Source organism: Schistocerca serialis, chromosome 8 (assembly GCF_023864345.2).
Source record: "Schistocerca serialis cubense isolate TAMUIC-IGC-003099 chromosome 8, iqSchSeri2.2, whole genome shotgun sequence".
Lineage (NCBI taxonomy): Eukaryota > Metazoa > Arthropoda > Insecta > Orthoptera > Acrididae > Schistocerca > Schistocerca serialis.
In genome coordinates, this window is record NC_064645.1 from 323012012 (window position 1) to 323084100 (window position 72089).

The following is a 72089-nucleotide window of genomic DNA, read 5'->3' on the forward strand; positions in this document are numbered from 1 at the left end:
GTTTCCTTTCGGTTCACGCAGGAAAACCCGGTTGGTTAATTGCTGCTTGGTTTCCTACTCGTACGAATATACAGAAGTTTCGTCTCCTTTACAATGTTGCATGGTGATTTTGCATTTCCTTGGTTGAATTTTTTGGCGTTCACATGCAGCAATTCACAAGAACCTGTTTTTGACCTTTGGTCAAATTTTATGAAATCCACCGGGAGCAGATCCTTTTCGTATCTAAACGTTTATGCCAAATCGAATGTATTTTCCCAGTAAGGCACATGGCTAGCCGATTTTGCAGGCAGCTTAATGTTTTTGAGGCACAGCAACTGATTTTCATTCACCTTCACGAGACTCATTGCTGATGGAAGCGTGATCACAGTGAAATTATCAAAACTCATCGTATACAGCCTTTTTGGATGTATTTAACTACCAAAAGTCGATCGAAACAATCCAGTGCGCGATTGTTGAGTTAGGACTTAACGAATATCGTAAAAAAATCTCCCAACGAAACTTAAACGTGAAATTTCTATTTTTGCAATAAAGACACATTTACTATTCATAGACTATGTGCAAGCTTTCGATAAAGTAAACAGAAAACGATGACTCTATTTTCACCACGAACGGGAACACGCGGTTCACACAAATACACGGAGTACCCGCTACACTCAAACAACCCGACTACCGAGTAAACAAAAATACCTCAGAAATCATATAAATTTTGGCTTTCCTTCATATGATTAATTAAACTACAGAAAATTATTTCACTTAAGTAAAAATATACTATAATGCGTAATAAGAAAATATTTTAAAATATGAAAAGTTGTTTTTTGCTGGATGCATTCCAATCTCTGTCTACCTCTATAGTTTTTACCCTCTATAGATCCTTCTAGTACCAGAGAGGCTATTCCTCGATGTCTTAACACATCGCCTATTACCCTGTCCTTCCTTCTTGCCAGTGACTTCCATAAATTATTTTCCTCGGTGATCCTCCGTAGAAAATTCCTCATTTCGTACTTTATCAGTCCACCTAATTTCCAACACTCTTCTGTGACACTACACCTAAAATTCTTCGATTGTCATCTGTTCACGTTTTCCCACAGTCCATGGTTCACTATTATACATGCTGTGCTCCAAACGCACAGCCTCAGAAATTTCGTCCTTAAATTAAAGCCTATGTTTCATACTAGTAGACTTCTCTTGACAAGGAATGCCCTCTTTGCCAGTCCTAGCCTACTTTTATGTCCGCCTTGCTCCGTTCGTCATGAGTTGTTTTGCTGCCTAGGTAGCAGAATTCCCTAACCTCTTCTACTCACTCGGTGATCCCCAGTTTTGATGTTAAGTTTGTCGCTGTTCACATTACGTTCGTCTTTCTTCTACTTACTGTCAATCCACATTCTTCACTCATTAGACTGCTTATTCCATTCAAAATATCCTGTATCTTTTTTCACTTTCACGGAGAATATCAGTTTCATCAGCGAATGTTATTGATATCCTTTCGCCTTTAATCCTATTCTTGAACCTTTCTTTTTTTCCGTCGTTGCTTCTTCAATGTACGGATACTGGCGTATCACCCGCCGTGATGGTGTGGGGTGCCATTGGTTACACGTCTCGGTCACCTCTTGTTGGCATTGACTGCACTTTCAACAATGGACCTTACATTTCAGATGTGTTACGACCCGTAGCTCTACCCTTCATTCGATTCCTGCGAAACCCTTCATTTCAATAGGATAATGCACGACCACATGTTGCAGGTCCTGTACGGGCCTTTCTGGATACAGAAAATGTTCGACTGTTGCCCTGGCCAGCACATTCTCCAGATCTCTCACCAATTGAAAACGTCTGGTCAATAGTGGCCGAGCAACTGGCTCGTCAGAATACGCCAGTCACTACTCTTGATGAACAGTGGTATCGTGTTGAAGATGCATGGGCAGCTGTACCTGCACACACCATCGAAGCTCTGTTTGACTCAATACCCAGGCGTATCAAGGCCGCTATTACGGCCAGAGGCTTTTGTTCTGGGTACTGATTTCCAGGGTCTATGTGCCCAAATTGCGATAAAATGTAATTCTCAGTTCTAGTATAATATATTTGTCCAATGAATACCCGTTTATCTTCTGCATTTCTTCTTGGTGTAGCAATTTTAATGGCCAGTAGCGTATGTGCGTGGCGCTCTCGTTGTCGCTATAAACCGAAGGTAATGGATCAGTGTGACTTGAGCCAGATATGCGGGTTGCCTTGCAAACGTATGCTCGAACGGTACCGTCAAATTAGTGAGTGTGAAAGAGAGTACATTATTGGCATGAGAGAATTGCTGCTCATATGGGAAGAAGTGTTTAGGCAGTGCAACGGGTGTGTGCAGAATGGTTAACCGAAGGCCATATAACACAACGAGATGGGTTAGATCACACCACCCAGAAGTAGTGTTACAACCCTCATAGCATTCCATGTTGCGTTGTTGCCAAATTTATTCAAGATGGCGGATCCAAGCCGGCGGCGATAGATATGGCAACGTCGCAATGGCGTCATGGCAGGAAGTTAAAATTTTAGTGGGAAAATAGTCAATTGGGCTACCTCCACAAACCTAACCCCCACCGATTTTTCTCCCTTCCCTCGCCCCAAAAATGGTGGGAAGTTCAAATTTTGGTGGAAAAAAGGTCACTTGGGCTACTTGCACTAACCTAACAAAATGGCTCAAAAAGAGAGCACTTGGGGTACCTCCACTAACCTACGTCATCTGTGAACCATGAATTTACTTTCAAAACCTTTTCTTAAGAATTTATTTTATTTACTAGAGATTCATCATAAACATTAACACATTTAATCACACTATGTGAGCGTGGAAGAAGTTGCCAGTAGGTAACTGATGAAACCAAATTAAATTTCTTTCAACAAATGGAAATTTTATTCCTAAAAGCCCTTTTTTTAAAACCGATATAAAATTATAATCAGAAAGCACCCTCTAAATATCAAATGGTTCAAATGGCTCTGAGCACTATGGGACTTAACATCTATGGTCATCAGTCCCCTAGAACTTAGAACTACTTAAACCTAACTAACCTAAGAACGTCACACAACACCCAGTCATCACGAGGCAGAGAGCCTCTAAATATCAAGTTACAATTTATTCAGAGGCAGAAAGAACAAATTTTGACAGTATGAGCTTTCGGGCTGAGAATCTTGCCTCTCCCTTTTGACACGGCCGTAGTCACGACCGCTCACAACAACCGCTGAAAGACTACACTGGTGCAAATCTGCAACACACCAGATTACTTTAAACTAAAAATTTTAACAACTCACACACGCACATAAATTATGACCCTGTAGGAGGGATGGAAATGGTACAAAACACTAACATTTAAAAAATTAACTTGCCACCGAAAATGCAACGAGATTAAAAAAAAAAAAAAAACCAACTCTTACGGTGGAATGGTGCCAACTTTATATACTAAAGTGACCTAAAATGACCATTAAAATAAAAATCCCGTGAAACGCAGTCTTACATAAAATATACAAACATGCGCTACATTACACATATACTACCTCTCAAGATGATAGGCAAGATAAAAACATATTTCAAGAATTCGACTGTTACACTTCAAGCAATAAATTCGTTAACACCGAATCCGACAAACATGACAGAGGCCGCTATTAACGTATGGCAGACTGACAGACAGACACTAACTGCCTAACAAATGCGGACGAGAGACAGACGAGCAAGCTGGTGACGAGAGGCTGACCAAGAAAAAAGTAGAATTTAACAAGTAAATGAAACAACATATCAGCAGTCACTTAACTTCTAATAAACAGCGATTTCTGGCGATGACCTGGCGCAGCACCCCTAAAACGCTCTCCCGAACCGTCCGCTGCCAGCCGCTTCAACGGACGCAGGAAGGCGCGCCGATCTCCCGTCACAGGGCGTCGCGGCTCGCACCGGCCAGACCAATGTCGTGGGTTGACTCCTGTTGTTCACGTGTCGGCCGCGAAGCCAGTACCCCTTGCTATACGGCGTGGCCCACTGGACTCACGTGGCGACCTCTCATGCGCGACGCTCAAGACGGACAATTCATCTTGTGTCTCAGTGCACGACCGACCAACTGATCGATCCAACCGCCAATGACCATTGCCTGAACAAATTCGAGCAGACTGGCGATCTAATACATACTAGCACTCCGGACGACAGACAGACACTAACTGCCTCACCAATGCGGACGAGAGACCGACCCAGACTGACGTGGCTGACCAACTGACCAGACTCTCCTCTTAGCGAGCTCATAGCGCACCTTAAATGTCGTGAACAGGCTACCTTTCCCCTTTCACGCCAGAGGGAGACACCAAAGTTGCGATTGCCACAGCGACGCCACCGCCAGAAACGGAGGACGACTGCTTTATACTACGCGCTGCGGTGCGCTCTTCAAAACAGCAAATTTTATCATGGCTCAATTTGACCACCACCTCTTTCTTGGGATTTGTAGGAAAATGACTCAGCCTGTGCTGGATGGGATGGATGTAAGTCTTTATTTTGCTTGCAGTCTTTATTTAATCAGTTTGAGTTATCAGAGGCAGTAGCTCCAACCAGTGTGTTCACCATGAGGTCCAGACTCCAACTGACCTAGTACACAGTACTGCAACCAAAGGGCACTGTCGTCCCTCTTGTGACATAATCCAAGATGGCGGCCTTGTGAGAAATGGTGGGAACCAATAGGAACTCTCAATCCAGTCATGTGTTAGACTTCAGCCAGTAGGATGATGGTATCTGGTAACATTGGAGGGGTTATAGGGCAGGCTCAGCAGCTCTAGAACCTCAGTCTCGCTCAGTCAGCCAGAGCAGCAGCAGCAGCAGCATCAGAAGAAGAACCAGTCAGCCAGAGCAACAGCAGCATCAGAAGAAATACCATGAAGCGCCAACAGCAATTGCAATTCAACACAGGCCTGGAGAACAGGAGGAAACGGAAAGGTAAGTACCCCCTATCACATTTTTGTCTGTGGTTAGCATTATTATTATTATTATTATTGGTTGTTTTTGCGTCTTGGTCCATATGTAGTGCTTCCTCGTCTTTGATCAGCAGTAGCCCTTGATGCATCCAAGCCCACAGGCTTGAGCACCAATATGTTGACCTCTGCTGCGTCTGGAGCTGTAGCAACCTCAGCTGCCATCTTGTTGAGACCTGCTCCAGCCTCTGGACTTGCAGCAGCAACAACCTCCAGCATGTCTGAACCTGTAGCGACCATGCGGGATCCTGTAGTGCACATAGCCCACTTCCTGGAGCAGGACAAGGAGCTGTTGTTGTCTGTCCCATTCATCGATTTGTGTGATGAGGACACGTGGTCTGCCCCCAAAACATCGAACACTGGTGATGGTCCTAAGCAACAGGTAGATGGGAGACAGTACTCGTCACCAACATACGACCCATCCCAGCAGAACATTCCTGTGATAGTGTAGATACAGTGGATAAGAAGGTATCAAGTGTACCCATGCTTTTCTGTGCTACCCTCCAGTTTAACTCTCAGCAGAACGAAATTTTTAAATGTTGATGTAGAAGCACATAATGTCTGGGATTTGCATGCAACAATAGAAATTGAAAATGCATCGAAGGGTGTTAAAGTGCCAATTTCTGAGTCAGACCGGTACGAAATATGTCGTGTAGAGAGCTACATCAGCAGGTGACTACAGAGTATTATCCAACTCGTCCCCCTCCCTTCCCTCCACCCATTACTGGTGGGACACTATCTATTACAACAGTGTATGATGACTGTGCACTATGTGTAAAACTGGGTGTCAATTGCGTTTATCTACTATAAGCCTCAGTTATGAACCTATAGGATTTGGATACCGCACTGCATCTTGCACTGGAGAGATTGAATCATTGGTTGCCGTGCATAGACTCTGCATACAATGATGTTGTAAACTTCCTACGTGTGCATAGTGTACATGTTAATGATTTGGTGCAGTACCTTTCTTTGCACATGAACGCTGAACCAAAAGAGAGACAGATTAAATGTGCATGTGAAAGACCCAAGTGCTGTTGTGCAACCATTGGCTTGAGGGAGATAGGAACGGAATTTATTGCATATCAAAAAGCTTTGTTTGAGAAATACTGTATAGCTGCGAAGAAGAAGATAAAGAGGCTGGCGATTTTTTTAAATACTGCATCTAATGTATGATATTTAAATAAGTAATGTGTGCATATATAATCTCAAACTGTGTTTGTGTTTTATTTCATAGCTCTCTCATTATAGTCCAAGTATTACGCCTATTAATATCATTATTTTTCAGTGCTACACCTATAGTGATGCAGCAGCAGCAGCAGACAGTTACCCCAAACATCTCCTCAACAGTCATAGACAAAAGGAATGATCAAGTTACTCTTCATGGGTGAAATATACATATAGCCGATTTCTCTGTGTAGCCAATATAGCTCAGTTGGTTAAGTGATGGAGCTACAGTGGTTACACATACTATTACCGTCCCTTCAAGTGTGTCTTTTTATATATGCCAACTACTTGTCAGAACCTGGCGCAGTTAGTATCATGGCCGGGTTGGTGAAACATTCTCATCACAAGGACTTTGCTGTCGGTGACTGATCCTGTGAAGATGCAAAAGAAGACCTGAAGAGGAAGAACTGAATTTTCCTTCCTGATAAGATACAAGCAATTATTATAGGTCCATCCAGTTGTGGGAAGACTAATGTCCTCCTGACGCTGCTAACACATGTAGATAGAGTCCGATTTGAACATGCTTATGTATTCTCAGAAACACTGTTTCAGCCCAAGTATCGGCTATTATGGGAGATATTGCGCGGTGTAGATGGTGTTACATTCACGAGTTTCAGTGAAAGCTGTGACATCCTCCCACCTGAAAAAGCAAACACTTTCTTCATATTTGACGATGTTGCTGCGGAAAACCAAGACCAAATTCGAAAATATTTGTGTTTCGGTCGTATTATGGGTGCTGATGTATTTTATCTAAGACAAACATATTCCAGAATCCCGAAACAGTTGGTTAGTAATACTGCAAACCTCATTATAGCACTCAAACAATACAATCTGAATTTAAAACACATTTACCAGGCACATGCAGGAACTGACATGTACAATGATTGTGTGAATATATGTGCTGATTGCTGGAATCATTTACTGTATGGGTTTCTCATTACTGATAAAACAAAATTGGCTCTGAGCACTATGGGACTTGACTTCTGAGGTCATCAGTCCCCCAGAACTCAGAACTACTTAAACCTAACTAACCTGAGGACATCACACACATCCATGCCCGAGGCAGGATTCGAACCTGCGACCGTAGCCGTTGCGCGGTTCCAGACTGAAGCGCCTAGAACCGCTCGGCCACACCGGCCGGCTTTGATAAACCAAGAAGACTGAATGATGGTAGGTACAGGCGAAACATTGAAGAGTTTCTGTATATATAGCCCGGTAACAGAGGTTAGTGCATCAGTATACGCTGCACCATGGGCAAATTCGCGCGCGTATCCAGCTCTCAACCCAAGAGAATGCGTGCGTGTACACAGACATAACATTCGCCTGCAGATTGATGCGAAAATTCAGGCTTTTTTGCATAAAGTTGGAGGTATTCGCAGGGATCTAGAGACTTATCACTAGACTTTTCTGGGAATGGTCAATGCGTTAAATGAATTAGTTAATGAAATCGGTAAGAAAGTAACCGACTTAAGTGAAAAGGTCAAGGCTATTGAGGGGAAAACAGATGTAGAGTTCCTTGTTGTTGAGAAGGCGGGACCAGGCACATAGGAAGAGGAAGAAGAAGAGCGGATATACAAAGCCCCACGCTGCGGAGATGTCACCGAAGCAGAAAGTGATTCAATCGCGGAAAGCCGTTCGAGAGAAATTACGATTGCTAAGGTTAGGGCATATGGATCGACAGCAAACACTAAAAAGAGACCTTCAGCAAAAACAAAACCACACGATAACGATGGTGTTGCCACTGACGAATTCATTATCCATCACGCCCCTGGTCAGACAGATAGAACATTCAGCATTAGCAGGGGGAGACCGTACATGCTGGGCATCCTGTAACTGTAACTGATTGCACAATACAGATTTGCGATAGGCGGTTTGAGAGAACACCTGCTTTAATGAGTTTTATTTTCCTAATACCTACCAAAAAACCTATAAATTATTCAGTTAATGATAGGGAAATGTACCGTGAAATACTGCATTTGACTGGTGTACATAAGGTCACCAAAAGCCTGAGCAAAAAAGAAATATAAAACCATTATAAAACCAATACTTGAAGGCGAAAGCCCGCATCTCGTGGTCGTGCGGTAGCGTTCTCGCTTCCCACGCCCGGGTTCCCGGGTTCGATTCCCGGCGGGGTCAGGGATTTTCTCTGCCTCGTGATGGCTGGGTGTTGTGTGATGTCCTTAGGTTAGTTAGGTTTAAGTAGTTCTAAGTTCTAGGGGACTGATGACCATGGATGTTAAGTCCCATAGTGCTCAGAGCCATTTTTTTTTTAAGGCGAAAACAACAACAGCAGCAGCGGTGATGGTATAGACATTGAGCATAAAGCAGTGAACAATCGACTCCTGCAGTATGTACGAGGGTCATTCAGTAATTATACAAATTGGTCTGGAGAAGAAAGCGTTTATTTTTACAAAGCAATACTTTTTCTATTTTTCAACGTAATCCCCTTGAACATTTATGTGCTTGTTCCAACGGGCTACAAGCTTTTCAATTCCGGCTGCAAAGAACTCTTTATCTTGATGTTTGAACCAATTTACAACAAATTTCTTCACGTCCCCGTTGTCCTGGAACCTCTTCCAACATAATGCCTCCTTCAGTGCGCCAAACAAATGGAAATCACTAGGTGCTGAATCAGGACTGTAAGGAGGATGAGGCAGTACTTCCCAGCCCATTTTGTCGATGGTTTCACTGGTTAGTTGAGCAACATGAGGACGTGCGTTATTTTGCTGGAGAATCACACCTCTCTTCTGAGATCCACGATGGCTCTCCCTCATGGCTGGCTTCATCTTGTTTAAAGAGCAAATCAGAGTAGTATTGGCTGTTCATTGCACGCTGCTCTTCGAGATAATCACAAAAAACTGGACCTTTAGCGTCCAAAAATACCGTCAACATGATTTTTCCTGCTGATGCTTCGGTTTTGATTTTTCCGTGACAGGTGAGTCGGCGTGTTTCCACTCCATGCTTTGACTTTTGATTCTGGCTGATAATAGTGAACCCAAATTTCATCACTAGTTAAAATTTTGTTGAGGAAGTGCTCACCTTCTCTTTCATAAAGTTCCTTTAGCTCTGTGTACACTCTCAACCTTGTTTCCTTGTGTAGCCGCATCAACTGCACATGCTTTGTGGTACTTCGGTTTGTTACAGATAATCTTATGAACTGTACCAGTACTAACTTGAACCTTATCAACTATCATTTCCACAGTCACACGGCGGTTGGCACGAATAATGTCATCAGTTCGACTTCCAAGTGAAGGAGTTGAAACTGCAACTAGTCGGCCAGAACGGTGTTCGTCAGTCTCTGAGTCGTGACAAATTTTTAACTGCTCTACCCACTTGCAAAAATTCCCACGATTCATATAACCTTCACCATAAGCTTTAGTCATTCTACAGTGTATATTCACTGGTTTCTCGCTTTCAGCAAGTAAAAAACGAGTAACAGAACAGTGTTCAACTACTGTGGACATTTCAAGGAAACTCGCCATCTTCAAATGTATTTTTGAGGTTATAAACAGAACAATGTTGATACATCAGCTGATCAAGGCTAATCCCAGTGATGCCAACTTAAAGCCATAAAAGTATCAAACTTGCCCTACTAACAATTTTTTCCCCAGACCAATTTGTCTCTTTAATTATTGAATGACCGTCGTATATTTTATGACGACCCCAAAGAGTTAATACTCGTAGATCGACCACGGCTGCTCATGGCATCAGCTGCTGCAGGTAATACCGCTCATTCGAATGAGGCTGTTTCAATAATCTCTAAGCTTAAAAAGAGAGGTATCATCGAACAAGTACGGAGACAGCAGTTCGAGAACTGCACCAAAGAGCACGCAAAACATACCCTCGTGGCCATGTTACGATTGAAGGCTTGGATGACTTCTGGCACGCTGATGTTGCAGATAAGAGAGAGTATTCACGTGAGAATAATGGATTCAAATATATTTTTATGGTCATTGATACATACTCCAAACTTGTCGGAACATTACCTATTAAAACGAAAACGGGTAGAAATGTCACGGATGTGTTTGAGCGTTTGCTATAGACTGGGACGAATGCATGTCCAGACAATCTCCAAACCGATAACGGTGGTGCGTTCTACAATAGGTATTTCAAGACCGTGATGCAGCGGTATGGAATACATCACTCAACATTCACTCACCTAAAGGCAAGTATCGTGGAGCGTCTGAACAGAACAATAAAAGGTCGAATGTGGACGCGTTTTAATCTTTGCGGCTCATGCAAATGGACAGATATCCTTCCAGAAATAATTGGTTAGTATAATCGAGCCAAACCTAGCACATTAAAAATGAGACCAATCGAGGTTCGTGATAATGGACGCATGGACACGGTGTACTATCGAATTAAAATGCTGGATCCCCGCAGACAGAAATTTAATGTAGGTGATTTGGTACATATCTCAAAACACAAGACACTATTTTAGAAATCATACCTACCGAACTGGTCAACGGAGATATTTACAGTTTCAAAGGTGCAAAGAACAAATCCTATAACTTATATATTGAAGGATAGTAAAGGCGAAGAAACTGCAGGCTACTTCCACACCGAGGAGTTGCAGAAAAGCTCAAAACCGGATGTGTTTCTCGTGCGGAGTGTCATAAGACGTCGGGGAAATAGAACACTAGTCAAATGGCTTGGTTTTCCTGCAGCACGGAACAGTTGGATTGGTGCAAACTATTTGCTTTATAATGGGGCACACAGTCCAAAACCACCGCAGTAGCTTAACTTGCTTGCTAGGAGACGCATTAGAGGAGGTTGTGGTATTCTAGACAAACTGTCAGTGGAATTACACATTCCAGGATACAACTACTGTGGACCTCGAACAGAGCTTCAGAAACTCTTGGCACGATGTGATAAGGGGTTAATCTGTTCGAGGAAACGTGATGGAACATGACATTGCATACACTGCAAATAATGATCTCTCAAGTCGTCACATTGCAGCATTTGCAGTTGATGAAACCATGCGTGGAAAAATGAAGTTGGGTTTAGGAGTGATGAATTTCAAGGGAATTATGAATGCTCCACGTTGTACACTAAACAAGAAGAAGGAGAAGGGCAGGAAGCAGAGTTGTTTGAAGCACTGTATCCTGACAGCGATGTATGCAGCTAAAAACGAAATGAAGGAGAAAGGTGCGGGAAGAAGAAGAAAAGGACCGTTTAAAGCATCTCGAGATCCACCAATACCCAAGACGTCTGGTGGTTTTCTTCCATTCTTCATCCCAGTCCTCTCCGCGCTGTCCGCAGAAGGGTCCCTCCCTGGTGGTGCAGCAGCTATTGCTCGAACAATCAAGAACGTGCAAAACTCCCAAGCGCAGTTAGAAGAAACAAGAAGACATAACCGCATGGTGGAGGCCGCAGCCATCGGAAAAGGACTATACTTGAAATCGTACAGGGTTTGGTCTATTTATAAATTAGAAAAACGCCCATTAGCGGTCCTACCAGATCGACCACTCAAAAATACTGATCTTCTTAAGTTTGTTAGGAAAAAATTCAATATTCCAAGATTCCGGCTTGTGTTTATGAGGGATACATTACCGAAGACTATATGAAAACTGGTAAGTGCGGTACTGTGAATTTAGATGTTGCTAGAGGTCCCGGCACTCACCGGGTGTCATATGCTATGAAAAATTTGGATACCGTCTACTATTTCGACTCATTTGGTGACCTGTAACGGCCAGAAGAATTACAGCGATACTTCAGACGTGTGTTCTACAATTTTCGTCGCTATCAGGACTTTAATAAAAACCTATGCGGACACCTATGTAACATATTTCTCTTGACGTTTACAAAGAAGAAAAAGCGGGCTACATAAGGAGGAGCTTTAAACACTCCTTCATCAGTTGAGGTTGAGATGCAATGTCGTGCAATTTGACGTTAAAAGAACGATCATCTGTATTGCCTGCAAATTACTTCCCAGAAACGATGTGAGCATTGGTCAATGGAGTATTGCACTGATTGGACTGGAGACATACAACAGCATCCCAACTATCACCGAGACTAGCAACAAAATGCGTTTGGATACTAATGATGAAAAATACATTGTGGAAATAGAACCGGGTGCATACGATATCGACGATTTAAACGAAGTCTTAAAATAGTCAGGAAAAGGTGTGAGCTACGTGCAAACATTGCGATTCACAAAACTTTTTCACAAAACGTTCCAAACTTCACAGAAGCTTTCCTGTAGGAGACGAGGTATGGCAGGAGTAAACCTGTGAAGTGAGGCGTGATTCGTGCTTGGGTAGCTCAGATGGTAGAGCACTTGCCCACGAAAGGCAAAGGTCCCAAGTTCGAGTCTCTTTCCGGCACACATTTTTAATCTGCCAGGAAGTTTCGATTTGGGAATTGTGATGTGTTGGTAAATGTGCCAGCACCTTGTAGATAGAGTAGGCCGAAATGCACGCTATCTAACGCAGACGGGCGTGAATTCTGGAACAGGATAAGTAGTGAATTCTCATAAGAAAAGTATGCAGCTCCTCGAATACTTATCTTTTATTTATCCTTGTGGTACATCGCTCTTGATAATACAAATAAGACTATCTTCAGATACGGTTAATGGCGCCTTGCTAGGTCGTAGCCATGGACTTAGCTGAAGGCTATTCTAACTGTCTCTCGGCAAATGAGAGAAGGCTTCGTCAGTGTGGTCGCTAGCAAAGTCGTCGTACAACTGGGGCAAGTGCTCTTCCGTATCTCGAGACCTGCCTTGTGGTGGCGCTCGGTCTGCGATGTCACAGTGGCGACACGCGGGTCCGACATGTACTAAATGGACCGTGGCCGATTTAAGCTACCACCTAGCAAGTGTGGTGTCTGGCGGTGACACCACAAATTGTCTCTGCAACTCATTACCAGCCATCAGCGAAAAATGTGCCGGACACCCATGGTGTTGATACCACATTCTGCTCATTGTTCCTGAAGGTATTTCTTCCAATAGCAGACTTAATGTTTCTTGCAGGAATGCGGTGTACTTCCTACCACTAAGATTTCCTTCGATGAAATAGGGGACTTTAATTCTGTCCTCCAGAATACCACACAATACATTCACCGACCACGGTTTTTAGTGAGGAACTTGCCACAGCCAACGTGGATTATCAGTTGCCTAATAATGCATGTTATGCAAATTAGCATTTCAATGGTTCGTGAATGTAGCCTCGTCAGTAAATAAAATCAAATTAATGAATGTGTCATCCCTCTGAATCTGAAGTTGGCGATGCAGAACACGAACAACACTACTCTGGCTCATGCCAGATTCTCTTGCGATTTGATGCGAACTAACACAAGGATCTTTAACCACAGTGGTAAGAGTACCAATTTCCGTTTCGTCCGCAACTCGTGGCTAGTGGCTAGCGTTGTACCTCTGGATCACGGGGTTACGGGTTCGATTCCCTGCCGAATAGGGGATTTTCTCTGCCTGGGGACTGGGTGATTGTGTTGTCCTCATTATTTCATCATCATCATCATCAATCGTGGCAGTGGATACATTGGACTATGAAAAAGACTGGACCGTGAAAAAATTGGGACTTTGTACGGATGCTGATGACAGCGCAGTAGAGCTCACAACAAACCAACCAACATCAATTTCCATTTCCTCGTTAGTAGCTATCCTTTGCCGGATATGTTTCTGATGCGGTAAAGATCCAGTTATTCTCAATTTACCACACACACATATTTAAATGTACGACGTTTAGGGTGACTACGTTGAGGAAATCTTTCAGCCTATAAGTCTCTAGCTCGCACTGAATTTCATTGCCATTCTCGGTAAATGAGAAGCATATCGACTTGTTCTTCGAAGGAATACGTCACTCACATTCGCTTGATTCGACAATACTAGTCTTACCGCTCCTATTAGTGTAGTATTGCAAAACCATCGATGGTGTTTACACGTCAATGGCACGTTAGATGGATACACCGTATTTCACGAATACTTACTATTTGCAAGATATACGGGAGAGAAATGTCAAAGCAAATGCTTCGATAAGTGCCTGTGTGACAAGGAATAGCACTCAATCCATGATAAGAATATTGCAACACTGCATTGATACCAATGGTCACCACTTCGAACACCTTCTATAAATGGACATTCATGCCACTTTTTTTACCTACGTTGACTTTCAAAGACCTTACTGTTACACATCATTGGATTCGTCTCGATAGCCACTGTCAGAAAATAAGTACCAAATATATAATAAATACCAAATATACAATAAATATACAAATATTTTTTCTATTTATGTTTTTTTAATATTTTTTGTTTATGCTTTTTTTAAACATTTTTTTTCACACACATGGTGTGCATTATATTTCTTTTTTTGTCCTATTCTTCCCACACATGCCCTATTTGTATGTACATAGTACACAAAAATATTTACACGGCATATACACACACACACACAAAATTACTTACACTATGATAAAAGGTTCATACTACTAGTCCCCCACCCCTTCTCTCGCTACAAGTGAGTAGTATGAGTATGGGAGAGTTTCAACCCCTTCATCACAAATGACCCTTTTATTTTCATGAGGCGACAGGCCGATTTTAGACTGCAGCACAGTGTACACCTAATGTCCCCTCAATCGAATACTGGTCTGCCGTATCATATGCGACGGCTGCCGTGCAGTACCGTGTACACCGCTGTACAGGCACCGCAAATAGTCTTCAATAGATAGGGCTCTCGATGCCATACAACACACACTCTTAGCCCGCCTTTGGGTGGCACCTTCCAATGTGCGATACGCATACGTTTTTGAGCGTAGACCTACAAATTCCGCAATCGGCAATCCATTCACCTCATCCCTCATAAGACTGATAATCTTCGTGTTCTGTGGAAAAATACCATAAGGATTATCGGACGTGTATGAGGACATATCGAATTCATTACTGTGGTACCTCATTACTTCATTTGGTTCTCAGTTCTTCACCCAATAGATGAAGCTGTATGTTTCCATATAAAGTAATTTAGGATCTGCGAAATGAATTTTCGCAAACTCATAATGAAAGCGGTGAATGTGAAGTTTGGATAGGTTTAGTATGCACATCCCCATATAAATAGGTTTCGTAAACCCTACTGCAGACTTCGCCATCTCCACAGCAAGAAAGTTCTCATTGAATATGGTGCACACTTAAAATTTGGACTGGCAATGCATTTTCTTACGCTATAACGCCCATCCCATTCGGTTCTAATCAAAATTTCGGGTCGTTCCTTCAAATTCTCCATTGTTTTACCGAAAATTGAATTATTCATTCATTTGTAAAAATCTTTCTCAAAGTCACATGTCGCAGAAGCTCTCTGTCTTGTATTCAAATCAATATACACCTTCAACCATGGGGACTGCTTGAAGGAGATAGCCTGGGTGATTCTAACCAACTCCACACCCAAGCTGAGACACTGCTAAAGATTACAATACTGAGTAATGTATCGCCGCTTATTTCCCAACGTTGTCATCAGTTTTGGCGTGAAGCCTCCTTACAGAACTAGTTGTTCTGGACACAGTGGCAAATCGGCGTGCGCATCATGCAAACTAATAGGGTATATCAGTTTTGCCTCCACCACATATCCTACATCAGAATCAGCTGCCATACACCCCATGATTTTTTCACCTAATCCCTTGCACTCCTCTTCAGACAGCCATCGAAACTCACCAATCGGCAGTGATTGCTGCATGGCGTGCCCGTATAAGTTAGTCACATTGAGATACATTATATAACTTGAATCAAGGGATGTTTTGAACCTTTCACCCATCTGCGGGTTACTTGCCTTCGCGTTCCTATGGACTCATTGGCAAAGTCCCCCACGGATCCCTCACTCAAAGAAAAGAAGCATGTCAGCATCGGTCAATAATTCAATGCTGCACTTTGTTATCTTGAGCATTGCATCCCAAAACAACTCAGGTTCCATGTAATAATGGCAGGATCTAGAGAATATGTGGCCATGCATACTCTCTGGAATTTCTCAAAAACGTCCGCAAGCAGGTGTACATCTGTGTCCATATGAAGCAGCTTGGTTTCATTGAGGTTCGCCATACTATCCACATACTCATATGGGAAAACCCCCTTCCTAGTCACAAGCTGAAACTTTTCCTCATCAGAAAATGCAGCTTCAGTGATATACATATCCTCCTGAGGTAGAGTTTCTACTACTTTCTGGAGTGATGCCTGCATAAAACGTAGCATATCAAGGAAGCGGAGCGTAATTCTGTATTTCTCGACGCTCTCATGTAGGACACTGACCTTATCTTTTTCCAAGCCAAAATCAGCCTAGTACTCAACTAGAAAATGAGCGTCATACCCGCTTAAACCATGAAAGAAAACTGGTATGTGCATTGGAAGCTGGTACTTCAAATTGCACGCATTGAGGTCTGCACCATAGGTCTTCACCATAAGATGACAGTGGTCCCTACGAGGAGTTTCCGCTTTTCTGTGTAACGGCAGCGCACAAATATGACAATCAACCGCGTTACTACACAAATCTTCATTTTCCTTCGATTTGGTCATGGGAATGTTGTCGCTGTAAAGCTTATCTACCTCCCATGAAAGTCTTTCGACCTCAGTGAGCAGCCAAACCACGGGATTATCCTCGACATGAGATTTGTAGTGGTTAAGACTGGAATCATAGGACGATACAATTTGGTATGCTGCCGCATATAGTATGATAGGAAGATACTAGAACAGGAGGGGAAAATTGCCGTCCTTCAGACTGAGTTACACAAGGCCAGGGGAGATCTTGACAGGTTAAGGAGGGAGAAGGGTAAAGAGAGGTGGGAAGTGGCAACAGGCAACAGGAGAAACAGGCCTAGAACTTTGTCTAACAGCTTGGTGGTGAATGTGGAAAACAGATTTGACCTGTTGCTTCAGTTAGAAGCTGGTGAGCCTCAAGCAGTTGCAGGTGTAGACAGGTCACACCAAACTTCCAGCAGCAAATCGAAAAGTAAGAATGTAGGGAGAACAGTAAAGAGAAAGAAAGTGTTGTTGTTAGGTAGTTCCCATGGAAGAGGTGTTGGGCAACTTTTTCAGGATGAACTAAGATCAGAACACCAGGTCACCAATTTTTTTAAACCTAGTGCTGGTCTGGAGCAGTTGACAGAGGATTTAGCATCACTTTTCAAAGATTTCACTAAGGAAGACACCATGGTTATAGTGGTGGGGCAGGTAATAGTATTGACAGAAATCCTGGGTACAGTATAGAGTGTGACCTGGCAAAGACTGGATCAGCATCGAAGCATACTAGTGTTGAGTTTGTATCTGTTCTTGGGCGCCATAACCGACCTCATTTGAACTCTTTTGTCAAAAGAGTTCATTTGGATTTGGAATGGCTGCTTATGTCGGGTGCAAGATCACACATTGGTGTGGTTCCTGTTGATTCTCTCAATAGGTGGGATTATACTAGGCATGGCCTTCACCTCAACGGAAAAGGGAAAGGTAAACTGGCTGGGAAAATAGCACAAAAGTTAAAGGGGGAGGCACTGCCATACGTGTTAAATACCACTGGTTATAGGGTTCAGAAAAGACCCTTTTTTAGGGTAGGGAGGACAAAAAGAAACCAAATTTTAAGAGACGTTAGGACTGAGACAAACCTTCAGTTTGAGAAAGAAATCAAAAAACGTAATTCTAGCTTATTACATCAGCTTAAACAGCTATTGATTAAGAATTTTCAACAGTCAGCAGATATTTCAACTGTACCCAATCTTAAATCAGTCAATGTGAAACGTCAGACATCTTTATTGCACCAAAATATTCGAGGACTGAGAAATAAAATTAATCAATTAATTATCTGCATAGATGAATTAGAGTCTTCAAACCCAGCTGACATAATCTGCCTCTCTGTACAGCATCTGACCACTGGCATAGAACGTTTAAGTGTTACAGGGTTTAGGTTAGCATCTCACTGTTGTAGAGCAGAAATGGAGAAAGGAGGAGTTGCCACATTCATCAGGAACTGTCATAAATTTAACATGAATAAATTTTGCCTGAAACAGCATATGAAAACATGTGCAACAGAAGTAGAATTTCACAAGAAATCCTTCGTAATATTAAGTTTATATCGAGCACCTGCAGGTAACTTTAATCTGTTCACAAACCACCTTGAAGCTGTACTGACCCATTTAATAGCCAAAAACAAAGTAATTGTGGCTCTGAGCACTATGGGACTTAACTACTGTGGTCATCAGTCCCCTAGAACTTAGAACTACTTAAACCTAACTAACCTAAGGACATCACACACATCCATGCCCGAGGCAGGATTGGAACCTGCGACCGTAGCAGTCGCGCGGTTCCGGACTGCGCGCCTAGAACCGCTAGACCACCGCGGCCGGCCAAAGTAATTGTGGTTGTTGGTGATTTCAGTGTAGATTTCCTTAAAGACTCTGCCAATAAGAACTTACTTGAGTTAGTAACACTACCATTCAACTTAATTCACACTGTAAAGTTCCTGACAAGGGTAGCCAATTGCTCACAATACTAAACAGGATATAAAATCTGTTATATCTGTGTTGCTCACAATACTAAACAGGATATAAAATGTGTTAAATCTGCGCTCAATAGGGTAATCAATAAGCCAAAAATTGATTATTTTAGGACTCTCCTAAGAGACATTCATTGGTCTGATGTTTACAGTGCACATAGCAAGAATGAAAAATATAACAGTTTTACTAATAAAGTACTTACCTTATTTGAACACCGTTTTACCCCAAAACTAACCAAGGTTAGAGCCAAGTCTACAAAGAAGCCATGGATTACTCAAGGAATAGCGGTATCTTTTAAAACAAAAAGAAAACTATATCTGTCAATCCAAAACAGATCTGATGTTGATGCTACAGCTTATTACATGAAATACTGCAAAATATTAAATACTGCAACGTGGACATCAAAGCAATTATATTACAAGGAAAAGATAGTCATATCAGATAACAAAATAAAGACAATATGAGATATAGTGGAGACCGGTAGAACCAGACATGAAGAGGGACAAATAGCATTAAGAGTAAATGATACATTGTTGACAGATGTGTATAGTGTTGCATAACTTTTGAACAAACATTTTATAACTGTTACTGAAAAGATGGGGTTGTCAGTTTCTGTAGATGCTGCTATGGAATACCTCAGACCAGACATTTCAAGTAACTTCCATAACAAGAATTTGACCTTTATTACCCCAGCAGAAGTAATATCCATCATAAAACCTTTAAATCAAAAACATCTAGTGGGTATGATGAAATATCAACAAAGTTAATTAAAGGATTTAGTTCTGAGTTAAGTAACATATTAAGCCATCTGTGTAACCAGTCGTTTATCAGTGGAATATTTCCTGAATGGTTGAAATATGCTAAAGTTAAGCCACTGATTAAGAAGGGAGATAAAGATATAGCATCAAATTTCCGTCCAAGTTCACTTTTGCAGCATTCTCAAAAATTTTAGAAAAAGTAGTGTACAATCGGCTTTATAACCATCTTATCTCAAATAACATACTGTCAGAGTCGCAGTTCGGATTTCTAAAGGGTTCTGATATTGAGAAGGCTATCTACACTTACAGTTAAATTGTGCTAAATTCGTTAGACAAAAAATCGCAGACAACTTGTGTATTTTGTGAGTTGTCAAAGGCAGTTGAATATGTAAATCACAATATCCTTTTAAGTAAATTAGAATATTATGATGTAACAGGAAACGCTGCAAAATGGTTCAAATCTTATATCTCTGGCAGGAAACAAAGGGTGTTATTAGGAAAGAGACATGTATTAAGATATCAGGCATCATACATGTGGGAACTAATTACATGTGGGGTCCCACAAGGATCCATTTTAGGGCCCTTACTTTTTCTCGTGTATAGTAATGACCTTTCATCAGTAACATTACCAGATGCCAAGTTCGTTTTGTTTGCTGATGATACAAACATTGCAATAAATAGCAAATCAAGTGCAGTCTTAGAAAGATCGGCTAATAAAATATCTATGGGCATTAATCACTGGTTCCTAGCCAATTCCTTGTCACTAAACTTTGAAAAAATACTATATGCGCTTCAGAACTTGTAGGGGGTGTCCCACGAGTATATGCCTAGCATACAATGAGAAGCAGATAGAAGAAGTGGACAGTGTTAAATTCTTGGGATTACAGCTTGATAATAAATTCAACTGGGAGGAGCGCACTACAGAACTGCTGAAGCGTCTTAACAAATTTCTATTTGCAATGCAAATTGTGTCAGATATAGGAGATATAAAAATGAAAAAGCTGGCACATTATGCTTACTTTCACTCCATGAAGTCATACGGGATTATTTTTTGAGGTAATTCGTTAAGCCAAGCTGAAATTTTCCAGGCACAAAAACGTGCAGTAAGTGTTATATGTGGTGGGAACTCAAGAACGTCCTGCAGAAGCCTGTTTACGGAACTAGGGATACTAACTACTGTTTCCCATCATATTTATTCCTTAATGAAATCTGTCATTAAAAATACATCACTTTTTCAAACCAATAGCTCAGTTCATGGAATCAATACTAGAAATAAGAATAATCTTCACAAGAATTTATGGTCACTTACTCTTGTACAAAAAAGTGTGCATTATTCAGCAACACACATTGTCAATAACTTGCCAGCAGCCATAAAAAGCTTAACAACCAACAAATTTCAGTTTAAGAGAAGCCTAAAGAATTTATATCAGCTAGCTCCTTCTACTCCATTGATGAATTTCTCAGTAGAACCAACTGATTTGTGTGTGTGTGTTTTGTGTATATACATACAATATATGTACAATATAACTTCTGCACCATTTCAGTACAGTAATGTGTTCATTGTAAATAAGTATTATAGTAGTTCTATTAGATGTTTATTACCTTATAAATAAATAAAAACTGTTTTTATTTTAAATTCAGTGCATTAGTGTTTGTAAAATGATTCTTTCATATAGTGTTCATTAAAAAATGACGATCATTCCACTTGGGACCTGTGGAAGGTACATTAGCTTATTTTTTTCAGTTGTAAATATTTTTCATGTATTACTGTTTTTCTGACATGTTCTACAACCTGGAGGACCTCCTCACTATGGATCAATTGGAATGAAAGTAAATCTAATCTAATCTTATCTAATGTGTTTTTCTGTAAAGGTGGCATGTGAGGGTGTAGGGTCACCTTCACAGCGGGTCACAGGAGCAAGGAGGCATTCAAAGTAGGCATACACTACCAACAGGCATCGCTCCTGGTGGTGAGCATTCTTAAACTTTACGAATTTGTTTTCCTCAGTAGGCATAATAACACATACTGCATCCTTTGAAGCACAGTCTAATACATGTGCCGCTAATAACTTGTCTAAGGAGAAATAATTCAGGCACCTTAAGTAAATATGCTTTACATGATGATCAGTTGACAACTGGTAGGAAAGGAGTCTGGACATGTCTTTGATCCAAATGTAGTGATAATTATCACCTTCAGAGAAGAGCAGTATTTTTACGTGCAACTCACGCTCACTGGAAAATTTTGAGAAATGGAGGGGTCCGATGGCAGTATGCTTCTCTTGCTCATGTGACTTGCTTTTCTTCTCCAGGCTATAACCATGAACTGATATTCCGGTATTCTGCACCTCGAATTTAGGTATGTCCTGGATCTTGACGGGGAACTCGATACCATCAAAGTTGTAACACTCACGAGTATTATAACCCACTTGGTATGTACTTGCACGCTCAGGATGATCTCTGTAATTGTCATTTCTTTCACAAGCCACGATTGACCATGCAAAACAAGCCTGATCCATTCTATTTTTGACATTAATACGTGCCTGCTTATTAGCTGTATCTTTAGGTAGCTTGATAGAGCTGGACCCTCTACCTACTGGGTCATAGACATGTGTATGGATGTCCGGGTGTAGTATTCAGTTGAGTGCTTTAGCTGACCGTCTGACTTCCATCTCGGAAAACCAGGCCAGTATAGCATTCACGATGGATTTACGGAACCACTCAGCGATTGACGAGCTCCTGGTTATTACACCAGTTTCCCCCAAAGATAATTAAGCGTTGACTCTTGAACACCAAAATCAACTTGGGGGAGGGAGGGGGGGTGCGATAGTTCGACGCAGAGCACCGCACTGCGTTAAATGGTGGGATACAACTGATCATTGACCTTGAGGAGCCCCATTTCCACAACAGGAAGGCATGCCCTTAGAAAACCAACAGGGTTGCGGTACCCTCTAGTTGGGTTCTCGATCCTCCTGAATGAGATTCGCTCCTCATAGATGTCTGCAATCACTGACTGTTCTAATTGTTGTATGGTATCACTGACCTGATGCCATTCACTAAAAGGATGGGAGAGAGAGCTGCCACTAGCCACAGGATCTAATTACTATTAATGCTATTCTGCGTCTGCCCCATTTATGGTGGCGCTGGGGAGGGGTAAGTCAGCACGTGCCGAGGCACACATACCTTGCGTTTATGCCGATTCTGACGAGGCTGATATGATGATGCTGGGGTGCTACCATGTCAGACCGATGAGTACAGCCAGGCTGCAGTGATGGTTCCTGATGCTGTTGTTGCTGCTGCTGCAGACCCAGCCTGGAAACTTGAGAGGTGGTGGTTCGCTGCTAGGCCCATGGACGCTAGAGTGGCAGTGCTGGGGTGGCGGCGACGGCGGCAGCTTCCCTCGTGGCGACTAGCAGCACCCTTATCGGCGATGCGTGCCTTACCAAGCGCCGCTTTGGGGAGGAAGAAGGTTTAGCCACCATCGGTATGTGTGCCACACTGTGTTACGGCTGCAAAGACGTGACTGCTGTTGAAGAACAGATAGAAAACAAACAGTTAAATACATTGCTTACTGCTGCTGGTGCAGTTAAAGAATTCTGACAATCACAAGGTTATAAACAGAGTGAGTAATTACTTTTTCGCTCTGGTTCCAAGGCATTAACACTTCATCGGCCGACTCCACCACATCCTCAGAGAAGTGATCATCATCATCATCATCACCTAATATGGCCCATCACAGTGCCTTTCCTCCTCCTCCAGTGGCTTTTTGTGTAACCCATTCAGACATGTCATTGTCCCCGTCAGAACTGGCATCTCGCAATTGGTCTGCCTCGCCTACAGTAACAACAACAAACAAGATATATAAGCCGAAAAAAAACAAGTAAGAAAATTTTGAATCACTACTATACAAGAACAAATTACAATAAAAAATATACTCGCCTGGCAATCCAGGCTGTGAACCCACCACAGGAGGCTGGACTTCGAGAGTCTGCCACGGTCCAGAGGCCTCATGTCTCTCCTCTTACTCCAAGATAAAATCCTGGAGTTGTACTATAATAAGGAGGCAGAATTAATAAGTCGAATTTAACATACTAACTAAAGTTTACACTCAAAATATAAATTGTTTACTAGCTCAGTAATCCTGTCTCCAGAACTCTACGACTCTTGGCGCTACACTCTGAATCGTTGCTGCTCCTACCTCTCTTCATTTTGGGGAGAAAAAACACATGCGCAAACAGAAGTTAAGGTATGCACAACAACATGGACAGCAGCATACTGAGGATAATGGAGGTTGGTTGTGGATTTATATGTAGACTGAGGCTACCAATGAGAGAGCTTCATTTGAATGGACAGCCAATGAGAAGCTTTTATGGAATGTCACTATTTCTGGAAGGGCTTGATGCTACCATCATCCCTCTTTCCAAATAACAAGAATGCCTTTATGATTATCAGTGTTTTCACAAGTGTGCACATACATGATGAAGGCTTTTAGCAATGAGAAGTTTCCCATTTCTGATACATATGTTGAAAGCAGGACATTACGATTTCTGGGAAGAGTAACACGTGATGGACGAGGACCATCAGGGAGAATGTAATAGGTATTGTTCTGGGTTACTTTCGTCAAGAGGTCTTGTTAAGCTAAGAACTTCCGTGTAGACAAGTTGAGACATGACGAGAGCTCCAACAACAACGATAAAAGAGACCGTTAACTGCTTCTGTGACACTTTAAAAATTCTGAAATGGGACTGGTGAGTAATGGAGGGGCTGTCCCTTTAGGATCACGAGGAAGAATTCATTCTGTATTACTCTCGGAAGCATTGTAAAAGATTTCTATAGCGCGTCCAAAGGGAGACTTGGCTGTTATTTACATAGACATGTGACATCAGTATCACATAGAAAACGGTACAAATGGCTCTGAGCACTATGGAACTTAACATCTGAGGTCATCAGTCCCCTAGAACTTAGAACTACTTAAATCTAACTAACCTAAGGACATCACACACATCTATGTCCGAGGCAGGATTCGAACCTGCAACCGTAGCAGTCACGCGGTTCTGGACTGAAACGCCTAGAACCGCTCGGCCACCGTGGCCGGCAGTATCACATAAAGAACCTTTTAGCTGCATCTGCAAGGGTGAGCCACTATGCAAAAGTCTCTCTTGGCACTCGGACCCATAGCTATGTGTCAGCCATGGTGACCAGGTAACCACGAGTTTCAACAGTAATTTCTCGGGTGCCAAGTATGAAAGGGATGCTGGCGCCTCATGCTTGTAAAACCCAAATGGACACCTGTGCATGGCCCGGCAGCTGACAGCCGCTTTGTAGGGCAGACCGCACTGGCGTGTGCGCATGTTGGACCTCTGTAAGGAACCGTTCACTGATACATCACAGTCGAATTTCTTAATGATAGTTGGAAAGCAATTTTACGTACAATGAGTGTTTGTGCACTGTATTATTTTCGGCTGTTTAAGCGTTGAGAGCGTGTCGGCAGAGCATTATATTTGCATCATTTTTTGATAATTTACGAGTTCAAAAATGGTTCAAATGGCTCTGAGCACTATGGGACTTAACTTCTAAGGTCATCAGTCCCCTAGAACTTAGAACTACTTAAACCTAACTAACCTAAGGACGTCACACACATCCATGCCCGAGGCACGATTCGAACCTGCGACCGTAGCGGTCACGCGGTTCCAGACTGTAGCGTCTTTAACAGCTTGGCCACACCGGGCGGCAATTTACGAGTTGTTTGGATGTCTGTACATCAGTGTACTGCATTATTTCGGTGACTTACGAGTAGTTTGCAGGTCTGTAGGCTGTGTATTGTGACCACAAGCATGTCAGAGCGAGTGTTTTTTATCTGTGTAATAAATGAACTATGTGAAATCCATCCCTAAACAAATTGCTCCAACTTCCCACAAAATAAATAAAGTACACTCCCTCCTCTGCAGCAGCCCAGCACTGTCTGATTCATTTTCCCGCCATTTTCCCCACCTCAGACTGCCATGGAACGAAAGCGTCCCCTGGTGGCAGTACTGTGTATTAGGTCAGTTGGACTCTGGACCTGATGGTACCTATGACAACGCAAATTGTTTAAATAAAGTCTGAATGCTAAATAAAGACTTATGTCCATCCTATCCAGCACAGATTGAGTCTTTTTCCCGCCAGTTTCAAGGAAGAAGTGGTGGTCGGATGACTTTTGACGAATGTGCAGAAACATGCAGTATGGTAATGATGTATGGAAGGACGCCACTAGGGACAGGAACAGAATCAGATAGTGTTTTCGGACGAATCCAGGTTCTGTTTGTTGGAAAATGATGGCCACATTTTGGTTCGCCGCACACAGGGGGAGCGGCTTCACACTGACTGCATTAGCACAAGAAATACAGCATCAACTAAAGGCCTGAAAGCGTGTGGTGCTATTGGGTACACCACAAATCACAAGTGGTGCGCGTCCAGGGCACTGCGACTAAAGAGACGTAGGTGAATGACGTCCTGCGACCCGTAGGCATACCCTTTCTGCACAGCATCCCAGACGCCATTTTTCAGCAAGACAATGCACAACCACATGTTGCTGCATTCACACGTGCCAGCTTGGCGTCACAGGATGTCAACCTTTTGCCCTGGCCCGCCGGATCACCAGTATGGTTGCCAATCGAAAATGTGTGGGATATGGTGAAATGACGGGTGCAGTGCTGTGACCCTGCGCCAACCACCACAGATGAACTTTGAACTAGGAGAATGCTGCACCACAGAATGCTATTCAGGCTTTATACGCGCCAATGGCAACACGCATGGAGAAAGTTATCAGGGACCATGGCGGACTCTGTGCCTACTAGGCAACAGGACACGTACTGAACCAAGGTTACCGAAATGTTAATCATTTCTGCTGAACATGCTAATGTACATGTTCTCTGAATATGAACGCCCTATCTCCAGTCGTTCAAGGTGTTCTGTTTTTCTGAACATGAGTGTGTTCATTTCAGTTTGGGTAGCTCACAAAGTCAGCAGTACCGGCTGAGCTCGGAACACGAGCTCACAAACGCAGAAATACTGGCGAAGCTCGGAATACGATCCTCGTAATACAAACTCTGAACGAAATAGCAAAAACACAAGTTGGGGACGCAATCGCAGGTTGAAAATTGCACAGACTACAAGTAGCGCTAACGCTATTCGCGACACTTAATCGTAACAGCAACAAGAAGCTCTAGGCTTGACCGGACACCGCTCATATCCTCTGCAGAAAGGACGTCGCTCTGTGGTGCCATGTAGGACGGTCCAGCAACCTGGCTGTTCCTCAATTACTCTCCAACTCAAGTTTTTTTCTTTTCTCACACACAGAAACAGCCAATTCCCAGGTCTGCCACCACGATAACCGCGAATTTCTTTTTCTGTACCACCTTTCAGGGAAGGCTTGCGTAAATTTTCCAGTTGCGCTTGTTGTATTGTCGCAGACTAACCTCAAGTTCCTTATCGGAAGCACCTCTACTGTGAGAAACGTGGCTCGTTTCCCACTCCATGTGAGAAAACATTGCGGTGGTTTCCCTTCTGCTGCACTGCCAGGAAACGCCCAACTGCGTTTCTCAAGGTCTTTAGGAGCCATCGAAAGAGCAGCTCATCAAGCAGCAGAAGAAAATGGAACATGGATGATAAACAGTTCAAACATGAAGACATTACCCTGAGGTGACAAAAAGTCGTGGGACAGCTATATTCACATACACATATGGTGGTAGTATTGCGTGATAAAAGGACAGTGTATTGGCAGAGTTGTTCCTTGCACTCAGGTGAATCACTTGAAAAGATTTCCGACGTGATTGTGGCCGCACGACGGAAATTAACAGACTCTGACGCGAAATGTCAGTTGGAGCTAGACGCATGTGACATTCCATTTCGTAAATCGTTAGGGAATTCAATATTCCGAGATCCACAGTGTCAAGAGTATGCCGCGAATACCAAATATCAGGCATTATCTCTCACCTCGGACAACTCTGTGGCTGACGGCCTTCACTTAACGAAAGCAGCGGGGTATGGATAGAGTTGTCAGTGCTGACAGACAAGCAACACTGCATGAAATAACCGCAGAAATCAATGTGGAACTTAAGACGAAAGTATCCGCTAGGACAGTGCGGTGAAATTGGGCGTTTATGGGCTATGGCAGTAGACGACCGTCGCGAGTGCCTTTGTTAAAAGCGCGACATCACTTGCAGTGACTCTCCCGGGCTTGTGACAGTATCGGTTGGACCCTATATGACAGAAAAACCTGGCCTGGTAAGATGAGCCCCCCGATTTCAGTTGGTTAAGAGCTAATGGTAGGTTTCGAATGCGATGCGGTCCCCACGAAACCGTGGGCCCATTTTGTCTACAAGGCAGTGCGCATGCTGATGGTGGCTCCATAGTGGTGTGGACTGTGTTTACATGGAATAGACTGTGGCTTCTGGTCCAGCTAAACCGATCATTGACTGGAAATGATTTTGCTCAGCTACTTGGAGACCATTTTCAGCCATTTATGAGCTTGATGTTCCAAAACAACGATGTCTTGTCATTGGACTACATTTGTTAGCTGTTGGTTTGAGGAACGCTCTCGGTAATTTGAGTGAATTATTCGGCCATCCAAATCGCCCGACATGAAACCCATGGAACATTTATGGGACAAAAGCGAGAGGCCAGCTCGTGCACAAAATCCGGCACCAGCAACACTTCCGCTATTATGGATGGTTATAGAGGCAGCACGCCTCAATATTTCTATAGGGGAGTTCCAACGATTTGTTGAGTCCATGGCACTTCGCGCTGCTGCACTGCCCCCGACAAAAGGAAGTCTGACGCGGTATTAGGAAGTACCTCATGACTTCTGTCACCACGGCGCATAACTTTTTGAAATAAAGTGTTAAGGAATGAAGGAATGGTGATGGAGGTTGGATTACTAGATCGGAAAACTGTTGAGGAGGTACGGAATATAACTGTGGAAAATATTTGCGGCACAGCACTGGTTGCTGTACCACCCTAAGCCGTCGATAAATCGTCAGTTTGATAACGGAAAGAACTGTGAGTGTGTGGAAGGGGGGGGGGGGGGGGGGTTGGTGGTAAAAACTGTGCAGAGAGACGACGAAATGACTATAGTAAGCAGTTGTAGGCTGCAGTAGCCACGCAGGGATGAAGAGGCCTGCATAGGACAGAGTAATGTTACGAGATGCAGCAAACCACACTTGGGTTCTGTAATATTCGATGTCAAACCCCAAGCAAGGTAAGTGGATTTTCGGTATAAATAATCATCATTCTTGCAATATTTAATCATCATTAGGAGCAAATAATCAGAAACAAAATGTTTTACTTATTTTCCACTCTCGTTTTCTGCTTGTTGTCTGAGGTCGGCTTTGTTATGTGTTGAGTGAAACCTATTTCCTCACCTTTGTCGCCATTTATTAACATCAGATCAACCGTGCATCACACAATTTCTATAGACAAGTAGTTTTTATAGTCAACACCCTGTCAAAAAATAATTTTAGGAAAAAGAAATTTTTTCTTCAGGACTGAAGAAAAGAATGTTTAAATTCTGCTATATTAAGGCTAACACAAATAACTATCATCTGTATAGAATTTTAGGTAATATAAGTGGCGATCAAAAAGTTTGCACCTTCTGGTGTGGCCGAGCGGTTCTGGGCGCTTCAGTCTGGAACCGCGCGACCACTACGGTCGCAGGTTCGAATCCTGCCTGGGGCATGGATGAGTGTGATGTCCTTAGGTTAGTTAGGCTTAAGTAGTTCTAAGTCTATGGGACTGATGACCTCAGATGTTAAGTCCTATAGTGCTCAGAGCCACTTGAACCAAAAAGTTTCCGTTCCAAATCCGTGCAGTGTAGAATCGGTATGCCCATCAGACAAAATCGTCGTGAGCATAGAGACAATTATGTCATTCACTCACCACGTTGAAGATACCTATTTGGTAAAACACCACGCCCTGCTGTGTGAAGAAGTCCGTAACTCTCTGCTACACATCCTTGTCCTACAGGAACCATCCACTCTTCTTGGCCTTTTTTTAAAGGACCGAAGGCGTGATAATCGCATAGGGAGAGATCAGGACTATAGGGCGGCCAGTCGAGTGTCTCCCGCGTGACTTAGCGTAACTTCCGCGTTATCACTTTTGCAATAGTGGACGTGCGTTGCCATGAAGCAGCAGCATCCCTTGTCCACAATGATGGTTTTCGACAGACATGCTGCCCACACACAATTTTCAGTCTCCATGTATGTCTACAGGTGTTCGTCCTTCGGCAGCCAAGAAAAGCATAACAGCACGTTGGTCTTTTTTGGACACTTTCGGTAATAACATCGCTATAGTTCAGGTTTCCGCATCAACTGCACGCATGTCGGAGACACACGAATGCCAAACCCGAACTATTCCCTTGTCTAGATGTTGGTGCTTACATACCCGCAGTGGAGTCTTGCCACGTTGCATATCCGCTGCAGGTACGTCCTCAAACGGAACATTTTGATCGCTCTTTATACATACTTCGTAGTTACCGTACTTTTATATCTGTTTAAATAAAATATTTTTAATTTAACTAACTATACTATTAAAATCAGGAAAGTGATAACTAAATGCTGAACAATAAAGTTTATAGTAAAACACCATTAATAAAATTTCGACAGTTTATTTCGGAAACATTTGGCTATTCAATAGGTAATTAGTAGACACGGTTAACACAAGAAGGGGAAATGTTACATTGTTACTAAATCATCGTAACTTTTGATCGTAAATTTTACCACTCCATATGCCATTCAAAGGAAGTCATAATTTATAGTTTATGGACTAGTCAATCAAAATTATAAGGTCTCTAGTGCTATGTTACTTACAAAATGAGTACAATAATATAAAGTAATATAATTTGAAAAATGGAAAAATTTTTAGGAAATAAATAACCACATCCCTCTAATTTATCATTTCTATAACAAAATACCCCGTTACAGAACTGCAGTTACCGTGGGTGTCAGAAGAGGAAGTGAAGAAAGAAGATGGTATGGTTTAATAAGGGGACAAGGAAGGCTAAAAAATACACAACACAATGGTACAGCATTACGAATATTTCCCCAGGAAAGACAGTCTTCAAGAGATACCAGTAAAGGTCTTAGTTGTGAGAGGATTATAGAAAGTGGCGATAAATAATCTCTCGTATGTGTTGGACCCATACAAGTATATTTTAGTTTTTCTATTTTTATTTTATTTGATATTTCTATATTGTTTTCAGATTGTGATATTAATTTTGCATTAATTATGCACGTACTCTTGTTTTATAACAAACATATATTGTACTATGAGTATCATATGTCTTTCACCAAAAAAAATCTTCAGTATAAAGCACAGTAAAGACACCGTTTCTGCAACTTGCTCCTGTTTCATGCTGTCAAATTTTAAAATATAAGGAGTATAACTAGGTTTAATATATTATAAAAATAATGCGGAAGCCATGGAATCTCGAACCATAGCCATAGCTACAATTAACTAAATGTCCATAACAGAAAATATCTAATGCTTCGATAGCACTTCGGATGGTTCTAAACAGCCACTCAACTCTAGTACTCATTTACCCAGTTTGCTTCAGCAAGGATTTGTATTACTTATACTCAGCCCCTCAAATGTGTTTTACTTGAATATTGCTAGAAAGAAATGTTTTTATTAGTTGTTATTAGTGAATGAAGTAATTACTTTTGTATGGTCACCAACACCCTCACCCTCCCCCTCCACCCCCTCCTCCACCGCCCTCCGACCATACATGATAGGTATTTCAGACTGGAGACCACACAACAACACGCACCCGGAAGACATTCGCCTGGACGGTACAAAATACGATGGAAATAGTTTGCTTTCACGAAGAAGTTGACACGGTGCACACGTCACGCGCTATGGCGCCCGTGATGAATACACCGAGGTGACAAAAGTCATGGAATACCTCTTAATATCGTGTCGGTCCTTCTTTTCCCTAGCATAGTGCAGCAGCCCGACATGGCATGGAGTCAAGAATTCGCTGGAAGCCCCACAGAAATATTGAGCTATAATGCCTCTGTATCCGTCCATAATGGTGAAACAATCTTGTGCACGGACTGACCTCTCGATTATGCCTCATTAACTTTCGATGGGACACATGTTGGGTGATCTGGGTGGTTGAATCATTCGCTCGAATTGTTCAGAATGTTCTTCAAACCAATTTGCGAAAAACTGTCGCATGGTTACGTGTCGCACTGTCCATCGTTCTTTGGGAACGTGAAGGCCATAATGGCTGCAAATGGGCTCGAAGTAGTCGAACTTAAACATTTCAGGCCAATGATCAATTTAGTTTGACCAGAGAATCCAGTCCATTCCATGTAAACGCAGCCCACACCATTATGGAGCCCCGACCAGCTTGCAGTCATGAATCTTAGCCGCTGCTCTGCTCTTGTCGAAGTTATATTAACATTACGGGTATAGGAGGCACACGTAAAGCTTCAACATCGATTTTATCGGAAACTAAGGACCGTCGCATGAAAAGTCGCTGGTCCAAGTCCTCAAAACGGATCCCTCTGTAACATACCTAAGAATAATCAAAATCCCTGATTAACAGGTCTGATGGTCCCGTTGTGAATCGTTTTGCAGTGTAGTGCACAATTCACCAAATCTTATAACAACATGTAACTTACTTTTTTAAGGCATCTCTCGCCGCAGCCGCGAGTGAATCCTGGCGCGCTGACTCAGCGATACGTCAGAGCACGAGTCTGAGGGACGGTTCAGTGGATGCGTTTACCGAAACGAATTTGTCAAGCGCTGTCGTGCTGTTTGCTCGTAAAGCGACGGGTTATGATGTAGTGGACGTCTGGCGCGCCCCCCTGTGCCGTTCCTTTCGGCGGCTGCTACGTGGCCGGCCAAGATAATTTGGGCTCGCGGCCCGAAATTATGAGCGCCGAGACAGAAGAGGGGACGCCGGCGTTTTATAGGCTGTTTAGCGCTCCGTGATGGACGAGCGGCGCGCGCCGAGCCGGCTGCCGACGTAAGTGGCTCCCTAGGCCTTAACCTCAATCCAAACTCTGGTCTGCTCTGCTGGAACACCTCGCTACCTCCCATGGAGCGTTGCCGCGCCACGGACCAACACCGACTCAAACACATGCACACTATCAGTGATAAAAAATAATGGTGAACGAGGGTCTGAAGGATGGGGATAAACCACACTCTTTTTTGGTGGTGTTGAGAAATATGCCATACATTTTCGGTTTATGGAAAAGTTATCAGTCACAACACAAATCACTTTAAAACCAATACCGTGCAAGCCTGTTATAACATTTTTGACATATGTAAAAAGATCACATGCCTGAAGAGTGTTTACAGGAAGAATATTTACAACTTCTTTAAATGAAGACAAAAGGCTCTGGATCATGAAAACATAAACAGAGCTAGCTGCAGTGGTACCATTGAATGCAGTTCCTAAAATATTGCCTCCCTTATAGTCCAAGTATGGTTTGATGTGCATCTCATCTATCGTTAATGAGACAACATGGACCTCTGTCTTTAAATAACTAAACTTCTGTTTAACATAAGCAAGAAAGTTATCTTCCACCTGTTCCTTTTGAGGGCTTGCACCAAACTTTAAACATATCTTCTGAAGTGTACGAGGATGTGGCACAGACATGTAATGAGACTTTCTCATAAACCTATATGCATGTGGGGAAATTGAAAATAATATGGCACAAAAAACAATAAATTCAGGAGAATACCTCAAGCGTTCTTGGGCTACAGGCAACAGCCTAACTTGTACCATTAGAGATTGTATATTTCTCTCTTTTCCTTCTGTAACTTTACTAACGTTTTGCAACACATCACAGATTATATTAATGCTGTCCTGTGTACTTTGAACATTGGCACTTATGGACAGTAGCAGTTCCAAAATATTATTCACTTGACCAATATCCTGAATCTTTTCCGGAAAAATGTGACTCCCTACAGTTTTTAAGACTGTTTGTTCTTTAAAAACATTTATCTCTAAATCACAAGTTATACAAGCGGACACTGATAAAAATGCACAAAATTTGAAGTGTCAATAAAAGCAAATAACACACATTCCTTTTTCTTAACCACAGTCCAACATTCACTAAATGTTTCCCGTTCCAAACAGTCCATAAATTCAATAAATGTTGTGAATCTTCTCCTTTCCTCAAACATTTTATATGTACACAAGGATTCAGATATTGCAGCAGACACAGTGCTGTTGTCCAATCTTGTTCTTCTTGCCTCTGGATCTTCTCGTTTATTCTGTATCACTGTCAGGCATTGAGGACAGTTGGGAAAAATTGATGGCACAGATTGAGCTCTAAGTCGCGGTGTGTAGAGTGGAGCCACTATTTTCCGTCCAGTTGTCTCGTCAAAGCACTCTGTATGTTTCAGAACATCCTCTTTTGGAAAGTGTAGTTCACATACCTGAAAATAATTTCGAAAGTAATGACTGAAGTTGAAGACTAATTCGATTGTGTTAGAGCTCATAAACATCGTACAATTATTTTCAATGGAAATCTTTGCTACAACTTGACTTGTCACAACACAGCTAACTGTATGATCTTTACTCTGAAAAGCAGTATTAGCCTCCATGCAGGTCAAATAAATCGTGCCTTCGAGTAAATAAAAAATAATGTAGAAAACGCGATTTCGTCTATTCAAGTGCGAATACTAGTTGCTGAACTGACCGGTCAAAATTCGTTTACTACGTAAGACTGAAGACACAAAACCAGTAGTGGTGCCTGGGTACAATATCGTACAGGTCTTCAAAAGGTATAAATAAAGAATATAGAACTATAAAAACTGAAAACATGGAACGCTATCGGATTTACTTACTTTGGAATACTTGGTTGGTGAAAATGCATCCCTGTGAATGGCGGCAATCCACTTACGACGAAGGTTTTCGTCGTTAGGAAACGAAAACACATGGACCTTAGGTCCATTTGGATAATTTCCGTTACAGCGAGGAACACAGCACTTGTACACCATGGTGAAAACTCTCACTATAACTGCTGTAGTGGAAGACACACAATAAGTTACACAAAAGGAACGGCACTGCACAGCTAACACTCACGATCGTACGCCATGTGGCCTGCCTAGCCGTTGTGACGTCACTAACGACTGATGACGTAGCGCCCGGGCCCTCCTTCGAGTCGGTGTTGCACGGACGCAGCTGAGCGCACGCGTGATTACACTGCGGTGACGAAAGTCATGGGACAGTGATAAGCACGTATAGAGATGGCGACAGCATCGCGTACACAAGGTGTGAAAGGGCAGTGCACTGACCGAGCTCTCATTTGTACTCGTGTGATTCACTTGAAAAGATTTCCGAGGTGATTATGGCCGCATGACGGGAGTTAACAGACTCTGACGCGTTACGATACTTGCAGCTAGGAGCAAGGGACATTCCGTTTCAAAAATTGTTAAGTAATTCAATATTCCTAGATCCACAGAGTGGAGAGTGCGCCGAAAATACCGAAAGTGTATTTTTTTATTATTTATTTACTCGTCAAGTTTCGTAACACCAAATTGAGGAGCAAATCTCCAAGGTCATGGAACATGAAATTGCAACATAAACGTAATAACAGATAAAAATAAATGTTCATGAACCTTTAAAAAAGTCAGTCCATAAGTATAAGTAAAGGCTGTCAGCAATACAATAAAAATAAGCTTAATTTTTCAAGGAACTCCTCGACAGAATAGAAGGAGTGACCCATGAGGAAACTCTTCAGTTCCGATTTGAAAGCGCGTGGATTACCGTCAACATTTTTGAATTCGAGTGCAGCTTATTGAAAATGGATGGAGCAGTATAATGCACACCTTTTTGCGCAAGATTTAAGAAAGCCCAATCCAAATGCAGGTTTGATTTCTGCCGAGTATTAACCGAGTGAAAGATGCTTATTCTTGGGAATTAACTAATATTGGTAACAAGAAACGACAATAAGGAATATACGTATTGAGAGGCCAATGTCAAAATACCCAGACTCGTGAACAAGTTCGACAAGAGGTTCGTGAACTTACACCACTTGTTACCCAAACCGCTCGTTTCTGAGCCAAAAATATCCTTTTAGAATGGGAAGAGTTACCCCAAAATATAATACCATACGACAATAGCGAATGAAAATAAGCAAAGTAGACTAATTTTCGTGTCGAAGTATCGCTCACTTCTGATAGCGTTCGAATTGTAAAAATGGCAGTATTAAGTCTTTGAACAAGATCCTCAACGAGGGCTTTCCACGACAGTTTACTATGTATCTGAACACGTAGAAGTTTGAACTGTTCAATTTCACAAATCATATGCCCATTCTGTGAAATTAAAACGTCAGGTCTTGTTGAATTGTGTGTTAGAAACAGTACAAACTCTTACTATGATTTAGCGTTAGTTTATTTTCTACAAGCCATGAACTTAGGTCATATACTGCACTTTGAAACCGAACCAATGTTGCACACAACATCCTTTACTACCAAGCTAGTGTCATTAGCAAACAGAGATATTTTAGAGTTACCCATAATACTAGAGGGCATATCATTTATATAAACAGGAGTGGCCCCAGCACTGATCCCTGGGGCACCCCCCCTACTTGACAGTACCCCACTCAGACTCCACATTACAGCCGTTATCAACATTGTGAATAATGACCTTTTTCTGCCTGTTGCTAAAGTAAGAGGTGAACCAATTGTGAGCTGCTCCCCGTATTCCGTAATGGTCGAACTTCTGGAGCAATATTTTGTGATCAAGACAATCAAATCCCTTAGTTAAATCAAAAAATATGCCAAACGTTCGAAACCTTTCGTTTAACCCATCCAGTAACTCACAGAGAAAAGAGAATATAGCATTTTCAGATGTTAACCGACTTCTAAAGCCGAACTGTACATTTCATAGCAAATTGTGTGATATAAAATGATCAGTTATCCTTACATACATAGCCTTTTCAATAACTTTTGTGCCGGCCAGTGTGGCCGAGCGGTTCTAGGCACTTCAGTCCGGAACCGCGCGACCGCTACGGTCGCAGGTTCGAATCCTGCCTCGGGCATGGATGTGTGTCATGTACTTAGGTTAGTTAGGTTTCAGTAGTTCTAAGTTCTAGGGGACTGATGACCTCAGCAGTTAAGTCCCATAGTGCTCAGACCCATTTGAACCATTTTGAATAACTTTTGCAAACACTGATGTCAGGCGTCACCTCTCACCGCCGGTCGGAGTGGCGGAGCGGTTCTAGGCGCTACAGTCTGGAACCGCGAGACTGCTACGGTCGCAGGTTCGAACCCTGCCTCGGGCATGGGTGTGTGTGAATGCCTTAGGTTAGTTAGGTTTAAGTAGCTCGAAGTTCTAGGGGACTGATGACCTCAGAAGTTAAGTCCCATAGTGCACAGAGCCATTTGAACCATTTTTCACCTCTCACCTCACACAACGCTGTGGCCACCGGCATTCACTTAACGACCGAGAGTAACGGCATTTGGCTAGAGTTGTCAGTGCTGACAGACAAGCAACACTGTGTGAAACAGCCGCAGAAATCAACGTGGAACTTACGGCTAAAGTATCTGTTAGGACAGTGCGGCGGAACCTGGTGTTATTGGGCTATGACAGCAGACGATCGACGCGAGTACCTTTGCAAACTTCACGACATCGCCTGCAGTACCTCTTCTGGCCTCGTGACCATGTCGGTTGAACCATAGATGACTGGAAAACAGTGGCCTGGTCAGATGAGTCCTGATTTCAGCTAGTAATAGCTTATGATAGATTTCGAGTGTGGCGCAGACCACGTAAAACCATGGACCCAAGTTGTCAACGAGGCACTGTGCAAGCTAGCAGGGTACAAATCCTGGTCATGTCCTTTTTCCTCCTGCAATATGTCATTAATAGTATAAGTAATGCAAAATTATTCAAAAGGAGCCATTTTGGACGTATTAATTTCATTAACAACGCAATCAGTACACCAAACTTTCTTCAAATGTACGAGGGCTATTCAGAAAGAGAGGAACGGTCGGTCGCGAAATGGAAATCACAGTGAAAAGCCGATGAAGCTTCGCACAGACGCGAGCAGTGTCTCTGGTATGCCCTTAGATGGCATAACGTCGCTCATCTCAGCTCTGAGCGCACAGTGAGCGTTTAAAGACGCCTAGAAAACAGTATCTCCCACCAAGTACGTGTGGCTGCAGTGAGATTTCGCTGATCTCATGCAATACCACATAACTTAACGGTCATCCATTTCCTGCATCATGACACTTCTTGAACGCACACTGCAGGGCAATGAGGACGACCCTAGAGCGTTTTCGATGAGAAGAATTTGATTAACCACTATACAGTCCAGACTTGGCTCTCTCTGATTTTCAAAAAAATGGTTCAAATGGCTCTGAGCACTATGGGACTTAACTTCTGAGGTCATCAGTCCCCTAGAACTTAGAACTAGTTAAACCTAACTAACCTAAGGACATCACACACATCCATGGCCGAGGCAGGATTCGAACCTGCGACCGTAGCGGTCGCGCGGTTCCAGACTGGAGCGCCTAGAACCGCTCGGCCACCGCGGCCGGCTCTGATTTTCATCTCTGCTCAAATGAACCGCTGGAGGTGAAGACAACATTCTGGCACAGACAAAGAGCTGCAGCCCAGCGTAGAACATTGTTGGAAAGTACAGGAACCTGCCTTCTATGACAAGGGTTTTAGAAGTTTAGTACAAAGCTACAACTGATGTCCAAGTCGGAGCGGTGATTACGTAGGGAAACAGCAGGAAGCTGTCGCTAATTGTTGCAAATAAAACAGTTTTGATTTTCGTGTGCTTTCCATTTCTCGACCGATCTTTCCTTGCTTTACGAATAGCCCTCGTATGTTTCGTTTCTTATAGGATAGACTAGCTTGGCGCCCACTGCTTCACTCGTCTAGACTGTGTGGCCTGCAGAGATTTTTTTTATTTTTATTTAATCGAATTATTTGTTGTTCACAAACTGCAACAAGTTCTAAGCTTTACACTCTAATTAAGGCCATGTAAGCATGGTATTTTCCGAATGTACTTCTGACCAAAAAGTGATTCTATTAGCTGGAGACCAAAGATTTGTTAATCATGCCTTTTGCGTTCTTGTGGAGATATTTCAATAGCAACTTTCATCCCCTATCAAATATTTCTTTATATCTAGCTGAAAAGTGAAAACCAATTTCATAAATTGAGCTCTAATTTTTTTTTAATGTCATGAATTATTTTCTTAAAAATTTCATCCTGTATTGCACTCTCTTAGGGGTTGAATTTCCAGATACACCGAAAGACATTTTTTTTTTTATTTCTAACCGAAAAGTCAAATACCAGTTGTCATAGATGTAGTCTTGAAAATACTTTAGTAGCTCTTTAGTAATTATTTATTTTCAAAAAAGTTTTCACACACTATTTTGCCCCCGTAGTGGTTGCATTTCAAAAACTGCTGAAACACTTATATTTTTTCTTTCTGACTGAGAAACAAAAAGCCAGTTTTAGTAGTTCTGACCTCTAAATTCCCTTAATAGCCACATACTTTCAAAAAGCCTCTCATCCCATATTTCACCCCCTTAGGAGTGAAACTTCGGACAATTCCTTCTTAAAAGATGCCTACGGTATAAAATCCACACTCTCTCCAAACTTCAAATTTCTATCCTTAGCGGTTTGGGCTGGCAATGAAGAGTCACTGAATCAGTCTCACGCTATTTCACCTCTCAGGGTTTGAATTTCGAAAAATAGTGACACGCATATGTTTTATGTCTGACAGAGAACCAAACACAAATTTTCATAAATTTAGCTTCAAAAATACTCGCACAGTGGAATATTTCCAGAAAAACTTTCATCCACCGTTTCACCCTCACAGGGGTTGAATTTCCAAAAATATTGAAACACATATTTGATTTCTAACTGAGAAGCCAAATTTAAATTTTCATAAATTTACCTTAAATATGCTTTGATAAAAAAATATTTTAACCAAAAATTGTCCCTGGTTTCAACCTCTTAGGGACTCAGTTTCCAAGAACAATGAAACGCGTATTTTTTATTTGTAACCGAGGAGTCAAACAACAATGCTCATACATGTACCTTTAAAAATAAAAATACTTTAGTAGTTCTTTATTAATGATATATTTCCAAAATAAAATAACATTCACCCTCTTATCCCCCACCCCCCGGGCTAAATTTCCAAAAATGCTGAAATACGTATTTCTTTATTTCTGACCCAGAAACCAAATACCAATATTCGTAGGTCTAGCTTCAAAATTGCCTTAATAGCGAGATTTTTCAAAGATACATTTAATCCCCTATTTCACCCCCGAAAGGGTTGTAATTTCGAAAAATTCCTTCTTAAACGCATCTACAGCGTAAAATCCACACGTTCTCCAAATTTCAAGTTTCTATGCTTAGCAATTTGGGTTGGGCCATGATGAGTGAATCAGTCAGTCGGTCAGTCAGTCAGTCAGGACACTGCCGAGGATTACAGAATCTTACAACCTGTAAATGTTATTTCTTACTGTTCCTATTCCTTATTTCTTTCTCTTTAAAATCCTTGAAATAACCGGTAAGTGAACAAAGAAGTGAATACCTTTGCCTTTTCTTAAATGAAATCTAATTAAATCGTTTTCCTGTAGCCAAGGGGAGTGGCCGCGCGGCTTAAGGCGTCACTTCACGGACTACGCGGCCCCTCCCGCCGGAGTTTCGAGTCCTCCCTTGGGCACGTGTGTGTGTGTTGTTCTTAGCGTACGTTAGTTTAAGTAGTATGTAAATCTAGGGTCCGATGACCTCAGCAGTTTGTGCCCTTAGGAATTTACACACATTTGAACATTTTCCTGTATTTACTGATTTTAAATCGTAAGAAAATCTCAATAAGACGTAAGTTCTTCGAGTCTAGCTCTTTGAAACATTTATTGTTCCCACATACAAGTATTGTCCTGCGCCAAGCAGAAGACATGCCTGTACTCCCGCATTTCGGCGTATTTCTCGCTCAATTTGTATGTATTTTCCGTCAATTTTTTCGTTATGTTATGTCACTTATGCCGACGGCATCATGATATCACTTTGCACCACGAATTCTAAAACTGCTTGCAAATGTGGTAGCGCCGTCGTCAACACACAGCGCAAATGCACTATTTTTCTAGTAAGACGATATAGTATAGCGTTGTACTCGCACCCACTTGCAGTGCATTTGCTCTGTTTTCCGTACATCCGTGTGTCGTCGCGGGTGGTTCAGAGGGGAAGGCAGAGTGGCTTCGGGTCTGCTGTCGGCTTCATGCGGCTACAAAGCAGAAGGGCTGAGGTATTTCCCGAGAGAAAGGAAGTGTGCCTGGAGTCAGCTCCTGCGCCAGTGCGCGCCCTGGCCTGTGTCGCGCGGCCCTGCAAATGACGCGTGTTGCAGACCGGCAGACAGTGGGACACTGTGTGTACTTAGCTAAAGAGAGTGGAGTTACGAGCTGGGGTGACTGCAATATACAACTACAGAATGGATCGCGTGTTCGACCCTGTGCAGGACTGATTAGGTGTTTTAGGTTCTCTGTATACTCCACTGATCGCAAACTTGCGGTGTCAGCAAACAAAGAGCTGCTGTATGGCAACATTCTACTGTATTTCTACTAAGGTAATAGTGATAGACGTTAATTGACTGCTGTCTTTGATGCTTTCTTGGACAAAAGAGAAACACCTGCCCCTAAACTTATCTGCACCTGTGTTGAAGGATTACAGAAAGTGGTTCGAGTGATCGGTTGAAACAGAGTAGTAGCGGGGTATGATTTAATGATAGACTGATGATGCGTTCTCGAGAGGGGGGTATTGCAGCAGGTCATGTTCCATCGGGGTGCATCAGTTGTGTGGCATAACCCATGTTCGACTCGTATACAACTGGGTGTTCTGTGTGTGACTTAGAGCACTGTCTACTTGTGATCGTTAGCAGGACTTCCACCTCATGTGTGATGATGATGATGATGATGTAACATGTCCACCCTGTTTCGACACATTCCTCCACACGAATGAAGATTTATGCGACGCACTCCATTCCCCTGCCGCATCTTGGGCAGTTTCATAACTACCGTGATTCTAGGTTAGCGACACGTGTTTGTGAGGTACTGCAATCCCCGTGTATACATCTGATTTGATAGATGTCCTGTTTACGGAGTTAATGACAGCATGGCGTGTAATTTCATGTGTCAAACACCGCTGCTATGCGTTTGTCTCTTTTCTTGTAAGAGGCATTCTCCGTTACTAATGATCATTTGTTTTATGGGACTGATATGAGCATAACATAACTTATGAACCGTGATCAGATGTGAACAGTGAGCGCTATACACCTCTGGAAGGGTATAATGTGCATTATCACAAACAATCGATGTTTCAAGGAAGAACTTTTTCGTTTTACAGTTTGTTGCTATTATTTATCGTAGAGAAACTTGCAAGAAGGATGTGTGTCATGGGCTGGAAATATATTTCTTACATTTGAATAGCAACAGTGCTGCATTCCACACAAATAATAAGTCGCAAACTGCACCACTCTAATATTATTTCGTGTTTTAAGTGCAGAACCATGTGGCCATAGGAGTGCATGTGCTTATGTTCTCTCCTACCAATACCTTCTTGGTAGGTACTAGAACAGTAGTTTAGAATTCATAGCGCAGTTGATTTACGTAAAATGCTTCAATCTCCATCCACCTGGAGCTCCATCATACATGACAACCACACGTTTCTTTTTCTCGACCGTCTGTTGTATTATCACGGCACACATCGAAGTCACCTGTAGTGTAGGAGGCTGTAAAAGAAGATCCCTGTGTCCCTGAGTTGTTCAAATGGCTCTGAGCACTATGGGACTTAACATCTATGGTCATCAGTCCCCTATAACTTAGAACTACTTAAACGTAACTAACCTAAGGACATCACACAACACCCAGTCATCACGAGGCAGAGAAAATCCCTGACCCCGCCGGGAATCGAACCGGGGAACCCGGGCGTGGGAAGCGAGAACGCTACCGCACGACCACGAGCTGCGGACTGTCCCTGAGTTGTTGTTTGAAATATTGTTCTTTTCCGCTGTAACACATCCAAGCAGTGTATGTCTACAGCTTCGTGCACTGCCATACTTTTTGTTTTTTCCACAAAGACTTTGAGACGTGCGTTCCATTTCGAAAGATTCCTCATAGTGCTGTCATGACGGCAATTACTGTTTCGGTACTAGCCATCCCTGAAAGGCATTGCCCATGAGTAATAATTAAAAGATGCATAGGGACCATCTAAAACCACATTGGAATTTTACTGTAGCAGATAGGTTTGAAAAGAGTGAGTCATTTTCTCCATCTCAAACAAGTGGTGTCAGTCAATCATTATGCAGAGATCAACAACATACCAGTGGACGGATGGGATGGAAAAGACACTTTCGGTATACTGTAACAAGCATCAGAGCTGATAGTGCGATCAATTTCAGCAATTTTACCAGTTTCTTCTGTAATTTCAACGCTGACCAATGACATGGCAGTATGCTTTCCAATTTCTGTATCATTACTAAAACTGCCCGTCCACTACTTTGCAAGGACCATACACTAGATTGCAAATGTAGATAGATCACTCTGTAGTATGTCAATTCATTGTTCATTCTCGAACATATACACCGAAGTATACCAGACGGCGACCTACATATTTCTAGCACTTCACTCACAGTGCGTAATTTACGATTACTATTTCCCATCTTGCCCTATATGAATGGAAGTCGCAGAGCATTCTCGCATTCTTAAGATAGAGATTGAAAAATTTCCTCACATTCTGTTTGACCAGTCCTCCCTGCAACACTGTCACCGATTTAACCTGCAGCTGGCCAGAAGTAGACCACGTCTTGTGAAGGAACAGAGTAAGCCAAGTCCATAACTGCTGTTCCCCACGAATCTTACTCGCAGTATCTATCCAAGTGCATAAAATCTCTCTAGATTTGCACATGTTGAGAAGGTTAGCAGCCCTTATCGGTGTATGGTAGTAGATATGAAAGTGTCGTGGTGATACAGCTGAGTGGATCAATACCTGTATATTTAATAGGGCCAGTGCATATGCTCGATGCCAGCACGCAAACGGTATTCGTTTTTGATATATATTGGAGCATTGATATATAGTTCATAGTTTTTTATTCTCTTTTGGGTGGTACGTGATAGAGAGAATGTTTGGGAGACAGACATGGATGCACCTTGTGAGATGCAGATCTCCTTCGGATTACAGTAGCTGTATGTACTCGTAGTTTGGAGACACACTGCAATGCAGTAGAAAAGTCCTCGTCCTTCTCCCAGTTCCCATAACGGCTTGTACTGTCTTTTATACTACCTCGTGTTGCAGAAGAAGACTTCATTTGGGGGTGATCTTACACATCATACAAAGTTGGCGGAGGTACGACGACATGTTCCCATTTCCAGTGAGAGGTCCAAACCATGGGGATGAGGGGGCAGAGTCTGAGTAAAAATTACAAGATGCATAGGGACCATCTAAAACCACATTGAAATTTTACTGTAGCAGATAGGTTTGAAATGAGTGAGTCATTTAGAGATGTGAGAGTGCCACGAATATGATTCACTAGTCGCTGTAATCATTAAAAGCCATCTCCATAGGATCCAATGCAGGTACACGGCTTAATGGAAAGACTTGATTCAAAATCGCCATGCAGGGTAGCCATGTGGTCTAGAGCGTCTTGCCACAGTTCGTGTAGCTTCCCCCCCCCCCCCCCCCCCCCCCCTCTGTCGGAGGTTCGAGTCTTCCCTCAGACGTGGGTGTGGTTGTCGTCCTTAGCTTACAGATTAAGTAGTGTGTAAGCCTAGGGACCGATGACCTCGGCAGTTTGGTCCTATAGGAACTTACCACCACCACCAAATCGCAACAGCATTTCTACTGGAAAATGTAACACTATAGATCTGAAATCCAGTGTATTTTGTACACTTCTTACGACCTCAGTCTAGTGTTGCATTTTTGTAAAGTGATTCATCACATAGCACACCATCTACTATACGTGATCATTCTCAGTCAACCATCATCCTCCCTCGCCTATAACCTAGTGGATATTTTGCAGAACCTCTGACGTGGCATCGAGATGTGTTACAAATACTGGAGAAATATCTAGCAGTGGCATGACGGAGTTACAAATACTGGTTTCATACCACATTCCGTAGCCGAATCACTTTCTAAATTCGATGACTTTATTACCAGCTTACGCCACCAGTGACGTATACCGGCACTGGCGGTCTGTTAATAGAAACCCCATCAATCACCGTCTATATTCAGTGTCATGGTATTTGGGTGGAAAACCACTTCATTCAGACGTAATGCCATAATTCGAATTATAAAGTTTGTACAGTTTTTAACATGGATATGGTTCGTGATATTTGTGTGTGTCTGTAGAACCAAGACTGCTTGTGACAGTAACATAGCCGTTGAGATCGTGTTTTTAACATCTGGTGGCTTGTAAGACGATTACATCCCCGTTCTAAAATACAGTGCTACCACTCTCAAGAAAAACTTATCAGACATGTCCATCCATCGCTGATTTTCGCTTAGTATTGTCTGGTATCACCCTCATTCAGTTATTGGCGAAGAATTATACTTAATCATAGGGGATGCAAGATATATTTGCTGTAATCAACAGGCCCATAAAGTATATATACTGTGGTCCAAAGTTCCGACAAATGCAGAGAAAATGGCTTTGGCCTGTCCTAAGGAAGGTATTCATTTGACGTGGAAAACTGCAAAAGGGATGAAAGACTTTTTTTTTTCTTTTTTACATGGAAAATTATGCCCAGTCATAAGTTTGCTATAGATTTTAATATTTCCAGAGCCACAATCGTCAGGAGGGGGTATTTCCGATACTTCGCTCATTGCCAAATGTTATCAGACTGCCGGCCGGGGTGGCCAAGCGGTTAAAGGCGCTACAGTCTGGAACCGCGTGACCGCTACGGTCGCAGGTTCGAATCCTGCCTCGGGCATGGATGTGTGTGATGTCCTTAGGTTAGTTAGGTTTAAGTAGTTCTAAGTTCTAGGGGACTGATGACCTTAGAAGTTAAGTCCCATAGTGCTCAGAGCCATTTGAACCATTTTGTTATCAGACTGAGGCTACAATCGTAGTATTTAATTGTAAGGACAGTGATAAAATATATGTGGTTTGTTTCCTAGGACGATCTGTAATTTGTCTGTCTGCAGATAAAAAATGGCGGACAGTGCTTCCACAACGGCAGCAGCAGTTTGGTAGGTAAATTCGGTAGTTCATGCAGGGCATAGGAGCACCTACAGACTAGTGCGATCAAGATGGAGGAAGGTATCTAGGTATCTACGAAGTGTCTGAGAGTAATGTGATGTCGTCTTTGTTTGAGTGTTCAGAGACATGTCCAAGCAGACCATCCATTCCTGAAGGCTTGCTGTCCCTCAGCCGCCATTGTGGCTATACAGTATCTCCAGACCAATAGCTGTAGGACACAGAAAATTTCAGCCATTTTTCTTGTCGGTAGGACAGGGCTTCGAATTGTTCTCATTTTCCCATCCTTGCTCAGACACCAGTGTGTGCTTTGAGAAGTGACTCTAAAAAGATCGCAACACAGTTGTGAAACAATCCCTGCGGCGCTTCGCGCGCTTTTGTGGGAAATACCCTTGTGTTTGAGCATGAGCTGCTTCAGGAGTTACTAAATCCATCTGAATATGTCTCTAAATGCACTTTCAAAAATGTTACTGCACAAACTAATATCAGCTGCGATATCTGATTTTACACGCCGAAACGTCCCTGACTCCAGCAGCAGCAGCAGCAAATACAAAACTAAACCCACTCACCATTTCAGAAAAGTTATGAACACGGCAGCAGCTGTAGTATTTATAAATTTCTCTCTCTCTCTCTGGCAGCGCCTTCAAACAAGCAGCTAAGACTCGAAACGTGGTGAGCGTTCTGTTTAGAGTTACAGAGATATTTATTTCAACTTCCAAATATCATCGTTTTGACATGTAAAATCAGATAGCACAGCTGATATTAGTTTGTGCAGCGACATTTTTGAAAGTGCGTTTAGAGACGTATTCAGTTCGATTTAGTAACTCCTGAAGCAGCTCATGCTCAAAGATAAGGGTATTTCTAACAAAAGCGCGTGAAGCGCCTCAGAGATGGTTTCACAACTGTGTTGCGATCTTTTTAGAGTCGGTGTTCAAGTGTGGCGGTGGTGGTATTCCTCAGAATGAAACGTGTAATTGTTTAAATATTCTCACACCATTTGTGAGGCTGTCTCTCTCTATTTGTGCAGTGGTACATTTAGTTCCTGTGATATCTTCAAGATATGTATGTGACAATATTCCACACCACCAGATGTAGTAACTCCTAAAACAGTTCGTGTTCAATAAAAAGGGTATCCATACACCACAGATTGGAAGGAGGAGGGCCGCAGGTATTTATAATGCAACAGGAAGTGCTTAGCAGATGGCACTGTGGTTACCGGACAGCCATGCCAAAAGCTGGTGCAGAGACTGTTGGGGAACATGGGGCTTGGCACGGTGCGTGGTCTCTCTTCCAGTGGACTGCATGCACTGGAGTGAATGACTTGCCTCTTGCACTTTGGAAGGCTGACTGGACTTTTATCGAATGATCTACAGTTACAGCACATGCATTCATCTAGATCAGTTTTGAAGTATAACTTAGCCCCATCCTGCTGCATCTTCATTATTTCATGAAGTGTATTCATCTTCACGAAATATCATTGCTATCGACACAGTCCTCACACGCATAGATACAGTTAATATACTCCTCCCTCTCCAGCACAGACATCTCATACATTGAACACAGTAAACAATTGTGTCAGTCCTCCCAGTCCAGCAGCTAGACACAGACTCTGCCAGAATTTTTTCCCCAGACCACCATCTTGGATTATGTCATAGGAGGGAAGAGGGGGAGAGACGACAGCGCCCTCTGGTGGTGGTGTTGTGAGACAGGTCACTTGGACTCTGGGCCTCATGGTGAACACACCACATGTAGCTACTGCCTGTAACAATGCAAATTCTTTAAATAAACAATACATACAAAATAAAACTTACGTCCATCCTATCTGACAGGCCAGCACAGACTGAGTCCTTTTCCCACCAACTTCCAGATGGTGGAGTGGAGGGGATGGCAAAGGGAGGGGAGGGGACAGAGTTAGGTTAGATGGAGGTAGCCCAGGTGACCTATTTTTCCGCCAAAATTTGAACTTCCCTCCATGATATCACTGCGAAGTTGCCACATTTATGGCAGCCATATTGGATCCCCCATCTCGAATATATTTGACATCTATGCAACGTCTGGTAGCACTCTCTTTGCCCTACTACTACTGCCCTACTGGATCAGTTTATCATTAATACATTCTCAGCTATTAAAGTTCAAACAGTGTATAGCCTTTTGTGGGACACCATTTATTCCTCTGTTTGACAGAAGTAATTGTAGGAGCAGGTGGCGTCAGTGTCTCCTTCTTGAGTGAGTCGTGGTCTAGTGCTGCTTTTAGTCGTGGCTGGTAGGAAACTATTATAGAAATGTTTCGCTGTGTGCCAGTACACCTGAAGTTACATAATATGTATTAGGATCTGTATATTGACTGTGAATGCTAATTGTACTACTCGCGCCAGCTGCTTGGCTATCATTATTTACGTCGTGGATTATTATCAACTGGAAGATGAAATAATGATTGACAGTCACTATCTTGGAATCTACACTACTGGCCATTAAAATTGCTACACCAAGAAGAAGTGGAGATGATAAACGGGTATTCATTGGACAAATATATTATACTAGAACTGACATGTGATTACATTTTCAAGCAATTTGGGTGTATAGATCCTGATAAATCAGTACCCAGAACAACCACCTCTGGCCGTAATAACGGCCTTGATGCGCATGGGCATTGAGTCAAACAGAGCTTGGATGGCGTGTACAGGTACAGCTTCAACATGATACCACAGTTCATCAAGAGTAGTGACTGGCGTATTGTGACGAGCCAGTTGCTCGGCCACCATTGACCAAACGTTTTCAGTTGGTGAGAGATCTGGAGAATGTGATGGCCAGGGCAGCAGTCAAACATTTTCTGTATCCGGAAAGAACCGTACAGGACCTGCAACATGCGGTCGTGCATTATCCTGCTGAAATGTAGGGTTTCGTAGGGATCGAATTAAGGGTACAGCCACGGGTCGTAACACATCTGAAATGTAACGTCCACTACATCTACATCTACATCTACATTTATACTCCGCAAGCCACCCAACGGTGTGTGGCGGAGGGCACTTTACGTGCCACTGTCATTACCTCCCTTTCCTGTTCCAGTCGCGTATGGTTCGCGGGAAGAACAACTGTCTGAAAGCCTCCGTGCGCGCTCTAATCTCTCTAATTTTACATTCGTGATCTCCTCGGGAGGTATAAGTAGGGGGAAGCAATATATTCGATACCTCATCCAGAAACGCACCCTCTCGAAACCTGGCGAGCAAGCTACACCGCGATGCAGAGCGCCTCTCTTGCAGAGTCTGCCACTTGAGTTTATTAAACATCTCCGTAACGCTATCACGGTTACCAAATAACCCTGTGACGAAACGCGCCGCTCTTCTTTGGATCTTCTTTATCTCCTCCGTCAGACCGATCTGGTACGGATCCCACACTGATGAGCAATACTCAAGTATAGGTCGAACGAGTGTTTTGTAAGCCACCTCCTTTGTTGATGGACTACATTTTCTAAGCACTCTCCCAATGAATCTCAACCTGGTACCCGCCTTACCAACAATTAATTTTATATAATCATTCCACTTCAAATCGTTCCGCACGCATACTCCCAGATATTTTACAGAAGTAACTGCTACCAGTGTTTGTTCCGCTATCATATAATCATACAATAAAGGATCCTTCTTTCTATGTATTCGCAATACATTACATTTGTCAATGTTAAGGGTCAGTTGCCACTCCCTGCACCAAGTGCCTATCCGCTGCAGATCTTCCTGCATTTCGCTACAATTTTCTAATGCTGCAACTTATCTGTATACTACAGCATCATCCGCCAAAAGCCGCATGGAACTTCCGACACTATCTACTAGTTCAAAGTGCCGTCAATGCGAACAAGAGGTGACCCAGACGTGTAACCAACGGCACCCCATACCATCACGCCGGGTGATATGCCAGTATGGCGATGACGAATACACGCTTCCAATGTGCGTTCACCGCGATGTCGCCAAACACGGTTGCGACCATCATGATGGTGTAAACAGAAAAAAATGACGTTTTGCCATTCGTGCATCCAGTATCGTCGTTGAGTACACCATCGCAGCCGCTCCTGTCTGTGATGCAGTATCAAGGGTAACCGCAGCCATGGTCTCCGAGCTGATAGTCCATGCTGCTGCAAACGTCGTCGAACTGTTCGTGCAGATGGTTGTTGTCTTGCAAACATCCCCATCTGTTGACTCAGGAATCGAGTCGTGGCTGCACGATCCGTTACAGCCATGCGGGTAAGATGCCTGTCATCTCAACTGCTAGTGATACGAGGCCGTTGGAATCCAGCACGGCGTTCCGTATTACCCTCCTGAACCCACCCGTTCCATATTCTGCTAACAGTCATTGGATCTCGACCAACGCGAGCAGCAATATCGCGATACGATAAACCGCAATCGCGATGGGCTACAGTCCGAGCTTTATCAAAGTCGGAAACGTGATGGTAGCATTTCTCCTCCTTACACGAGGCATCACAACAACGTTTCACCAGGCAACGCCGGTCAACTGATGTTTGTTTATGAGAAATCGGTTGGAAACTTTCCTCATGTCAGCACGTTGTAGGTGTCGCCACCGGCGCCAACCTTGTGTGAATGCTCTGAAAAGCTAATCATTTGCATATCACAGCATCTTCTTCCTGTCGGTTAAATTTCGCGTCTGTAGCACGTCATCCTCGTGGTGTAGCAATTTTAATGGCCAGTAGCGTTTTCATGATTATCAGTCATGTGTTCAGAAAAATGGTAAATTATTTTTCGCCGTTTTTAAATACTTTTGAGCAAAAAGGTGTAAATTTTATAATATTTGTTTGCCGGTTTTGGTTCATACTTGCGGTCTCATTGTTTGTGATAATGTTTAAAGAAGACCCGAAGTTCTCATACCAGTGCAATCGAAATTGTTTGCGTGGTTTTGAGTTCCAGTATAACTGACGCACTGCACTGTGGCGTGCATTCTTTACGCACGTTTTGAGTTTTGGCAAGCAGCTACATTAATTTCTAGTAGACGTAATGTACAGTGACTGAATTTTTTCAAGCAACTACATTGACATCTAGCACACATGTGGCGCAATGGCTGAGTTTTGGTAAGCAGCTACATTAATTTCGAGCACAGATGCAGTGCAGTGACTTCTTACAGTTACATCCAGCTCAGTGATTTACATCGAGTATTCGGCCAGAACAGAGCAGAGCAGAGCAGCGTTTCCGTTATTTAGGCTACCATAAACTCTTGGGCCAAGATGAACTATTGTCTGTTGGCACTAAGGAGCAGTGATCATTTGTGATTTTTCTATGTACTCCAGAAGTTGCTTTTGCATACAGATATAACATGTGACAGCAAACTGTTTCAAGTTTTGATTGTTGATGGGTATCCTTTTGAGGAGATCACAGATAGTTATTTCACGAATTCAGTTATTAATCATTGCTGACTATGAAGCTCAGTTTAACGTCATTAAATCTTACATGTTAGATAAACAGACGCTGTGTCGTTCTAGTTGCAATGTCAGAATTTCAAGTATTGCAGTAAGACCATAATGATCGTTTATGAACTTTCTTTCAAAATGTTTGCGGTTACTAGGTCCTTTTCAAAGTTGTCACATTAAAGTTTTGAGAGTCACGTTTAGGAAATTCAGTACCATTTTATTTTTTACAGCTTCTACAGCAAATTTGCGCTTTCAGTTGTAGCCCTGTTATATCATGTCGAAGTCACGGCTCACTGACTAGACAATAATTATAATAACAAGAACACTAAATTAGGAAATAGTATCTCCTATAGAACGAACTCCTGGCGAAGAAGTGTATGACCTGGAAATGAAGAAAGAAGAATTGCCCTTCGTAGCAGAAGATGCCCACAGCCCTGGGCCTTTGGAAATGTGAAACACCACCAAACATTTTGACGCTGCAAGAAACATATGTTTACATAATGTGAAAGTTGCCAGCATTAGTTCACGTAAATAAATTATAAGTTAGAAAGAGACACCAGATGGAGAGGATGCAGTGTACCTCATTGTTAGAAGAAGGGACGAGAGAGAGTAACGTAACTTTTTTTCTATAGAGGATGGTAGGATGTAAGTCACTGGTTAACCATCCGGAGGGAAGGGACCAGCGTTCTCTATGAGTCAATTTGATCAGCAAATCTGGAGCTGAACCAATCAAAAATCTATGGGAGATGCAAGATGCAGCAATGTGAGATTTCCTTTTAATTAACACTCTATCTGAAAAGAGACTTTTACTTCAACACCAGCCTTCAAGACGATCTTCAAGAGCCTTCTCCACCAGGCGTCTGTGCTGAGAGTTGCTGTCAGCCGCAGAACCACCTAAGCTGAGGCACCGGAACTTAGAAAATTTTTGGGCTAATCTCAACTTGGCTACTGATGAGGGTCGTTGGTTCCGCCAATGACCAATTCTGCATCCACATCAGCCATCATCTGCAATATTACGGTAAGATCGAGCAGCAAACATGAGATAACCATTGAATTCATTTTAAGTAATCCAGTTTCGTCGGGCTTCACTCTGAAGGCTTGCATTTTAACGCCATGAACAGCTGCTTTCAACTCCCTTCTGCAGTGCTATCTACCTTAAATTAACACTACTACAATCACTGGGCATCTTATGATTGTAATCAATTTACTAGTATGATTACTAGCATCTCTCTCTTTCAGATAGGCCTCTGTTTTATTAGAATAATATTGCCATAGGCTGCCATTTGTTTATGTATGATTTTGTTGTATGAAGACTCATGTTGCCACATATTGTCATTTGCTTAACAACCGTTTTATTGTAATAAAACGAAGAAATTATAATCCATACCTCATTTTATAGTCATAATTTTCCCCATTCATTAGTTTGGAGGATGCCCCTGCATATTTAACCGACACCAGCCAGAATTCAATTCACTAACCTGGGGTGTCAACCTAAAAAAACGACTCCCAGTACTACCATCTGTTAATATATGAAAAGCAAAGAGCTTGCGGTAGAAGAAATTGTTTCGCAGCGTCGAAGATGAAGAAGTGCTCATAGCTCATGCTTTTTAGTGTCTATGTTACCAGACTTTTTGCTTCGATTGGTCGTTCCTGTCATATCACTGTTTACTGGCCATTCCCACTAGGACACCCTTTATAGTACTGCGACCTGAATGCACCATGATGGTTATATAACAACGAACAGGGGTTACGAGTTTGTAATGGACATAAGTAAATACGTAATTGATTCGCAATAAGCTAACAAGCTATAATAATTATTTGAGCTCACATGAGTGACATGTAAGCAACTGTGCTTGTAGCCAAGTTAGGTGCTTAGAGGAGGAGGGGGGCAGGGTTACATGCTGGACCCTACGTGTTAACGTAGCATACATATGTAAGATATGAAGTAGTCACCTGCTCCAACTCCTTCCCCAGTGGTAGCGGCTGACTTACCTTCAGTACTAAAAAAGTATGCAAAGATGGACCGAAATGCTCATCATATTTACAGAAGTGCATAAAACTGATCACAGAGATAAATCAGTATAATTACTATCTTTGCTGAAGGCAAATTCACATTAAATGTTTTTTATTCCAGTCTCTGATCACAATATAAAGTCCTTCAACAATGACCAGTTTCAGTCAGTAATGACCAGATCGCAGTACTGATTTTCTGCTTCAGATTACAGAGCCATTTGGTCAAAGACTGGAGTAAGAAACATTTGACAGTATCTGGATAACTGTCTATATTAGCGACTATGTTACAGCTCGTGAAACTAGTGCTATGTCTCACTTCCGACAGTCACAAGCCTCTGTAAACTGAAGCAGAAAATCAGTGTTGAGATCTGAAGATGGTTATTACTGACTGAAACCGATCACCGTCTAAGGACATTACATTGTGTTCAAAGACTGGAATAAAAAATATTTGACAGTATCTGGATAACTGTTTGTATTTGCGACTATATCGCAGCCTGTGAAATTCACATTATGTGCAAAATCTTTATACAGATTGTAAAGTGCCTCAGACGTAAAAAAAGCCAGAAGAGGAAAAATAATAGAAAGGCAATTAGAATGACTTTCAGAACGTCTGAGTAGAAAAACGCCAGCGGCAAATTGACTTTATCGGAGCACAAAGTAAGCGAATATGCTCCTGTTTTTTAAAAGTTTCTTTTGGATATCATCCTCAGCACCTTTAAAAATTTTCCCGAAAATCTTGGCAATGGAACACATTCTCCCACTTTCTGAGCTCTCGTCCCACAAGCTCCCCTAACTGTAGTTCGTTCACACCCAGTGTTCTGTCGCTGTAAGTGTCTCATACCCATCCACTCCCACTTGCCCGTTCTCCCTCACTCATTCACCACAACTTATTGTCATTATGTCTTTGTCTCTCTCTGTCAGTATCCCCTGTCTCATAGCCACAGCTTCCTTCGTTCTGTTCCACTAATACTGTCTCTCCTCTTCTACTGGCACTACCTTATTCGTACCTTCCCACTACTGCTATCTCTTCTTACTGTCAGTATCTCTCTCTTTCTCGTTGTCATTGTCATACACTTTGTCTCTCATTGTAACTGGATATCACCCACTCCCATTCTCTTCTTCTCTTTATTCTTCTCCAACTGGCACTGTCTCTTTCACTCTTTTCCTAGCACTGTTCTGTCACTGGCATGTATGTTCCAGTGCAACTATATCCCTCACATTGCCGTTGTGTCCTTCACTCTTTCTATACCACAACCATTATTTACTATTACTTTCCCGTCTCTTTCCAACTACCACTATCTTCTGTATCAGCAGATAAAAGCTCGAATATCTTCGCATGCCAACATTTTTAAAGATGCTGAGGAAACCAGAATGAGGCAGCTGGTAGCCCACTTTTCAATCAGTCTTTGAAATAGGAGCATATTCGCTTTTTTGTGCTCCGATGTGAACATTTTTCCGCTGACTGACTTCTTCTCCGTGCTACCGCAGAGCATGTCACTCATATGAAAAGACGTTTATGGGTCAGTAAAATTTTGATAGTTTATTTATGTGAAACTGAAACAACGCACAATTAATTTTAGATGTCACACCGGATTTTATGTGCGCAAACATTTTGCGTGTGCTTCAGTAACATTACAATATGGGGTTCTCAGAATCCTTCTCATGATAACGGAGACACTTTCCACGATATGTATCTGTTCTATGTCACTTTATAAATTACGAAATTAAGTTTTCGCGTCACACCGGATTTTACGTGCATGTTTTACATATACAGGAAGGGTAGCTTTAAGCTTCTGTATCTTGGAAGAAAATATTCAAGGTTGTTTGAGATCGGTATCTCAGGGATATATCGTAAAACCACGTTTTTCGAGTTTTCTCAGGAACCGCCCATGAAATAAAAGGTGCTTCCTTAAACCCCTTAAGGTGCACCGTAGATCACATCTAACGCAAAAAAAAGAACCGCCTTGCTCCCTTTACCCAACCTGCAGGAAACGCGTAATATTCAAAGTTTGACCCAGTGCTATAGGATAGTTACAGTAAGACGATTCTTGTCTTGGTTACACAAATTGGCCCTATATCAAGGGCTATCCAAAACATCAACCCTACGCTTCCATCACCACTAGAACCCGAAGCATGCGTTCCTGAAAATTTCCGTTGTAATTCGCGGCGTTTAGGAACATATTAGGTAGCGCGTAACGATATAATTGCTTCCAAAATATAGTTAAGCCATGCCACGTACAACGTTTGCGCAAATATCATGTGTTACGAAAAACCACAACCCGTGAAAAATTTGAACAAAAAAAACTATGTATCTCAAACAATAAAAGAAAGTAACTGAGTGATAATTTGAAGAAATTAAGTGCACTGGATTAAGGGAAACCCTATTCTGTACAACGCTTCGAACATCACCTCCTTCACAAAGCGGTAAACGTAACGACTCAAAATAGAAAGCACACTCGAAAGTTCTGATGATACTGTGAATACCAGTACACCAAGTCTATCAGTACGAAATGTCAGGTCCCGCCACAGGTCTAATTCGCCAATATAGAATCGGTATTGTTTGCGTGACGCAGTGGGGACATTGACGACAGTGTCACTTTTTGGTGCTGTTGTAATTATTCTGGTCAACCTTCACAGAGAAAATGAGAGGGAGTAGAACCTCCTTGGTTGCTTAAGATTGCGCTGGCGACAAGTGATAAGGAGTTACTGGCTTGTAGGGTACAGGAACTAAACTGCACGGTCATCGGTCAGAAAGATTTGGTTTTGGCAGGAACAGTCTGCCGATTAGCAACTTATTAATCTCCTTCAAAGAGATTTATTTGTCTCTAAACACACTGACATGTGAACTTATTGACATGTGAAATGTTCAACCTACCACCTCTTGTAATACATATAGAGTCATACACTGAAGTAACAAAAGTATGGGATAGCGATATGCACATGTACAGATGGCAATAGCATCGCGAACACAAGGTATAAAAGGACAGTACACAAGTGGAGCTGTCATTCGTACTCAGGGGATTCTTGTGAAAAGCTTTGCGGGCTGCTGTGGCCGAGCGGCTCTAGTCGCTTGAGTCCGGAACCGAGCTGCTGCTACGGTCGCAGATTCGAATCCTGCCTTGGGCACGGATGTGTGTGATGTCCTTAGGTTAGTTTGGTTTAAGTAGTTCTAAGTCTAGGGCAGTTATAAGAGTCGAAGGGTATGAAAGGAAAGCAGTGGTTGGGAAGGGAGTGAGACAGGGTTGTAGCCTATCCCCGATGTTATTCAATCTATATATTGAGCAAGCAGTAAAGGAAACAAAGGAAAAATTCGGAGTAGGTATTAAAATCCATGGAAAAGAAATAGAAACTTTGAGGTTCGCCAATGACACTGTGATTCTGTCAGAGACAGCAAAGGACTTGGAAGAGCAGTTGAACGGAATGGACAGTGTCTTGAAAGGAGGGTATAAGATGAACATCAACAAATGCAAAACGAGGATAATGGAATGTAGTCGAATTAAGTCGAGTGATGCTGAGGGAATTAGATTAGGAAATGAGACACTTAAAGTAGTAAAGGAGTTTTGCTATTTGGTGAGCAAAATAACTGATGATAGTCGAAGTAGAGAGGATATAAAATGGTAATGGCAAGGAAAGCGTTTCTGAAGAAGAAAAATTTGTTAACATCGAGTATAGATTTAAATGTCAGGAAGTCGTTTCTTAAAGTATTTGTATGGAGTGTAGCCATGTATGGAAGTGAAACGTGGACGATAAATAGTTTAGACAAGAAGAGAATAGAAGCTTTCGAAATGTGGTGCTACAGAAGAATGCTGAAGATTAGATGGGTAGATCACATAACTAATGAGGAGGTATTGAATAGAATTGGGGAGAAGAGGAGCTTGTGGCACAACTTGACTAGAAGAAGGGATCGGTTGGTAGGACATGTTCTGAGACATCGAGGGATTATTAATTTAGTATTGGAGGGCAGCGTGGAGGGTAAAAATCGTAGAGGGAGACCGAGAGATGAACACACTAAGCAGATTCAGAAGGATGTAGACTGCAGTAGGTACTGGTAGATGAAGAAGCGTGCTCAGGTTAGAGTAGCATGGAGAGCTGCATCAAACCAGTCTCAGGACTGAAGACCACAACAACAACAAGACTAGGAGACTGATGACCTCTGATGTTAAGTCCCATAGTGCTTAGAGCCATTTGAACCATTTTTTCTGAAAAGGTTTCCGAGGTAATTATGACCGCGCGACAGGAATGGACAGACTTTGAATGGTAGTTGGACAGATGGGACATGCCATTCCGGAAACTGTTAGAGAATTCACTATTCCGAGATTCATAGTGTCGAGAATGTGCCGAGAAGAGCAAATTTCAGGCATTACCTCTCACTATGAACAACACAGTGACCGAACGCCTTTACTTAACGACCGAGAGCAGAAGCGTTAGCGCGTTGTCAGTGTTAACAGACAAGCAACACTGCGTGAAATAACAGCAGAAATCAAAGTGGGAAGTACGACGAACGTACCCGGGGTCGTGACCATATCGGTTGGACCCTAGACGACTAGAAAACCGTGGCCTGGGCAGATGATCCCCGATTTCAGTTCGTAAGAGCAGATGGTAAGTTTGGCGTGTGGTGCAGACCCAACGAAGCCATGGCCCCGAGTTGTCAACAAGGCACTGTGCAAGCGGCAGTGGCTCCATAGCGGTGATGGCTGTGTTTACACGGAATTGACTTGGTTCTCGTGTCGAACTGGATTGATAACTGATTGGAAATGGTTATGTTCAACTACTTGGAGACCATTTGCAGCCGTTCATGGACTTCATGTTTTCAAACAACGATGTCATTTCAACGAGCTACAATTGTTCGCGATAGGTTTGAAGAACATTCTTTACAAATCGAGCGAATGATTTGACCACCCTAATCACCCGACGTGAAACCCATCGAACATTTATGGGATATAATCGAGAAGCCACTTCGTGCACAAAACCATGCACCGGCAACACTTTCGCAATTAATGACAGTTGTAGAGACAGCGTCTCTCAATATTACTGCAGGGGACTTCCAACGACTTGTTGAGTCCGTACCACGTCTAAAAATGGTTCAAATAGCTTTGAGCACTATGGGACTTACTTCTGAGGTCATCAGTCCCCTAGAACTTAGAACTACTTAAACCTAACTAACCCAAGGACATCACACATATCCATGCCCGAGGCAGGATTCGAACCTGCGATCGTAGCGGTCGCGTGGTTCCAGACTGTAGCGCCTAGAACCGCTCGGTCACTCCGGACGGTGTGCCACGTCGAGTTCTTACATTACGCCGGGCTAAATAAGATCTTACGCGGTATTAAGAGGTATCACATGACTTTTGTCACTTCATCGTATAGCTTCCCAAAGGTTCAGCCAGAACCCCTTCTCGGGATCGCACGCTTATTACGTATGAGTTACAATTTCTATTAAAGACGAGCGCTCTTACCGTCATTCGCTCTGTGAACTACTGATTCCCTGGCCACTTCGCCTACCAAATCAATCATTGGCTCCTAGACCTTACTCACGCGAGATACAGTAAGTATTAAGCAGTGAGTTGCTGCTGTTATTAACTGAAATGCTCAACAATAGGTACTTGAGACAGTGACTAGATATGTCACACACTAATCCAATGAAAACCTATAGTCCCATCTACTAACAGTTGCAGTTGTGTCCACCAGAGTATTTCACCATCTTCTCGTTGTCGAAATTTCTAAAGCTCATCCAGTAACTGCTGCCAGTCGTCACTGCCAATGGCGTCTTTATACTGGCTGGATGCTCGGCGGATGCTAGATACTTGATACTGATACTCCTCCTGTTTATAGTTGATCCTTTATACGTTGTTAATTGGCCTCCACTCGGATCTAGTTGCATAGAACCCTCATCATTATTTTTCTGAAACATTATATTTGCGTGTGATCGTATTACTTCTCGTTTAACATTCCAAAGGCAGCTCTGGCTGTTTCGTATCACGAATCCGGCCCCAGTCCTCGACTTGTCTCGTGAGATCGCATCGGCCGACATCCAAGAGACAGCTTGTTGCCAGCGTTCTCTTTCACAAATATCCTGATTGCCTTTCCGTCTCGTCATGTACGAGATCTTGTTTCAATAAGGAGTTCCGCTTTATGGTGCGGCATAAACTCAAATATTCTAAGATCACGACACACAGCCATTGGACAATGGCTTCGAGTGAAACTCAGACTCTAAGTTCGAAACAATTGAAGCACACCTGGCTATCTCGAGCTGCAGTGCCCAAACACACTCCACGACACGACTCTCTCTGTCCAAACACACCAGTCTCTCCCTGACCAACCCCTGCGTTCGATTTTTATTGGCTCGCTAGTACCAGTACCTCAGAGAGTTCTCTCCTGCCATACTTTTTGATGTGTCGAACGCAGATCTGCTCTTAAGAGATCGATAGCTCGGTACAGAATACATGAACTGCCAGCTGCAGAAAGGGAACAAGCCCACTTTTGCAAATTTTACAGCAGAGACAAAAAGCTACTTCATTTTAAAACTCTAAAGCAAAATTAGTCTCTGTTTATTCTAAAAATAATTGGTTGGTGCTTCAGATAATGGCTTTTTTTCTTTTTTTCCCGTAACTTGACATTTTCCCTTTTTGGCAGTAAACAATACAGATTGTGTGTAAAAACCTTATAATTTGAATACTTAGATTCATCTTACATATTTTCCTCGCACGAAATACACTTTAAACTGTAACACCCCACCCGTCACTTATCTGGTTTTGGCGTGTGTTCGCCCCAGCTAATTGACTAACAGATCAACAAAGAGTGCAAAACTGCTGCAATATCGGATAACGCAAAAAAAATAAAGCTCTGTGTCTTCTGATTGAACTGCGGTGGCTGTGTTGACATTAATTGATTCAGAATTGATCACTTTTAATTAAAAAGGGGTGCACATTGATGTTACATTCAGCTATTGAACACCAGATGCAAATGTTGAACATAAAATTAATTAAGAAAGTGACTTGGGATTTCAACTACTTGATTGAAAACAGATGCAGTCGATTAGCACAAATTTATTTTAACTCCCGACCTTCAGTCATCACATTACAAGACTCTCCTATCAGGCAGTGGTAATAATTTGCGTTTGCGTGGAGTAAACCGCGATAAATCAAAAGTAATTCCTATCGACTGACCCAGGCGTAATGCGAAGTGCGAGAAGAATTCTACAACACAAGGCCCATGAAACCCTCGTGGAAACTTTGCCAATGTGATCCAACAAATTAATCAGTGGCCGGAGCGGGCGCAATATCACCGAATACAGCGTGACGGAGCGGCGTCGTTGTGTGGACGTCGGCCGACCTCGTGGTGCTGCAAGGCTGCCCTCGTCTATTCACTCCTAGCTATCTTGCTCAGTACATAGTTGAACCAAAACTTCAAATCGCCAAGCTCAATCGTTCCATTTGCTAAGACCTAAACTGCAGAGATGCTCACTCTTTCTCAGGCAAGCTGAGTAAAGAACGCCACGTCCACACTCTAGGCAAGCTGGGAACGGAAGACCACTACGGGGACTTCTCCCAGTCCACTCTTCACCTCGGTTTCCCCTCCACCAAATCACTTATGCCAATTGCAGTGCAAGTCGCATTAATTATGTGTCGCTTCCCAGCGCCGAACAATGCCTGCTCTCGGAAATGAACAAATTCCCACAAAATTTCCCTTCCTTGCAACTTCTGCTATTTAGCTCCTCCCAGGCCACCCATCACGGTTAGCATATGCACAAAACACCAATTTTTCCGGAATTCTGACTCCCAGGAGAGTACTTCAAATTCCTGGGTCCTATGTTCCCATTGGAGGCCGGCATATTTCATTCTGTCACTCTTCACGATACCACAAGGATCATGACGAAGTAGTGGGAGGTGGTGTTTTTGTAACAGCTGCTGGGATTCTTCACCTGAGCGTAAACACAGATAACACGTGTCGAGGATGAAGCAAACGTATGGCATGGAAACACCCTTACCTGCGGGGATTGATTGAAGACTCTTCCCTGTGGGGATCGACATAGACCTTTTTTGGCGAGACATCACACCTGAGAACCCGGCGGTAAGATATGAGAAGTGCCAATTTCGCCACAAGGAGCGCAGGAAGTCGTTTCTATGCGAACAGAATTATTATTTTGTTTACTCGAGTGACAGTTCTTTATCTCCCTGTGGAGTTTGACACACACTGAAGTTCTTCTTTACGGAAGAATATTTGAGTCGAATTTCTGGCTAGAGAGCAAACCGAAATCTTGACTCTTGTTCTATCTTCTACAAATTTCAGCCTTGGGAGTTTATGGACGGCATATTTCGTCCACTGTGTAGGCAGAGAATTACAGGTACACCACAGACAGCATCTGCATACCAGCCAATGCCCCTGTGAGCAGATCATCGGTGCATTATAACTGCCGTCTGTACTTCAATAGGTGATATGTGCACTTCGGTTCGGCGAACACTCACAATAAATTCATGTGCTTGCCCTCTGAGCTTTTTCTGGAAGTGCCAATCAAATTGAAAGTGTTCTGTTTGTCACCGTTAATCTGTATTAGCCAGCTTTGTTTCCATCTAATAAAAGGAGGGCACGATCTAAAGAAAGTCAGACATATGTTCGGCCAATCTCGAAATTACATTTAGGGTAGCATTTGACATTGTGTACGCCATGTTAATATAATTTTTGGACTCTTTGTTGTTTAAGAACAAATCATTTCCGATATCCAACTTTAATTCATTCTAGTAGCATCCCGATAGGAACAACTGATTTCATTTGCTGAACTGAAGTGAAGTAAAACCACAACACGATACTTCGTTTTATGGAAATCCCTAGACATAACTTGTCAATGGCAGAGTTGGCTTAATCACCTGTAGGCGTGAGAATTCCGCTGCGGAAACAAAATTGGTTCAAATGGCTCTGAGCACTATGGGACTTAACATCTGAGGTCATCAGTCCCCTAGAACTTAGAACTACTTAAACCTAACTAACCTAAGGACATCACACACATCCATGCCCGAGGCAGGATTCGAACCTGTGACCGTAGCAGGCGCGCGGTTCCGGACTGAGCGCCTAGAACCGCTAGACCACCGCGGCCGGCAACAAAATTGGGTAACCACCCATATACACGATATATGTTACAATCACCACAAGAGTTTACAACCTACATAAATTAGTATGTTATGAACGCCCAATATACTAGCTGTAGTAACGGCACGATAAATTGCCCTCTGGTCCCCAAATACCGATCGTTAAAAGTCGGCATCATTCGGAACACTCAGTGTTGACTGTTCGCTGTTTCCGGTTGGTGCCGCCCTCAACGATCGCGAAGTTGTGACACTGTAATTTCCTGGCCAAGTGTTGTTCTGTTGTCTGTGTAAGCGGATTATTAATTGATTAACACTGTGAACCTTTCATGTCGTACATAAACTCCGTGTGGACATTGCAGATTACGAGACATTATAGTGAGCACTTCTTTGTAAAAAGTCTGCTGAACGACTGAATCTGTTACCTCGCAAGTAGTCGTGGGTCAGTGACTGTTTAGGACGTTTAAAATATCGGGTCAGACTAAATATCTTCTGGCTGCTCATGGGTGTTAACTTGTAACAGATACAGTCACTATCATTGCATAATTGACGTCGGGATGTGAAACACGGACTTGATAGACTTCTCCTTGTTTTAAAGACAATAACCAACTTCAAGGTAATTTTAGACATTTTTCAAACGAGTGATGCAAGCATCCCGAACGCCCGATAGTTTAACTAACTTTCAGTTACTACCCTTGGACCGGAGTTATGTGGTCTTTGCATGGTAGGTATTTAGTCGAATTTTCTTCAACGCTGCTATTGTGGGCTAAATCAGTATCCACCACAGCAACCTGAAGCCTATCCAGGCAGGTGGACTGATTGTTTAAAGCCGGCCGCGGTGGCCGAGCGGTTCTAGGCGCTACAGCCTGGAACCGCGCGACCGCTACGGTCGCAGGTTCGAATCCTGCCTCGGTCATGGATGTGTGTGCTGTCCTTAGGTTAGTTAGGTTTAAGTAGTTCTAAGTTCTAGGGGACTGATGACCTCAGAAGTTAAGTCCCATAGTGCTCAGAGCCATTTGAACCATTTTGATTGTTAAACACCTCTCCCCACTCTCCTTCCCCCCCCCCCTCCTCGCAATGGCTATTTTGCACTCGCTGCATTAGTATATAGTATTTCATCTTGCAGCCTTTCCTATTTGCCTGTAACAGATAAAAAAGTTTTTCATAGTTCATAAAAGAGCAAACATAAGAAAAGAACGTACTGTTTCAACGAGAGTTTTATGAAAACAAAACAAGACATACTAAATTGAAGTTTGAGAGAATTCTCCCTACAAAAAGTCAGGATCATCATCTGAATCTTCGATATCGTCATCCTCCTGTCATTGTCAAGAAACTGTTGCTCCAGTTTTCACGCAAAATTCCGTCTTCCGTAAAAAAAAAAAAAGTGAAACCATATCTTTCGTTTCTTTACATGCTGAACGAATACCTGCCACCCTCCAGCAGCTTGACTTCGTGCAACAAACAGCTGTTTTAGAAACTACATCTTACCTGCAACACAATGAAGGTCGATCGAGCCCGTCAATATAGGTGGCTTTGTACTTTACCATATAACGTGTTAGGATCGACAGACTACCGAAATTTTAGTGACCTGTGAACTGCAGGGATTGACAGTCAAAGTATTAATAACACTAATTGTACTTGTAGCAAAATGCATTTTAATTTAATTTCATATTCTTTGTAAAAACCGCATTTCACGACGGACGTCCCTATGATGCACATTCAAGAATTTGTGTTACTTCCATTTGAAACTTAAACCATAACAGCTGATCGGTACGATGCACAGATTTCCGTGAGGTGTCAGTTCTAGAATTAAACGATAAAACATTCTTTCTCTCAAATACTCTAACCCCGCATTGACTGCGACACTTACCCATCTGCTGCTGAGGTAAGCAGCCAACTTTACTTAGCACAAAGCCGAATTCATCACTCACAGATAAAATTAAGCACATCTCAACGTATTGCTTCCTAAGTGTTTTTGTTTATTACTGAGCAGGAAAACTGCACTCTTAGGAAGCTCTTCACGTTAGTTGACATTTTCGGTTCGGCAATTAGCTGCTAGCTGCATGCTATTATAAAATATGGCAGAGAACGCGGACCACACGACTACTCGATTGGGGCCAAATGAGGCCCCCGGGCCACAGTTTGAAGACCACTGCTTTATATGTTGTTCCATTTGGTAGAACACATGACAAAAGGTCCACTACAAGACGACAAAATAAGGAGTAACTTAAAACATTCACGCCGGTGCATCACACTAGATTCTCCCATTGGGCGGCGTGTGCCACCAGTGGCTCACGCTAGACCATCCCACTGGGCAGAGTGTACCACTAGTGATTCACAGTAGATTCTCCCATCAGACAGTGTGTACCATCTGTGGCTCACGCTAGATCCTTCCATTAGGCAGTGTGTACCACTGCTGGCTCAGGGTAGATTTTCCCATCAGACAGCGTGTACCACTGCTGGCTCATGCTAGATCCTCCCATTGGGCGGTGTGTACCACTTGTGGCTCACAGTGGATCCTCCCATCACATGATGTGTATCACCAGTGGCTCATGTTCGATCTACCAATTATACTACCAGCAATAGACAATAACGTATATGACTGGTATAAAATAGCCAATCGGTTGCAACAAAATTTTACTTTGACCAGGTTTCGACACCGACTAAGGGTTCCTTCATCGGAAAATCCACAATTACCTAAAAAGACTATAAATAAACATTAACAAAGAGAAAAATAAGAAAGAAACAGTTTTTATTCTTATAAGAAGACTGTACTCACATGTAATAACTGGCGAACAAAATTAAGGGCGATAATGCTCTTGTCACATAATATACTTCTTTAAGAAGTTAATGTTGAAACCACATAAAATTAAAAACAATGAAACTGAGATAAAGCTTGCCAGTAAAACTATAGCCACACGGGAGAGTTCAGTACGCGCCGCTAAAGACTGCAAGAGGTAACAATCACTGGAGATGGCATCAGACTAAGATGTTCACATGCCGAAGTTGCTACAAGGTGGACACGAATCAAGTCGCGCTATCCAGTAAACACTGAAGATACCAGCTGCTTAATTTATGAAAATATTTTAAATCGCATTTAAGTACTCATCTCATGTATCAATAGCCAGTACTATGCAAAATGAAAAATTATATAGGACATTGCAACGGCAAATGTCAGATACATTTTTGTACGAAATAATAAATGTAGACGAGAGAGGAAAACCACATTTTAGAATCTATCTCAAGAAAAAGTGAACTTCAGGCTTATCTAAGTAACAGCTTTATATCATTAAAATATGTTATTGAGTAACTGCAACCGTTCCTTAAGAACAATCGTCATTAAAAGAGAAGGTGTCTGACAAGTTCTAAGTCGTTAGGAATGTCGAGTGCGAAGCCTTCCTCTCTGTGTGGGGAACTGACATCATTAACTAGTTTTCGCTTACGGTTTGTAATTAATAAATCATTAACAAAGGGTGAGTTATACATAACTGTACTGTTTATGTTCTTTGTATCTAACAGAAATTCCCCGTCCTGTTTACCCTGTAGTAGATTGGACATGTGTCACAGCTAATCTTATAGACACCTGAAATTTATGTCACATGGGTCTATGGCTGCTTGGCAGTGTGAAAAAATTAAACTCCTACTTCATTACTAACAAAAGATACGGTCATTTATCAGTATGTCACATAATCACAAACTCACTCATCGAAACCTATAGTGTAATGTTACCGTTGACCTAGACTCATGAAATTTGGTAAATTTGAAAAAATTAAATAAAAGCTTTGATAGATAAAAAAATTAGTCCCATTACTTTTCTCACACTCTTCGTAGTTAGGTTTGTGTGGAACCCTCGATGCGTTAGGCCTACTTCCACTTTCCGGATTTTTCATTTTTAAGTTTCAGTTTCAACTTTTGCTTGAGTTTACAGAACTGAATCTTTTTTTCCCAACAGTGATTGCAGTTGTGGTCTTTGCCTTATTACACTGTATCGTTTGATCATGGTGCAGCATGTTTACAAATTCTGGAATGCCTGTACAGTATTTGCGTACGGGTTTTGTAATGGAAGCGGTGCTGCTTCTGCACGGTTCACGATTTCCCAACGGCAGACTACCAGATTCAAGATTTTTTACCCGTCTTTTCACTAAACTGCGTGAGACTGGTGCAGTTACTAGCAGTCATGCCTCATATGAATGTGCAAATCAACAGTGTGCGGGTGAAGTAGAGAACCTTATTCTGTTGCTCGAACGTAGTCCTTCGACAAGTACTAGCAGAATTTCTACGCGTATCGCTGTTACACACACAAAAGTTTGTCGTACATTATGTATGCACAATCTGTATCATTGTAATTTACAGCGCTTTTGAAAATAAGGTGAAGGCAGACGACTGGAATTTTGTCGTTGTTCAGTTTCACATTGCAGAGTAATCGTATTAAATGTGTGTGAATTCCTAAGGGACCAGACTGCTGAGGTCATCGGTCCCTAGACTTACACACTACTTAAACTAACTTATGATAAGAACAACACACACGCCCATGCCCGAGGGAGGACTCGAACCTCCGGGGGCAGGGGCCGTCAAATCCGTGACATGGCGCCTCAAACCGCGCGGCAACTCCGAGCGGCCAGTAATCGTATTAGTACTGTTTACTGATGAAGGAACGTTTGCACGCGATCCACTCACACTAATATCACCACCCGTCAAAAATCTGAATAGCCAACTTTTGCAGCGCTGACGTGCAGGAGGAGAGCCAGGGAGACTCTGGGAGGTACCGACCTGGATGTGAAGCGATGCCGATTCCAGTACTATGGACAGCTGCGCTAGGTTTTACGGCTACGGAGCGAGCAGCCCCATCGAGGTGGTCCCACAGATTATCGGTTAGGTTTAAATCCAAGTTGGGGGGGGGAAGGTGGGGGGGGAAGGTGGGGGGGGGGAAGGGTTGGTGCCCAGGGGAGTAAGGCAAACTCATCCAGGTGGAACAGGCAGACAGGCAAAAGTTAATAGAAAAATTGTGGCTGTAAAAAGATCGATGTACAAAGCTTACAAGTACTTCCACTGTCATACCTCAGCAGTAGATATTGCCGAAAAAATTCTGGTCCTACGTAAAATCGCTAACTGGGTCTTAGGCTTCTATCCAGTCAGTCGTTGACCAGTGCGATGTGGCAATAGAAAATCGTAAAAGTTTTAAATTTCGCGTTTAAGAAATCGTTCACGCAGGAGAATCGTACGAACATAGCATTGTTTGACCACCGCACAGACTCCTGTATGGACGAAATAGTAATAAGCATCCCTGGCGTAGAGAAACGACTTGAGGAGTTAAAAACAAGTAGGTCATTAGGTCCGGATAGAATACCAGTCTGGTTGCACAAAGAGTACCCTACAGCATTGGCCCCTTACTTAGCTCTCTCTCCCAGCACAAAGTCCCAAACGACTGGAAAGAAGCGCAAGTGACTTGTATATAAGAAGGGTAAAAGAACGAATCCACACAATTGTAGGCCGATATCTTTTCATGGGTTTGGTGGAGAATCCTTGAAATATTGTCAGTTCGAATATAATAAATTCCCTTGGTAGGGAAAAAGCTTCTGTCCACAAAACAGTACGGCTTTAGAAAGCATCGCTCGAGCGGAACTCAGCTTGCCCTTTTCTCACGAGTGATCCTCCGAACTATGGATGAAGGATAACAGTCGGTTTCAATATTCCTAGATTTCCGTAAAGCATTTGGCACGGAGCCACACTGCTGACTGTTAACAAACACGTAATAGTTTCCAGGTATCTGAGTGGCTTGAAGACATCTTAAGTAACAGAATCCGGTAGGTTGAGCCGGCAACTGTGGCCGAGCGGTTCTAGGCGCTTCAGACCGGAACGGCGCTGCTGCTACAGTCCCAGGTTCGAATCCTGCCTCGGGCATGGATGTGTGTGATGTCCTTAGGTTAGTTAGGTTTAAGTAGTTCGAAGTTCTAGGGGACTGATGACCAAAGAAGTTAAGTCTCATAGTGCTCAGAGCAATTTGAACCAGTAGGTTGTCCTTGACGACGAGTGTCGATCAGAGGCAATGGTTTTGCCAGGAGAACTGCAAGAACTGTGATAAGACCGCTATTATTTTCCATATACATAAATGATCTGGCTGACAGGATAAGCAGCAGTCTGTGGTGTATGTGAAGGTGTCATCGTTAAGTGACTGTAGGAGGGATACAAGACTACTTAGGAAAAATTTCAAGTTGGTGTGATGAATGGCTGCTACCCCTACATTTAGAAAAATATAAGTTATGCAGATAGTCAGGAAAAACAAACCCATAATGTTTGAATACAATATTAGTATTATGCTACTTGAAGCAGTCATGTCAATTAAATATCTATGAGCACAGTTGCAAAGCAGTATGAAATGGTATGAGGACATAAAGACTGTAGTGAGAAACAGGAATGGTCGACATCGTTTATTGGGAGAATTTTAGGAAAGCGTGGTTCATCTGTAGCGAAAACTGGTATAGGACGACCCATTCTTGAGTACTGTTAGAGTATTTGGGCTCTGCACCAGGCCAGATTAAATACATTTAAGTTTGAACAACATGCAAGGATTACGTTGACACTTCGGGAACTCAAATGGGAATCACTTGAGGGAAGGCGATGTTCTTTTCGCGGAGCACTATTGAGAAAATTTAGGGCACTGGAATGTGAGGCTGACTGCAGAACGATTATACTGCCGCCAACGTATATTTCGCGTAAGGACCACGAAGATAAGAGAGTAGCGGGCTCGAACCCTGCATTTGCACTGTGAGCTGTGTAACACATACATCATCCTGCTGGTAGATGCCATTGCAGCGAGGAATCATGAACTGCATGTAGAGGTAGACATGGTCCCCAAGGATAGATGCATACTTGTGTCGATCCATTGTTCGATCCAGAGTGACGAGAGCGCCCATGGAACGTATTGAAAACATTCCTCTGACCGTAATGCTCCCCCTTCTGGCATGGAGTCTTCGTATGGTTGTTGCAGGGCAACAGGCCATCTGTCTAACGAAGCATAAAACGCGATTTATCGGAAAAGGCCACCTGTCGCCGCTCAGTGGACGTCCAGTAGTGGTACTGGTGTGCAAATTTCAGCCTTCGTCGCCACCGAACAGCAGTCAGCATGGGTCCATGAACCAGGCACCTGCTGCAGAGGCCCATACATAACGTTCGCTGAACTGTCCTTAAAGAGACACTGTTGGTTGCTCCTTGGTTCATCTAAACGGTCAGTTGCTTAATAGTTGCACACACGCACACACACACACACACACACACACACACACAAAATAAAAAAAAATCTCACAGACACCTCTGAAAGATTCAGAACAACCGTCAGGAGCACTCAACTGTTCCACTGTCAGCCATTTTATTTTTACATCTTCAACTGTTCCACTGCCCGCCATATTTGTTTTTACAGCTGGTAAACTGTGAAACAGTGACAATGGCAACTCAATATATGGTGTCTGACAGTGATGAAGATGAGGAAAAAGATAACATAACTGAAACATTATTTAAACAGACACACACAAACACATATAGAACTAATTGATTTCAGGCATAGAAATAACAATTTTCAAATCGTAATTTTGGCTTAAGAAATTTATCTTCTTTAAGGTGTAAGTGGTTGCAGATGAAAAATTGTGGAACAAAACAGTCACTGTAGAAACACAACACATCAGAAATACCACACCATGTGGTAAAAAGGTATGAATTCATAATTTATGTGTTCTTTCAAGTATCTGCAATTACGATTTAGAAACTAATAGTTACATGTATACAAACAGTAAAGAATATTCTTTAACAGATGAAAAATAAAAGCCCGCTGAAGATGCTGCAACTGCAGTGAAACATGTTTGGGTTAAAAAACAAAATTGTGTTGCTAAAGGCGGACCCTATCCAAAAACATACGTATTGTTAAAGCAAACACGGAAAAAAGAGCTTCAACCCCGATTAGTCGCATATCTATTCGCCCGAGTAAATCTCCACAGGCGTCATTCACCGCTGTGATCTATGGGCCATGGTAAACCGCAGATGCCTTGGCGCCTATTTTGGATAGAACCATTTTGTCTTACACGGTATAGTTTAATCATGGCGGCAAGCGAAAAGTTTACAAACATAGCCATTTCAGGCTATTGGACGTCAGATAAATCGCTCTGTTTCCGCATTACGACAATGACTGCACTGTTTTCCGCATCCTCCCGATATGATTTACGTACCCTCCACTGCTAGTGCTGCCACCTGCCGTCTGTGAGTGGTTACTGCACGTAGACGTCCAACATAGGTGGTCGTCACATTAATGTGTAATATCAGTATCACTCGTAACTCACCTCAATAGCCCGATGGAAACCCATATAGCATCGTGGGGACATATTTTCAGATCGCTGCTTCGTAAATGTGTGATTTGGTGTGATAGACAAGCAGTTGAGTAGGCCTGTTGTGTCAGCACACGAGGCACGGCTACCAAGACTAGAAAATGACCTTCGAGCATTATTGTAAGAGGTTCCTTTGGTAGCAAGAATGGACATCCTCCAACATGACGGAACCGTGCATATTCTAGCTGTCAGGTGACACATCATCTAAATCTGAAGTTCTCCGGAAGATGTATTAGTAAAATAGTCACCAAGGTCCCCAGACACAACACCTGTAGATTACTGGTTGTGTGGGAAGTTGAAGGACAAAGTCTATAAAGAAAAAATAAACGCGAGAGAAGGTCTAATCTTTCGGATTATAAATAGTGCTGCCCTCATAAAAGAACACCATGATGACTTCAGACGTGGTGTTGTCAAGAAAATTCGGAAGTTCATTGAAGTCGGATACGGAACCGATTGATTGACACCTGCAGTGGGTAACTGTTTTGGATTCATTTCAACATCTGTGAACGGAGAGAACAGTTTTTTGAAAGGAGGGTATAAGATGAACATCGACAAAAGCAAAGTATGGGTTATGAAATGTAGTCGAATGGTATTGCTGAAGAAATTATATTAGGAAATGAGACGCTAAAAGTAATACATGAGTTTTACTATTTGGAAAGCAAAATAAATATGAAGGTCGACGTATAGAAGATAGAAAATGTAGACTGGCACTGGCAAGGAAAAGTGTTTCTGAAGAGGAGAAATTTAAGTTTGAGGAAGTATATTCTACAGATATTTAACTGGAGCGTAGACTTCGGCGGAAGTGGAAGCAATTAAGACATGAAGAGAATAGAAGCTTTTGAAATGTGGTGCTACAAAAGAATGCTGAAGATTAGACGTTTAGGTCCTGTAACTAATACGGGGGTTCTGAACAGAATTGGGGAGAAAATATATTGTGGCAGAACTTGACTAAATAAGGAATCGGTTGATAGGACATATCAACAAGGAATCATCAGTTGGTAACGGCCGGACTATAGTACGAGGGTGGGATGAGTGAGGAGTGGGGATGGGGCGCGGCATTTCAGCGAAGACCAGAATACATTAAATCGGTTCAAGTGGTACTCTGTCGGGTATGAACAACCTTGCCCAGGATGGAATAGCACGAAGAGCCATTACATAACCAATAAAATTGGTCATACGTTATACGGAACGTTTTGTTCGAATTAGTCCATACTACATCCTACTCTGAAACACGCTGTATATGGACCGAGGATCTTACACAGAGGCGTAAAAGTTGACTCGAAAAATATTGACACACTTGAGCAGCTCTACTATGTGACATCACTTAGCTCTCCATTAGAGAACGCAGTGTAAATAGCATCGTCATTTCAAAATACGTAAACGTATGTCAGCCTTTCTGAATTTCATTAACAAGCTCCAAGAACACACTCTGGAAACAAGGCGACGGTGTATGAGTTGCACTGTTACGGAACGACAGTCACTGCTGAATAGATGTACAGTATCTCATTCATTCAGTTTCGCTAGCCGTATCTGCGTACTCGACGTCATCCCGGAAATGCCGCAGGTAACATCCGCGCAGGCG